Source organism: Falco peregrinus, chromosome 1 (assembly GCF_023634155.1).
Source record: "Falco peregrinus isolate bFalPer1 chromosome 1, bFalPer1.pri, whole genome shotgun sequence".
Classification (NCBI taxonomy): Eukaryota; Metazoa; Chordata; class Aves; order Falconiformes; family Falconidae; genus Falco; species Falco peregrinus.
Window position 1 is genome coordinate 18565125 of NC_073721.1, and position 59398 is coordinate 18624522.

The following is a 59398-nucleotide window of genomic DNA, read 5'->3' on the forward strand; positions in this document are numbered from 1 at the left end:
GAATTCTATGTTCTACATACCAATTTCACATACATGCTTACCTTCATCTGTTTATGTAATCCTACTGCAGTTAATGGGACTAATCAGGTGTCCACATTTCAAAAGACCTGTAAGCTTTGGTCATCCAGTCCCTCAGTTCATAATGCTGTTAGTGTGCGCTAGAAAGTGCCTTGTTTAATGAAAGTATAGCATTCACCTTTCCTGGGAGAGCATGTGTCAAATATTACGTTTTCCACAAGCACATTTTTACTTACATTTAAAAAAAAAAATTACAATAAGGTTTTCTTTACTTGCTGAAATTTGAAACTTACTGAAAAATGGCAAGGATTAAATATCTGGGTAAAAGAAAAGGAAACCTTAAAACAAATTGATAGATGCACATATATACATACATAGATGTACAAAAAACATATATACACCTCCCTTCATTTTGTATAGTATTTTACTGTTAAGATTTTTACTTTATAATTAAAATGTGATTCACACTCAGTGTAAGTAAAAGTTTACACTATCAACTGTAAGGGCTGATGTTGTAATTAATGCTTTCCAAATTAACTAGGAACTTCTATAGCTATATTGGTTTGCATCCTGCCATAGACAGATGAGTGCACATGCACACAGGCATATAACACATCTGCTCTTTTGTCCAAATGGACAGCAGGACGCCACAGAGGTTTCTCCATCAAAAGAAATGCAATTCTAAAAGATTAAGATGTTATACTTCAGCACATGGTAACATTTGATGTTTCAGATTTTCTAATCTCCCAAGTGTCACATTTCCAAACTGTAATGAATTAGATGTGACAGGTATATTCTAAAAGCTACTAGTAAAGCTGGTTGTGAATAAAGAAACACTTAATGTAGTGATTGCTAATACATAATGCTGTATTTAGAATGCACAAAGGACAATGTTTCCCATTAGGTAAATGAGAATAAAAAGTGATAAACCATGACTAGAAGAGCAAAAAAACCACTTCATCTAATGTATACGGAAAAAGGACTGAATATTTGGTATCAAAAAGCTTGTTTGGTTTTTCTCCCATGAAGCTACTTGTTTCTTTTCATTCCTTGTTATTTCAGAGATTTCAAGAATCTCAAATGACAGCATTCTATCAGATTTTAGTGGAGCTTTCTCTTGAATTATCCAGACTTGAGGATGGGGAAGTTTTCTCAGACTTAATTAATATCACAGTGAAAATTTCAAATGAAAGGCTTTTTAAAGCAATGTATTTAGCCACTTTTGATAAACAGGTTTCCTTTTAGATATACAAAACAAATGATACAATCTTCTTTATTTAATGACATACACTGTGGTTTATGCCATCAGCTGCTCCCAGACCTTAATTCCTAACACAGAAAATGCACTGAGGCAGCTATATTTCCCTGCAGCTGGTCTTCCTCATATACAATTGAAAAGCAAAAAGGTATGTATTACTTTGTTTTTCCTTACAGCTTAAAAAAAAAGTGTAAGCATAGTAATATCTGTATTTTGCAATTTAGATTCACCAATATATGTGCAGTGAAGTGCTATCAATTTAAAGAATTAGGGATGCTTTTAGAGTCAATCACCAGGAAGACTTCCTGCCCAAGTTATACAGCATTAAAAAGTCAAGAATGCAAGCTTTACAGCATGGGCTATTCAATCTAACAGACAAACCCATAAAAAGATTAAATAGCTAGAGGACAAAGTTTGAAAACCATGAACTGGAAACACAAAATATATTTTATCAAGGAATATGATAGATTCTTCATAAGCTTACATTTTTATATTAAATTTGGATGTCATTCTACTTTACCTAAATCACAAAGTATTGCCTTCAGTGCCACAGATTGCTTTGTGGACTATTACAGTCTGCAGTACACATTCAGGTCATCAGATTAGATGATGGCCTTATATAGATGCACCTATAAAATGCAGAAAAGACTACCAAAGTTACCTACTAATAAAAGACAGCAAGCCACTAGAAGTCTGAAACTACAAAGAACTCTGGTAAACTGCATGCAAATTAATTTCATTTAGTCTCTAAATCTTTTTTATTTAGGGAAAGCATGTATCTTCTTTAAGGTGAATTGAAGCCATTTAATATATCTCAGGTATTCGGAGAATAAAGAAGCTATAAAATTCAAAAGGCTCAATGAAGAGGAAACAAACCCAAAATATTTTACTGGTATTACTGAAATTTGAAATGTATCACTGTATCACTCAGTCTTCCTCTAAATTTTGATGAGTACGGGTGACAAAAAAGGAACATGTATGACACCTGGACAGGGAACACAAGCTTGGATCTATTTTTTTCAGAAAGGTTGTTTACTAGAAAGGGTGTTTATGTGTTCTTCCACAAAGAAAAAAGATCTGTTGATTAGACTGGTCTCACTACATTGTACAAGGCCTTTGCATGAGTACACACTGGAGGAAGCACGTGAGAAAATTTGTTCCTAGTTAAGAAAAGACCAGCACAATCAGTCTTAGGTCTCAATAAGGGAAGTAAAATGCTTGAAAACAGTTGAGGAGGGAAAATGAATATACAGAACTTATGATCTCTCTTCTACTTTTTCATGGCTGGCAGGAAAGACTAACTGAAGCGATGAATTCCTATTGTACCATTCTAAGGATCAAGATTCCACCTTCTTTTTGTCCATCTCAAAATCCTAGGGCATGGCACAACATCATTCACGCTCCCAGCTAGCAGGGAAATCTAGGAAAAATCACACCTCCTCAAGTACAATTCCCTTTGGAGGTCTTCTTGGAACTGTCTGACTGTACAACCTTTTTAGTCAGTGCTAGTGCCTGATAAGACAACTGAATCCTTTGTTAAGAATTTCCAAAATGAAACAGAAGTACAAATTAATTGGTATTCTGACTGGGACTAATTCAAAGGTGTCGTCTAGTACCTTGGGACACGGTGTGTTCTACTTTGGAGAGAATCAATCAGTCAGAGATTGATGAAGAGGTGGTGAGGTCAGGTTTGCAAATACAGAACCATCTGCAGAGTCTCCTGGGTTGGTACCTGCAGCATAGTAATTTACAGGAGCAGGTGCTTCCTTTTAATCTACATTTTTTTTCTGCTGAAATTGTAACTTTATTGAGAAAGTGTCTGCAGTTTGTCATTAAGAGGGTACTTTGTTTATTGTTGCTATTAACTGCTGAAAGGTTTCTGAATGTTGTAGTAACCATACTCCTTAAAAACACAGGTAAGAGTAGAGGCTGTGATGTTAAATATGTAGTGTCAATTATATGCATCTTCAGAAAGCTGCTACACATAAACATACTGAAGTCCAAAAGGCAGTTTTTAAAACAATTATTTTGTCCAGTAAGGAGCAATTTCTTTTTGAAAATGGATGACTGAAATTATCATAGTCGTTAAGATTACAATTTATTTCTGTTTACAGCCATAAATACTTATGGAGAAAGGAGGCATTCTGAAACAAAAGAAAAATTCAAGAATTCCAACTGGAATTTCCCACCTGAATTGAGCTTGGTGGGGTGGGCACTCTGGTAAGTCCCCTATGCTTTGATCCAAAGCACAGCCAAAGGTCGGTAGAGAATACATTTCAATTCAAATTCAGGCTCCTGGCTTTGCCACACCTCATACTCTGCTCCACCTCTACTATAATCTACATAACCTCTAGCCTAAGATCTCTCAACCTGACTCCCAGGTCACACAGACTGTCTAACTTCAACTAGCAGCAAAAACTGAGGGCATGCCCTCAGGTGTTGTAACTATGCTCACATATTACAGAGTCTACACAGGCGTGTACACCTCCTTCTCCTCTTCCTGCTCCTCACAAACCTACTTCATCCCCTTCAAACTCTTTCCTCTTCACAATTCTAGAATTGTTATTGACAATTTTTGGGGGGGTTGCTTAATGTATTTTATCTACCCTTTAATTCTTAACAGAACAAAAACTACATATGGGAAAGTGGATTCTTCCTTTGGGTTTATCACCAAAAAAAAGTCACTGGACACTGGCACGTGGATAAAACTTAGGCTTGTAAGATTCATGATATTAAAAACCAGAGAATGTCATCCTTCGCCAATCAGGAAGGCAAAAACACAAGTCAAAGTGAATCTCTCACTAAAGAAACCAACAGAGATAGAAAAGTTTATTTCTTCTTATTCTGCTTTAGACATTAAGGCTAAACTAAATGTCTCAGCCTAAAGCTGACGTCTAATAAAAAAAAATTCACACTTTTTGACTATCTGGTAGTATATTGGGTTTTGTTATTCCACTTCCCCATTCTTTTGAAATTTTTTCATTACAGTGTGTAGTAAATTTTAGAAAACAAAAGGACAGTGACTAGCAACTGAAAAAATAGAAAAATCGCTTGTTCTGTCTTTTTATTTTTGTCTAGTAATGAAAGACAGATCTACTCATCTGGAAAAAAATATTAAAATGTAAAAGTCAGAATCAAACCGCTTAATTGGCAGGTTTTTTCAGTTTTTAATCAAACTAATTTAATTTTTATGTGATCTGGCATCACCCGTAATTTTCATTTAGTTTCCTTTTCTTACTTCTGGGAAGGTTCCCTCTGTTCCTAGCATGTTTCCCTGTCACTCTGATGAATACTGAGACAAAGAAATTGTTCCTTTCCCAGACATAACTGACTCATCTGTTGCTAATTTCCCCTTCCTGTACCTTACGGAGCACATGGCTCCTTCCTATGGCCTCTTGCTGTGTACACATTCAAGACATCTTTAATTTCCACATTTTGCAAAATTTTCCAATTTTGATAACAACTTTACAACATATGTTTTCTCTCTATTCTAACCTAGATAACAGAGAAGAAAATCAAAGTATTGCCATGAATCCTGTAAGCAAATCTATTAAACGGCTTTTGAACAAAAACATGGTTTCCATTTTCTTATCATCCCTTTTAGCTGTACATTCCTTTGCATAACAGCAAACTTACATGGTTTCTGTTGCTCAATGTATTTTTTTTTCTTATTTTGCTACTTTCCTCATGATTCCGTGCTTTCTTCCTGACCTCTACACGAGCTATGCCTCTGCAAAGGCACACACTAAAGAAATAAAATGACCAAATGTGGATCTAAATTTTCGTATCTCAGCTGTTGGATCTAGCCACAGGCTCACTCAAAACTTACAGTGGCCTGTAACTTAATGGCCTTCTGTTGGACACTTTCATGATAAATAACTCTTAAGTGCATAGGAATTTTTGGAAGTGTATTTGCCTTTGGTTCAACACATCCCTGTGCTACAGTCTTAATAAGAGAGCAGCACAAAACAGTTCTGCAAATTCTCTGCACCAGAAACCCTAACAGAGATACTGCATTTTTCCAGCCTTTCACTTATTCTTCACTTAATTTAACTTTTGATTCAATATTTTACCAAAACAATGCAAGTTAACTATTTTCTTAGAGAAACACTGAATTGTAAACTTCTATGTTAATAGTTGTAATATTATACAGGCAGTTCTAGAAAATTCTCTCAAAGTTTTATTTAATCAATGAAGAAGGCCTAGCAACTTGCATTTAAAAAAAATGCGTTAAATTCTATAGCACTCAAATTCTATAGCACTCAAAAATTGTATTTAGCATTGTAAGGGCCTAAAAAATGTACTATGTAGGTTGAAGATCACATGGCACTAATGTTTATTTAAATTACAGTAGTCTCTTCATAGAAATCTACCTTGAAGCACTGTTTCCTTCCTGCATTTTCTATGCTGACTTGAGCTTTTGGAAATTGAATGAGTTAAACATCACTGTGTTCCTCTTTTTCTTGATGTAAAACTCATGTGATTTTGAGTCTGAATTCTCATTTCAAATGCAATCATACAATTCATTTGGTGCTAAGGTAATTTAGCATTCAGGATCTTGCTCAAGTCAAGATAGTTAAGTTAGATTAACTATATACAACTAAAAAAACAACAGGTAAATCCTTCACATGAAAATGTGACACAAGGCCACACAAATTCTAAGTAATTTTATTTGAAGTTCACACTACATATTTTTTGCACTAGGGAAGATGGACAGAATTTGCCACAATTAATTTAATTTACTGCTGACTGAAAATATGCAATGTATTAAAATAAGTCTCGGTGAGTAATCAGGATCACCAGGTCAACTACACAATATTTCATGAGAATAAAGTTGCTATTCAGAAAATGAGTGCTCTTTTTCTTGCCACTCTCAGCAGCCTTGCTTATTTTGCATATGGTTGCATGTTTAATTAGCAATCCTTCTGTAAGTGTCTGCAATTAGCACAATGATGATTAATAAAATAACTCCTTTAAAGCTCCATTTAGGCAGCAGAACTGCACAATCAGGTATAATTAATGCATCATTAATAAATCATGGCTGATTAACTAATCTGTTGATTACAAACACATTACTGCACAGTCTCCCACCTGAGCTCTGGTGATTTTTCTATCCTGAACAGAAACAGTGACAAAGTAGTAGTAAACTATAAAAAAAATGCATTAAGCAGCAAAGATACTCGTTTGGTCAGGAAATTTAGATAGCAAATATGTTTACAATGTACTGTGCTTTGTTCATTATTAGACCTCTTGAGTGAAAAAAAAAGTATTTGTACTGTCTGTTAAATGTGGACGGATAAACAATAATTGCTTCCTTAGTTCATTTATATTCTTAAGGAAGGGGTTTTTTGCAAAGCATCTCAGATTATGGGCCAGATTCACTCTCTGCATAACCCGATAGGAAGTAGCGAATGCAGCAAAACAAGCCTGCGGTATTGCCCAAGAAGACCCAGGTCAGTAGCCAGAAAGTTATCAGTTTGCTTTGTGAGAAGGCAAGGTCAGGGTGGCTGCTAAACATGTTGTTGCAACGCTGCTATTAAGCTGCCTGCATAGCCGAGTCTTGTAGCTGATGATCAAGTCCATGTTTATAAACCACATTTCAGGTCCAGGAACTTCAGGAAGAAGAAGAACATGCATTTCCATTTGGAGATCCTTTTGCTTGCCACCTAGCTCCTGGGCTTTCTAGTGCATTAAAATCATATTTTTAGTATGCTCTGTGTAGTGGCAGGAACTAGAAGCTTTTATTTCAAATGAATCCTAGGATTCTCACACTGTTACTTGCCTCCAGCTAGTCAGACTTAAGTAAGATGTAAGTTACAAGTTATGGTAAAATTCAAAATAACTGGAAATAGGGCAACTTGGCATGACTAAGTTCGTCATAATTTATAAGGCTGACATCCAGCATTCCCACAGTATTAAAATGCCTTTGAGTTTAAATCCCTCATCTTGAAATATTGCAAAGAAAAAAACTAAAGCAAAGCTTAGGACAAAAGCGATTTGAAAGGGAAAACTGAGTTTTAGCTAGAGTAAATGAAACATTTCAATATTCCTAATAAATTCAGAGAAAGACCAGAACACTAAAGCAAAAAATCACAAAAACTGAAGCCATACACTTCATGAAGAAAGTTACAGAAGAAACTTTTAGTTTAGGTGCAAATCTTCAGTCTTTGAAAAGTAAATGACATTGCTGTAACTAAGTTTTCTTTCTGATTTTTGACCAGTTTTTTATACATCACTATGCCAATCTGTCAAATGTTTCTGTAAAACTTTAATTAAAAATATTGACCAAGCAGCATTTAACATGAGCCACTGCAATACCATCCCTCTTTCAAAAATACTGTTCAGAACAGAACTACAAAGCACATCTCTAAACCATTTCTATTTTTTTCATATTTTAATTCAAGTAAATTAATGAACATATCAGCATCATATATGGCAGATGTATGGCAGAGAAAAAAAAATTTTTTTAAAGGACTGTAGTCAGATTTCATGGAAAATGACTGAAAAGGGAAAAAGTTTGATTATTTTATCAATCAGAAATGTTTACAATTCAGTCCAGGAAGCAGAAATGGCTTTTAACATGGAATCTGGAAATAAGAACAGAATCATTTAAAAAGAAAAACAAGATAGCTGTCCTTGGACATTTTTTGAGGTCAGTGTACATAGGAAGTGGCAAAATGAAAGTGAAGAAAACAATGCCAAGGATCTTGAAGATGAGTAGTGATTATTTTGAAGCAATTTTTTCAAATGGACAATAAGTAATCAAATAATTTTGAGGCCAGTGGTGATTCACTGCCTAGAGTGAAGATATAACTAGCATAATATGAATAATTTGAAAGTGTGGGAGATGAGTGTGAATTTCTTCAGAAAGCCAGGTTTCCTTTTAATACAATAGCAATTCGCCCCGCAATGTCAACTCTTCCATCATTACGCACTGAAATCTTCAGCTCTCCTCCACGGCGGGAGCATTGAAAAGCTAAATGGAAACAAGAATCCACAGTTAAAAAAACCCTAGTATCTATCACAAATTATTTAAAAATCCATGAAAACTCAGGGAAAGGAGAGCTCTGTCTTCACAAAGCAAGCAGCACCAGAGCAAGCACTGTAGCAGGGACTCCCTAGATGAATTGTCTTTGCAGACGAAGATTAGCTGAGGCTGTATCTCAGGTTAGAACTTGACTATCAAGTGACAAAAATGCTAGTTAAGACAAGTAGTGAAGGATAGTTTGCTGCAACATGGCCAACCAAGTTTCCTTTGCATACCAAAAGCAGTCCTGAATTCTCCCATTCATGCGATAGACAATTTCTGTAGATAAGAAGGAAGAACACCAGGATAATGGGAAAATAAAGCTCAAACAGGGCAGCGGAAAAAGCCTACAAAGAAACAAAGATGCTGCTTCAGCTGTCACAAACTGAGACCAAATTCTTACATAGACAGGAACAGATATTGATTTATATAATCCTGAATATATAACTTAATATAGCTGGATAAAGTTTAAGTAGAAATAGCCTTCTACCTGTAAATAATTACAGAACTAAACTTTTGCTGAAACTGTTTAGTCATATACAGGTGAGACGATAATGCTCACCTCACATGTTCAGTCTGCAGACTTACTTCAGCAGTCCAACTTTAGTTGCACAACTATGTGATCAGAAAACGGTCTGGTGCAGATGGCACCTAGCAAAGGTTTGGGTTTAGTGTTGTTTCTGTCAAAGGCTATAAATGGATGAAGAGGCATTAACGTTCACAGTCTCCTTACTCAAACTTCCAACTAGTGCAAAATTTCTTCAAAGCTAAAAGGCGTGGTTTTCCTCACAAACCCATAATTTGAATATTGGACAGAGATTGTATTCAGATCATAGGACCTGTAACAGATGGCATATATAACGTATGCTTTAAAACAATTTCTCAGCCACTCAGAAAGGTCTTCCTTATAACAGGATATTAGATTCTCACCCAAAGCAAACACTCCAAAACAGTGGAAATGGCAGCTATGTAAAGATTCATAAAGAAAGATACTTTCTGTTCTTTTGCACTTACAGAACCACCAGTTATTGTTTTTAACTCGTCAGAATAACAACTATGCATGGAATGCCTTCAAGTTGAGTATTTTGGACACTTAAAGATCCAGACCATGCTAAATTTGATCAATTACTATTGCCAAGTGTGGATACACAGCTAAACTCTCCCGCTCTCTCATGACAGCAGATTTAAATAAAAGCGATTAATTATTTCACTGTGAAATTGAGCATGTTGATATACAGAATCATAGAATCATGTACCACTCATTCACAAAGCAGCCAGCAGCCTTGTAGTAGTATTATCCTGTTGTTTTGAAGAGCTTCTTATCAGCCTGGATGGATCTCAATGACCACTGCTTACAGAATTTGGGGAGTAATGGATTTTCTTCATGACATCATCATAATGACATCAACTCAGGAACAAGTGCCACTCTCTTAAAAGTATCTATTTTTAGAAATTATTATTTGGGTCAAACTTCTAAACCCTGTAAAAGGACTGATGAAAGCAGCACTTTTTTCTTAAGTGAAGTTAAGATCTCCATTACTTTTTTTATTCTAAGAAAGAAGGTGGATAAATCTGGTGATTGACGGAGGGAAACTCCTCTCCTTTGGCAGAAATGATACACTTGTGCATAAATCTGATGTGATCAATCTCTGTGTTGAGATTACCTGGGAAAGATGAAGACTATGATTATAACTGCAAAACTCTTCATGGGAATTCAAATTAGCAACAACTTAAATACAGGTAGATTTAAAAGCAACTTCTTCACACACACAAAAAAGTAAGGAAACTAAAAAGTTAGAAGATGGGACAGATTTTCTGTTGAAAGAAATCCTAGCAACATTTGTGAAAGCATGATCTTACAGTTATCAAAGTAAGGTTTGGGTTTTGGTTGGATTTTTTTAGTTTGGGTCCCCACCCCACCTCCCACAAAAAAAACAAATGCTATAAACCTGTTCTGTACTGGGAAGGAATCAGAGAAGTTAAAGGCAGTAACAAGAACCAAAATTTCCCTGCAAATTACTACAGTTGTCTGAAGTAAAGAGGTACAGAAAGATTCCTCTAGCTTCAACCGAGATTAAAAATTGTACTGGATAAAGCCCCTTTTCTTCATAATTATTTGCTAAATCCTCTAATCTGTTTGGTTACATCAAATTCCTTATGTATGTTTATAAATGTTATCTTCGAAATGTGAAAACTATGTGAAGGGTTGGATACAGAGGTAGTCCTAAATACTGCATTCATTAGCAATTATGAAAGTCTATACATCTGATAGGAGACATAATAATATTTAAATATTGCAGAGACTCTTCAAACGAAAAAAAGGCAAGGACTGATACCGAACTCTGATTTAACACCCAGCTTAAATTCAAGGACATATACATCATTTCAAGAAAGATTTTGAAGTATTTCACCTTGTAAAAAGGCTGGAAAATTCTCTTTGTAGTTGATGGGGGTGGTGCCTGTTGTTTGAGAATTTGGTCTAATAAAAGTAAGAAGAGAACTCAAACACAGGAAATTATGTCTGATACTTCAGCAGAGATGCAGCTGACCTCCTCCTAGAGGTCACAATATCCAAAGAGATCTGAACATAGATTTAATGCTCTTCATTTTTATATTATTTCATATGTGATCTATTTTTGAACTAAAATATCTTTCATTTTATGCAAGAAAGTCTTCTTTTATTCTTGCAATAAAAGGTATCAGATATTACAGAAGCTACTGCAAAGATTTCTAAAAATTCAAATGATGGTCGTCTTTATTAATCTTTGGTGATAATGTAATCTTCTTGATTGCCAGCCATCTCTTACAAATAATCTCATTAATAATAGATTTTGCCCCAGTACTACCTCATACCCCTCAGTCACATGCATGTAAGGAAAAATTATTTCTCATAAACACGTAGAGACCACATATTGATCAGATGTCAAATGAACTTGTTCTCTTTAAATCCATTTTGTATGATAACTTATCACATATCCTTTAAAGACCTTATCAACAAAATCCATTTTGAGATTCATTTGACCAAATATAGGAAAGCTTATATTCAAGGTAGCTGTTTGTTTGGAAAAGAGTTTACTTTTATGGACAGGGAACCTTATTAGATCAAGGATCCAACCTCTGTTCAAAACAAAATATTACCAAAGACTTAATTGCAGTCAGGTACACAAAAGAATCGTAATCCCCTGCCACCTCTTAGGGAACCAGATAGCAGCTAGGGTATTTTGTGTTGCTTCTGTTGTTCGTGCATTCTCTGGCAAAGCACTAGAAACTTGAGAAGCAAAGAGACACCCAATGCCTCTTGTGTTGTCATTTATTAAGCTTCTCTAATTTTTTTCCAAGTTCTTCAGTTTACTACTTAACAACAAGTATGTGATTTAATAAGCATATCTCACTGACTGAAAGAATACCAGTAAATCTCTTTTTTGACCTCAGAGGGACAGTCATCTCAGACTACTTTAAGGCTTAATCATTTAAAAGTAAGACTGCAAATAAAATCACAAACAAAATTTGCCTATGCCTATGTATTTTGTCCCCATGCTTACATATTTAAAGCCAATCATGTTCTTTCTGTTCTTGTAACATGACTATTCTTTCTTATATCATTCCTTGCTACCACGTAAAACATCATCATGCTGAGGAAAACTGATCTTCATACCTACACAGATGTATCAGAAACCAGTAAAAAGCGTACCACGAGGCACATTCCGTAAGTAGAATCTGTTAGAAATACCTATTATCTAGCCATAATAACACTAGCTATTCTAAACCCTAAGTTTCCTAAAGAAGTCACTGAAGGAATTAATCTGGAGTAATTCTCAAGAAAATTCCACAATCAGGCAGAAACCATATGACTTTTTTCAGTATCATCTTAATATACATGAGGGGAAAGGAAAACACTGTCCAAACTGTACTGAGAAGTACACATCATTAATGAAAACGATACCTGCTCCCAATACCCAAAATGCAAGCCATAAAGACCAAGGAGTAAAGTGAAATTCAATCAAAAGACATAAACAACATCATCTGAAGTTCACCAAGCTTCACTTATGATGAAAGATCATGAAAACTAAAACCCAAAAGCTGAGATCAAAACCTAACTGCAGAGAGTTACAATCTAGAAACTGATACTTTGAACTCCCTGCAGGCATGATGTTGGTGGGTAGGAGAGAAAGCCATTTCTTAAAGATGACCTGACACATAAAATATTATATAATGTTCTATTCATATTGAGAAAATGCATAGGGAGTTATTGCTACAGTTTGGATTGTAGTAATAATATAACTTTTCCTTTTCTAGTGAGTAGCTTTTACATAAATGGGCAGCTTTGCAAGAAAACATTTTCTCTTACCAAGCATTTCTTTCTTCGCCAGCTGCTCTGACCAGTAGCTGCTTAAAACAGCATGAGCAGATCCTTAAAAGAAATTGGAAAATAAAGTATGGAATTAGATTAGAATCGCTACTTTATAGAGCAAGTGCATTCCAAAAGGTACATGCCACAAACAAATCAAGTGCCACACGTGTGTTTAGGGCAAAAACACCTAAGAGTCTGCAGCAGACAGAACTTTAGGCTTTATCATTTATTTACAATAAAGCAGTATTACTTCCTCATCTTCTGGCTTCACTGGAAATTTTGCCTAGGTGAGGGCTTCATGATTAGCCACAACTGGTAGGAATAACAAATAGGTGGGAGGTTTTTATTACAATACTTGAGCCGAAGTACTCACTTGTCTATCAAAAGTGGTTTCCTAATACCAGAATCTCAAAATACTATATTTAAAATGTTATTCATATAAATATGTTATTCAATGAAATAGGAACAGCTAATCATGAAAAATCTGAACAGACTTTTGGGTATTTTTTAAAAATAGGAACAAGTGCATAGAAGTCAATGTGTAAAACAAAACTATTTCTTCTCCTAACAGTTTTCACAACAAAACCTCAGGGTTTTTTCAGTTTCGAATATTAGTAAGTATCAGGCTCTAACTCAAAGAGATCTTTATGGTCTCACCACAGCTTCTGAAAACTAGAAAACAGATTTCTTGTTTCCTGACTGGCAGATGGCTTAAAAATTTAGGAGGACTTCTCAAATTCATAGCTAGAAATGCTGCTTCAGTCTACCTTAGCAGCTAGGGACAAAGACACCCTTCGGGAAACTCTACTGTGAAGTAACCATAATTACCAGGGCTCAAGGACACCAGGACATGCAGCATTATTAAGAAATCATTACAAGAGATTAAAAAAAGATCTGAAAAAGACACAGGAATATCTGGCCTGATGACAGCAAGAAGCTGATTTTTTCTGAATGAGTTAGCAACAGTCATGAAAGTTTTCAGTTTAATGAGCACACTACTATTATCCATATGAAACAGTAATTTATGAGAGACTCCAAAGCACAAAACCAGATTCATTAAGTTTAATAAGAACCTCTTAACTGAACTGAAACAAGAGTAAGAGTTATTTATCACACAAACATACCTGTAACAGGGTCTTCCAGAACCCCATACCAAGGTGCAAAATATCTGGAGTAAAAATCGTGGCCTTTATGTTTTCCACTGGAATTTCCCTTAAGAGTGAGTATGAGTCCTTTCACCTTTCCCGTCTTTTCAGCTGATAAAAAGCATTGTGCGCTCACTTGCAGTTGTTCCAAAACAGACCTTGAATATAATTATAGAATTTTAATAGCCCATATTCTTCATTTTACATTAAGTATTGAAAAGAAACATAAAACTACTAAATCATCTTCTCTACAATCCCAAAGCAGCCACAGCAAAACGTAGAGACAAGATTTAGGAATCTTGCTAGGGCACTGTCCTCCCAATGTCATTGGACAGAAGGCTACCCTAAATATAACATGCTTTAAGCAAACAGAGTAAAAATTTCAAGCCATGCATTTCCTATCTATTTCTGAAAGCAGAGTATCCTGGAATATTAGCTACAAAAGAGCACACTTTTGTTTCAACATTTTAATCACTGAAAGAAATATTTCACCAGTACAGAATGCAAAGAGCAAGCAAATAACTAACACCATTCAGATCCTCATGGGATTCTAAAGCACAACAGCCTCAAGTCTGAGAAGCTGCAGATACCTCCTTAAAAAATAAAGTCTGAAAGAGCAAAAATAGTTCTCTGCTGAAGATATTTCTATCTCCCCGCTAGCCCACTCTTTAAACATTAGCTCAGCCAAACTGCAAGTGAAAATAATAGTAATTTGGCCTGATTAAAGAAGTTGTGTTTGGCCAATATCTATCCAAATCATACTTGACTTAATGAAGTTCAGCTCCCTCAGATTAACAAATGGTTTGGAATAATTTGAATTGGAATTTTCTCTGTTAAACTACTTATGATGCTGTTAAGCATGGGTAAGCAGATTACAGTCAACTGGGAACAAGAATCCATGGTATTCTGTTAATGCACCCTATCTCACTAAGAGGACCTCTACAGCTATGCAACTATTACTTTTTCATTTGAGAAGCAAGACTCCTCATTTCCTGCTAGGTTACTGGATCTTTTTTTACTCAGACGGATGGGGAAAATGCACCATCGTTAAAATAGTTTCCTACACCTCCTTTTCTTGGACATAGATTTCAGATTGATCTTATTCAGCTTTGCAGGTTCAAGCAGCTCACATTAGAAGATAAAATCCTATGTTAAAAAGTTATTTAAAATTAAGAGGTTTTAACCTCCACCCATTTAAAAAACAGATAAAAGAGCCTAGTATGTAAGGAACAGAGGTTAAACACGCAAACTCAATTTCTGCACACTTAATTTAAAAAAAAAAAAAAAAAGCATGACACCTTTCATAAGCATCACTGAGGCGGACTAAGAGTTTCTTTGTATCAGGAGAATAACGGAGATCTTGAACAACCATGTCACCAATGGCTGCCTGGTGGAAAAGTTAAAGGAGACAAAGAAAAACCACTATCATTTGAGTACAAAATATTTCCTTAACATTTTTGTAGAACAAATTCCCTGCTAGAACAGGGCTTACACAGGGTCTTTCATGCAGCTGTCAAGTACATGCAAGCAAGAAAAGTAAATGCACCAAGTGCATGAATGGGTATGGGTAGGTGCTAAGAGCTCTGTATATGTCAACTTGGAAAGAAATTCAGGGACCTAGAAGAGGGCAAGGCCACTAGATTGCTCTCACATGCAGACAACAGGCTGAAAATGCCACTGAAATAAATACTGACACTCCAGTCAATGGTAGTGGGAGACAAAAGTGCAACTGCAGCATTTTGGAGAATTCCATTTCCTGAGCTGCATGACTCGGACCTTTAAAGTTGAGTGTTTCAAGTTCAGGAGTACATCAAGCAATGCCTTGTGGCCACTTCTTAGCAATTATAAGAATAACTATGGCTATTATAAATGTGCTTCTAAGACCACATATAGATTATTTTTTTTACCTTTATTAACTCTTCTACTTCATGAAGTACCTGAAGAAAAAAAAAACCAAACCACACTGTAAAAGATAGAATATATATATGTCTATCTATCCAACTACAGACAAGACAGATAAGACTGACATACACATACAAATATAAACACACACTTTCCTTGAAAGCCTTTACTGAATAACATTTTGACTGACCTGTGGGTAGGTTACATAAAGTGGTAAGTCCAGCACAATATAATCTTCCACTTGTCTGGCTTTTAAGTCCCCACTCAGTGTCACAAATGTCAGAACTGAATTTGTGTTTTCTAGAAAGATAACACTGCAACATTACCAAACACAAGGATTTTAATCTGAATTATAATAGAGTAGCTCAGTATATTCAGAAAAATTGGTTATACAGCTAAAATAGAATTAACTACAGTAAACCTGTATTTTGCATATTGTGAGACAAAATCCCCAACTACCTCAACAAATAATCTTCTGAAGGTAACAAGCACAGCAATTGCTGGGGAATCTTTCCTGCACATTCCTAGAATGAATGGAAATTTCCTTTTAATGGAAAGAGAAATATTCCTTATTCATCAAATTCTATTGTACCTCTCCCAGATGACAGCTAACACTTTTCTTAAATGAGTAATAGTAGGGCACTGGAATCCAAGTTTAGGCATCAGACTACCTTACAATTACAGAGCAGTTGTAAAAGACAATACCTAACGGATTTCTAGATGTGTTCTCTAAATGTTCTGAGTATTTAATTGCTTTTGTTGCAGAAAATAGAGGTCTTAATTATAAGTAAATTTTCTAAAATGTTATAGTAATAAATAGATTGTAAACATACTTTGTATGTGAAACAACACAGCAGCTGCTGCAAGTGTAGCATGACCGCAGAGAGGAACTTCATTGGCTGGGGTGAACCACCTGAGTCCAAAGCAGGAACCTTGACAATAAAGTTTATTATGCATTATTAGTGGAAGAAGTCTATAGCTTCAATTTATCTCAAAACTTTACACAGAGTGATGACATTTCAGTTAATCAAAATGCACATTATAATCAGCCTTGGTCTTAAACACGACTTATTAGGAACCTATTTTGTACTGATATTTGAAATAGCTATTGCTTTTGAGTCAGGCCAACAACAGGAGTCTACTTGTAACAGAAAAAAGCTACTTTGTTAGAAAAGCAAAGGAAATACAGCGCAGAAATGCCTGCCAACCTGAGCACTAGGCCTGTGAACCAGCAGCATCCTTGAGAAGCGAAGCTTGCACCTTTGAAGCGCTGCTGGGTAGCTAGACACATCAAGATACCATCAGTAAGCACAAAATCAACAAACTGTAACAGCAACTTAACCCCTGAAAAAAGTGAAATATAGTCTGGAAAAAGGGTAAAGCATCCCTAAAAAGTAAGAATCTAACTGCTACTGGATGTTCTAACTGGAAGAACAGGAAAACAGTCTGGAAAAATAAAAACTGCTTTGAGAAAATAGAAAACATCATTATCTATTGGCTGTTCCATGTGAAAAATTGGAATTAACAGCATTCACTGGCTTCTTCAAGTGGTGGTGTCCTGTATTCTCTTATGTCTCTGATATAAAAATTACTTAATTTTTACCCGAATTGGAGCTTCTCAAAGACCTTTCTGTGCTGCATGTATTTTTGCCTGTCCTAAACAGGTCTGCACAAACCTTATATGAGATCATGGACCCTTGCCAGGGACACACGGCTGACTCCAAACTCCATGACACAGATCATTGTCAAACTGAGACTGCTATTTTACTGGTCCCCCTCTGGGCACACTTCTGGGCTGAGTCTGGTTTGTCCTTCCACTTCTGGGCTTGCTGCATCCTACCCTCTGGAATCTATTTAATGTGCTTGGTACCATACATATACATGTAAGTAATCTACTGTAAGTATAACTACTGTTACATTATTGATGTTTGATTACTGACTAGTGATAAGTTTGTAGTAACCTGTAATACCGTAGATACACACTTCTTGCTGCTATTGCTGATTCCTGCTATACTACTGATCATTTATAATAATTTGTAATAGCTTGAGAGATATATATAGTCACTTCATTAATCATAGATATACTTGCTATTGGTGATTTTTGTGGTATATGTAGTAATTTTTAATAAAGTAGAGACCTTTGATAAAGCCTTTGTGTCCTGGCATATTATGGAATCCTAGAGCGTCACAGTCACTATTTCTATACGCTTGCAGGCTGGGTTACACTGTAGGGGTTAAAGATAGTTTTTTTAGTATTATAGAACCTGTATCAGAGCTAGGTCAGTTATGAATTATTTTGCTTAAACCACCAGTCAAGACCGGTAAAAGCCTCTAATACATACTAACCCTCCACTAGTAATCATATTTCTATTTGTTGTTTAAAAGAACTAGAAGCAAAATGCACTATACTTGGTTTCCTGATGTTTTTGCAGAGTTCTTGTCCCATGGTGTTTAAGAGAATGATTACGAAAACATATTTCAAGTGAATAATTACCATACAAACACAACCAAAAGGTGCAAAAAACCCAAATGATATTTAAAAAAAAAAACAACAACAAACAACTCCTGTCATTGCCCCCGTGAAAAATTTGTTCATTGAAGTCAGTCCCCTATGTAATGAAAACAGAGTCCCAGCAAAACCTAGTGGATGAAACTAATGGACATGGCAGAGAAGTGCTCTGAGGCACGGCAGAGAACCCAGCTGCACGCCTGCCCTGCGGCATTAATGCACTCCCCTAAGTGGGAATTGTGGCTGAACGCAGGAGGAAATGGAGTCACCCATGACCGACTGGAGACAGACAAGCTCTGTGACTCGGAACACCTGCCTGGATGCTTGAGACATGCAGATGTACTCAGACTAAGACGACATTTTGTACTCTGATAAATCAACACATCTCTAAAATAACACAGATTTTTTTAAAGCTAAAATGAAATTAAATGACTGATCAAACTCATACTCCTGCAAAAGCATACTCTTTGTCCAGGAGCCCTTACTACATCAACTAATGTTCCAGAAGCAGATGACAGTCTCATAAACAACATTTTAATGTTCCTGGTCTCCTCTCACTCCCCCCCACCCCTCAATACACACATTTGCAGGTGTAGCTCAGTGACTGAATTCCTTCAAAAAAATTGTGCATCTCTTCAGCAGCTGTACAGTTCTGATGTCACAAACTCTAGTCCCATTAATACCAAAAGCACTTTAATGGGAAAGCAGCTGGAGCTTTATATGCAGTTGAATATGGATGACTTGGAGGAAAAAAAAATGTGTAAACATACTGGCAAGGTGTTAAGATTTAAAAAAAGTTACCATGAAAAATGAAAAGTATTACCACTTCCTGACTGAAGCAATTAGTCTAACCCTAAAACAAATTCCAATTTATTAACAACAGGAGTAAGCAATGATAGCTACTACTTTAAGAAAATCCTCTTTAATTACAGAGACTACAGAATCCCAGTCCCCATACAAGCAATCAACTAATAAAGAACTGTTTGTTTGCACAGTGTTCAAGGGTCTCTTTCGGACAGCCAATAACCTCAGAGATGTTTATTTCTCTCTGCCACTACATCATGTCAAAGCGACATGATGCCAACATGATGCCTTAACCTGGAATCTAACTCCAAGCTAGTGGGGTTCCAGCCCCCTGGCTCATGCCATCACACAACTGCAAAGTAAGCAGATTCAGTAAACTGATTCAGCTGAAAACTAATCCACAAAGTGATTCTGAACAAACTCTGTATTTGTCTGGTATTTTCCATCTTGTCTATTGTCTCTCCATTTCCTCTCCCATAATATATACATCCCTTACCAAAGAACACCAGTGAAGTCCCTCCACTCAAACCATTCAAACAAGCAACCTAGTGTGTTTGATTTGGGCAACTTCAGATTTCCCAATTTTGTTGGAAACCTTTATTTTCCAGTATTGGCTCCATAGACAACTTGTGAGATTTTGTGACAAACTCAAATAGTAGCTTAGTTACCCCAGTGATGAATTCCTAAGCATCCAAGCCAGATTCTACTCAGTTTGCAGTCTTGTGTGTTTGGAATAAGCATGTTCCATCTCTATCTTCCACTTGTATAAGAAGTTATCTCGGGATATTATTAATAGAAAGGCAAGTATTAACTGAAGGATCTTTGCACAGCATTTTTAGGACACTTTCTCTGTACAACTTATTTAGTAAAAGACACTAAAACAAATTCTCTAATTCAAGAATAATAAATGTTTCCATATTGTAAAATGAACTTGATACAGAGCACAAATACTTTATAAAGAATCTATGTGCAAAAGGCTCATTATTATATTAAGTATGATACATCACAGTTCCAAAATTATGCTTTGGCTGTCTCACAAATTAGCATCATTCCTTACAAATGCACCCACAGTGTCTTCCTATTCCCCTGTAAGAGATTTTGGTGGGTAAAAGGAAGTACCCACTTCTGGTAAAGTCATCTCCAGGGTGCAGTTTTCTGATGAAAGCAGTTTCTGAAAGATTCATTTCTGTTGCGATTTTTTGGTGCAATTCTTCACCCAGGTCCTAATGATGAAACCAAAAATCCAATTAAGAGCAGGCCAAAAAATGCAGAATCAAACTTTATCAAATAAATACAGACATTTAATTATAATAAACATAGTTTTTAGTTTAAAACACTTTCTGAGAGGGGAAAAAAAACCCCAAACTTTTAAGCATAAAACAGGGTAACTAGTTCAATCAGTGTGATACATAGGCACTTCTATCTCTCCCATTAGTTTACAAATTCTTGGAATACATGGAAAATAAAATCACCAAACCCACTAAACTCAGTCTTTCCATGAACACAAATCTTCTTTTTAAAAGTTATGACTAAAGTCACACTGAGAAGTCAGTCATTATTAACATAATCTAAAAATAACTACAACTTTTTGAAACTCTAAAAAATTCATGCCAGCAAGAGGTATGTGGTAATGGCTAGGGCAACAACCAAGATGGCTGATCAGCCCTTATGGCTGTACCCTTGATACTGCTCTGAACAACAAGAACAAGTTGACATGCTAAGTCAGCAGAAGCCGAGAAACTGAAAAACAAAAATGCTGTAAGCTCACTACATTCTGCTCTAACTGCCTACAGATTTAAACCAATGAACACTGAGCCCAGGATACACAAGTTGTAGCAATTACATAAAATTTGACTTCACCTTTGTTCGATCGCTCGATCTCCACACAACTATGCTAACTGGCCAGGTTTGAGAATCTGGTTTTTAAAATATGAAACAAAATACTAAGTGGACCTGGTCAGGTTCATCCTCTGCAAGATAAACATTTGCCCTGCTAACTTTACTTATTTCCCTTAGTAACTTTAATCCTTTCCCAGCCAGATTTCATACCCATTACTGATGGGTATCATAGACCTGTATTTGCAGAGTGCATTCTATACAGTAAAACAACAATCTAACTTTTTACAGTAACAAGTGCCTCTCCTTTATTCCAGGAAAACACTTTTGTCAATTACTCTGAAGATACTAAACCACAACAAAGACCAACCAGAATGTTATTAAAAACAGAACTTCATTGAAATACTGCCATCCTGTGGCACTTCTGAAAACCAAAAGGGCTTGCTTTGCCAGTCTTGCCTTACTCCCAAGTTTTTGCAAAGCATCTCCTGAGACTCTGAAGGGAACAGAGAACAGAAACATTGCTGCTAGGTGCACCACACTTTCTTGGAGCATAGAATTAAATTATGAATTAGCATCTCTACTTTAACACTAAAGCCTCTAGCCCCAGATACTGTAGAAAATAACTTTAAAACCCCAACATTCCAAAGGCAACATGCAAATAAGTTGCCTTCACAATATACTAATGTAATAAAGCAAAATTAATATAAAAAATGCAACTAGAAGCTCATAGGTTTTAAGTAAGATCACTTTCAGAGGGAGAATTTAGATTTCAGGGGGCCAACAATACCTCTGAAGTTTCATGTTCCGAGTCATAACTTTAGCTGATCTGGTAAGTGGGCTATAGTGTAGGAGACCTAGATAGGCTTAGGAACATCTAGAGAAGATTCATATTGTCAGTAGAAGCTACCGCCATTGACTTCTCTACATATATTTTCATACTTAAAATTCTCATCAAGTGTTACCATACAAATATTTTAAGGCCTATACATTTCTAATGCTGTTTAATGATTAGGTTTTGGTAGAAATTGTCAACTGTGTATAGATTAGTACCAACTGTTCAGAACGCCCTGATGAGGATGACTACTGTCAACTGCGCTAAAACTACCATGCTTTGAAAAAATAAAAATTCGCTGTTCAAACTTGGGCAAAGCTGAATCTGACCCAGTAATGGTGAAAGACTCAGATCCAGTTCAGTATTTCCCCACTTTCTTTCCACAGAAAGAGAAAAAAATAAAGAAAAAAGGAGGGAGGAACACAAAAAACACACTAACACCAAAACCCACTTTTAACACTTCCTTCAAAAACTAGAGTACTGATTCTGTTACAGCATTTCCTTTCAGAGATTTCATTCTGAATTCCTGGGCCTTTAAAATTAAGCCATTTCTTTTTTGCGTAACTCTGTTAAAACAAGTTAGTATATTCCTTAAAAAAAAAAATTAAAACCCACAAAAAATTCGAAGCGTGTCTTGTATGAAAAAAAATTTGATGGGTAAAAAAAAAGCATACCCTTGCACTAATTTCTCTGTATTCTGGAGCAACAGCAAACAAAGCTTGCAAGCAAAACTCCTGAGCGAAGGAAGCAAAGTCTAATGCCGTGCTGAGTGCTCAGGTCAAGTACAGAACGGTAAACGCCACTGCAGTCCTTCACAGAAGTTATTTTTCAACTTACATTTTCAAGCAGACAAACTGCCGCAGGATTTCCAGAAAATGGCCGGTTTGTAAATGCATCAACCGTAAAAATAGGAATTTGCATTGTCATTTGCGCCTATTTAGTCTTAACCTGCCCTCTGCAAGGTGCTGTCTGACCAGTTTTACCCTTAAACGCCAGCCGCGCTCTGTTAATGTTTCCCCGACGGCAGGAGGGGCCAGCGGGCCGCCATCCCGTCACTTCCGAGCACGTACGTGGGCTCAGGCCTGCTTCCACACCCCCAGCGCTCGGCAAATTGCTTTCAATTCTTTAAAAACGATCTTAGCCTCCCCCTTCCGCCGCTTGCCGCCAGCTCCAGAGCGCTCTAACGGGCCCTCCCACCACAGCTGAAGCATTTACGAAAGCGGGAGCCGTGCGAGGCGGCCCGCGGGCGCGGCCTGCCGCGGGTTTACCGCAGCGGCAAAGCCGAGGGGAGGCGGGCTGCCACTGCGTGCGCCCGTACGGGAGAAGCCCCCCATCCTCGCCGCCAAGCCTGCGCCGAGGCAGCCGGACACCCGGAGGACCCCGCTACGGCGGGCACGGCCACCAGCCTGAGGCGATCCCCGGGCAGCCGTTACGGGCACGCGCCCCGCCCCGCGCGCTCCCAGCCCGCTTGGCGCCAAGCGCACGCAGGCACCGCGTGACAGCAGGCACAGTGCGCACGCGCCCCGGCCGCCGGCCGCCGCGAGGGGAATGGGCGGGAACTGCCGGGCCGCCGCGCCGCGCACGCGCTGTCGCCTTTGCCCGGAGGCGCGCATGTGCCGGGGCCGCGCGGCCGGGGCTGAGCAGCGCGGCGCGGCTTATCGCGATACTTGCGTAGCCGGGACGCGCGCCTGCCCATCTCCGCTGCGTACGTTTCGAGCCCACCGGCAGGTTGGAAGTGAGGAGGAGCTTCCTTCGCGGCAGAAGCTCCTGCCGGAGCGCGTCGAGGGGTGTGCGAGGGTCTCCTGGTGAGTGCGGAGGGAGCGGGCCGAGGGAGCCCTAGCAGGGCCCGCCCGGGGTGCCCGCAGGCAGGGTGGCGGTGGCAGAGGGGGCTCAGGCCCTGGGGCGGGCGGGCCTTTGAGCCCCCTCGACGGGGTGGCGGGGCCGGCGCGCAAATGCGGGAGCCGTGGGCCGCGGCGCTCCCGAAAGAGGGCGGGGGGGAGGGGGCGGCGCGGCGTCTCTCCGCGGAGCCTCGTTCCCGAGCACGGCCGCCATTTTGAGTGGTGGAGCCGAGGGCCGCGACGGCCCCAGGAGAGCGGCGGGCGAGGGGCTCCCGGGGGGCCGAGGTTGCGCGGGCGAAGGCCGGGCAGCTCCTGCGAGGCGGAGAGGTGGCAGCGGGGCGCGGCGGGGAGCTGGGCGTGAGAGGGGAGGCGGGAAGGGGCGGCCGCGGGGAGGCGCGGTAAATGGCGCCGGGGAGCGGGCGGTGGGTCAGGGCCGCGGTGTCGGCGGCGCGGGCCGGGGGGGAGGGGCCTGCCTCCCCGCGCGCGAGGAGGGCGGCGGCGGCGGTTTCCTGGGTGCTGCGGCTGGGCGGCCGCGCGGCCCGTTGTGGGGCGCTCGCGGAGCCTCGCGCGCACGTACGCACGCGCCCCGGCGGAGGGCGGCGCGCGTGCACGCACCTGCCGCCGCGCGGGCCCGACCTCCCCGTCCCCGGCGGGGTCTGGGCGCCCGCCCGGCTGCCCTCGGGGTGGGCCCGGCCCCGGCCGCGCCCCCGCGGGGTAACGCGCCGCCCGGCTTGGCGGAAGGAAAAAAACACCCGAAAAAACAGTCGGGAGCGTGGCCCCGGCCGCTTTGTTTGCAGACAAAGGAAGGCTTTGTGCTTCCGCGCAGGAACCGTTGCGTGGTTCCTGCGCCTTCCTCAACTTACGCATAACAACCCCCCCAGAAATAACGCAGAAAGCCCCCACCAAAGCTGATAGAAGGGATGTTCGAGGTACTCTGAGTAAATAACGAGCTTTATGTGCTGTACCCGCCCACGTGCTGCCCCCCCGTCAGAGCGCGGGGTGGTTCTAGATGTGTGCGTGCTGTAGATATGATCAAACACAATTTTAAATACATAACAGAAAAAAAAAGCTCATTATTCCTAGTACTAATTGTCTGAAGAAAACCTACCAGATTTCTGTTGAGGGGAGGAACTTGGTCATGTATGGAATCTCAAAAGTTTTTTGTTTTGTTTTTTTTTCTTTTTAGGCTTTGATTTAAATAAAAGATGGACTGGACTGGAAAACATAATGGGCCAAACGATACAACTAATGATGGAACAGTGGTACGACTTCGAGGCCTACCATTTGGTTGCAGCAAAGAAGAGATTGTTCAGTTTTTCCAAGGTACCTCTAGTATAGTTGAATATAGTGACTTGAGTTTTCTTGTATCTTTTACACAATGTTTTGCACATTTTAATTTGTAATAGCTGTTTATGGGGTGGATGGGAGGGATTGTGTTAAATTAGTTTATCTTAAGTAAGAATTATGCCCTGTAAATGAAATACAAATAACCATAGATGTAGTAAAACAGAGTTACGTATCTAATTTTGTTGAGGTGGTAAACGCATTATGCATTTTGGGAAAACCTGAATGTTAGCATTTGGATCAGCTAAATTGCTTGATTGGTAGCTATGTATGTTTCATGTAACTTAGGTGGTTGTATTTTTGCATAGTTTAAACGGGAAAAGAAGTATGGCTAAATCCATAAATGTTTAATGAAAGATCGTTGGCTTGTATTGTTGGGTGATGGGGGAAACAAGGTGGTTTTCTTTTTCGTTGTTGTTGTTTAGATATGCTTTTAAGTATTTGCTACAGATGGGAATGTTTCAGCCTTTAACACTGTTCCCCTTGATGGGGTTATTTGTCCTTGGGTTAAAGGGTTGGAAATCGTGCCAAATGGGATAACATTGACGCTGGACTACCAGGGGAGAAGCACAGGGGAGGCCTTCGTGCAGTTTGCTTCAAAGGAGATAGCAGAAAATGCTCTGGGGAAACACAAGGAAAGAATAGGGCACAGGTGGGGATGGAGAGTTTGGGATGGTGTTAAATCTTTATTTTTGGGGGTTGTGGGTCAGTAATGCTTTTGGGGGGGTTGGGGACCATTATATGGAACTGGCTTTTTTTAAGAATTTTTATAACTGATCCTAAGTTAACTTGGGAAATACAGTAGCTTTGGGGGGTGGGGGAGACAGTATTGCTCTGGGTAGCTTGCTAAACTCAGAAAATTGTTTCAATCATTCCTGTGTAGGGTAATTAGTGATAAATGCTACTATAGCTAGACATTGTTTTTCAACAGTATGTTTCTCATACTGGAAAGACATGTTTTATGCTTAATCTGTACAGCTGGAATTTTCACATAGTAATTTTTGCCACTGTATAAAGTGTTGTGTGTTTTTTGTATATACACTTAAGATTCTTGCAGTTTTGAGGAGAAACTTAAGTTGTATGGCATCTCTAGTCACTTCTGTTGGATTGTACATTTAGTTATAGAAAACGTAGTATGGCCTTGTGTAATATTCAGAGAGCTTATGCATGTATTCTTACTGGTACCTTGAAAATCCTCTTTTATTAGATATATTGAAATCTTCAAAAGTAGTAAGAGTGAAATCAGAGGATTCTGTGACATGCCGAGAAGAATGATGGGACAACAACGACCTGGACCATATGATAGACCATTAGGAGGAAGAGGGGGTTATTATGGAGCTGGGCGTGGAAGTATGTATGACAGAATGCGTCGAGGAGGTGGTGGATATGACGGTGGTATGTTTATCTAATGACTGGAGGTTCTGTTGTCAGTTTTGTGTTCCTGACATCTTTGTCAAGAAATAAAGAAATGAACAGTAGCTACGGTACCCATTAGGTTTGACGCAGTTATCTCAAAAAAAATGTCTACTTGTGCTGTATCAACAAATGTGGCTTCGTGTTTAAGATTAATGGAAATAATAAGGGAACTGTATTTTCAGCAGAATTTGATCTCTCACTTGCATGTTATAGTCACTATGTAAAAGGAAACATACACCTGCACCCTGTCCAGAAATTCAGGTTTACCAGTCTGTAGAGGCTGTTTGCAAACTGCTGGGTGCCCAAAGACTGAAAAATTGACTCTTGTGCAGTGCTCTGTGAATTTTGGGTAAGGATGTAATCACTCCTTTCTTTCTCTCTGTTGCACAGGGTACGGTGGCTTTGATGATTATGGTGGCTATAATAACTATGGCTACGGAAATGATGGCTATGATGACAGAATGAGGGATGGGAGAGGTAAAAAAAATACTTTTTAAATAAATTGTTTAAAAATATTTTTACTGAGTTGTAAAACATAGTATTACCAAGACAGAAATAACTGCTTTCTTCATTAGATTATTTTGTAAAGAAAGAAGGTTGTTGAAAAAAGGGGGGGTGCTGGGAAACAGGACTGGGGAATTTTAGGAAAAAGTAAACACATTGCTTGCCATGTCTTCTGCTAGTATTTGGGTTGATACATGGAACATGTAAACAACTTACATGCAGTGGTATGAAGTCAGCACTTTCAGAAAAACAGTAGTAAGGACTTTTCTGGCTTTTTGTGATGATCTTACAGGTGTGTGGTTTTGTTTGGTTTGGGTTTTTTAATAGGCATGGGAGGACATGGCTATGGTGGAGCTGGAGAGGCAGGGTCGGGTTTCCATGGTGGCGGTCACTTTGTTCACATGAGAGGACTGCCTTTTCGAGCAACAGAAAATGATATTGCTAATGTAAGTACAGTGGGGAAAAGGGCTTTCTAATGCCAAGAGTTGGCTCGTTCTTGCCTTTCCTGTTCCAAACTCAATTAAAGATCTCAAGTGATTAATAGCTCTAATACATCCGCCAACTGAAGTCAATGGCCTTTTATGCAAGTTTTGCAAAACTTTGTAGTAAACGAGCTTTTAGAAGGGTAATATCTGAGGTGAGATTACTGAAGAAGTCAGCCAAGCTATATTTATCGTTAATCTCTGTACTCTTTCATTTCCAGAAAAGGTGTATTGGAGAGAGAGCAGTTGTTGCAATCAGTACCCATATTTTAAGGTTTTCAGGAGTTTGTTTAAGCTTAACTGAAGATTTTTGATTTTGTAAAAGAGTGATAGCAAATGTGAAACTTTGATTGTATTGACCTATTTATTTTTTGACCTGAGACTTTATTTTAGGAGGGAGAGGGTGGGGAGACTGTTGGGAGCAGTGTTCAGTTCGAGGAGATGGTGTCCCATTACTCATAAGATACCAGGGAGGCAAATAAAAGTACATCTGCAAGAATTTGGGATGTTCTTGTGTCAGTATAGATGTGGTGTTTGTAGGGAGACAGTTTTCCTGGGATATAAGGCTTGGTTTAAGCACAGCCTCTCTTGGGGGACAGACGGACTCCATGCTTAAGCTTGTGCTTGTTTGTTGTTTTGGTTTCTTTTGGTGGCTTTTTTTTTTTAATTCGGCTGTATTTTTGTGTCTGTTTGATTGTTATCTGTAGTCTAAAGACTTTCTGAGAGCAAGGGCCAAACTTGAGCCTTTGATTCAGAGTCTGTTGTTGCAAGTTGATGAGTAGTACTTCTGTGGCATACCAAAGGCTTGTTTGCATATACTGTTTGGTAAAAAGGCTGTTAGTCAGAAATACCACTGTATCTCTCGAGTTATGTAGCAGGGAAGAGCAGTCTGATTGACAGCTTTTTATGAATTCCACAAACGTGTCCTTGCTTTGAGAAATACATTTGGCTCTGCTGCTTCAAAAACGAAGTGATTATTTTCCTCTTCCAGGATGGCATTATATTAGAACTCATTGCTTAAAGCAGCATGTGGAGGCAGGAATTCTTGTTTGTATCCTTGCCTTTACAGAAAGCTCCTCAAGTTCTGTAGCCGGAGCTCTTCAAGTTGTGTAATAATAATGGATTGTAAGTGTAGACTAACCTAATGTTGACGGTCCAAAAGCATCACTAAGTGATACTTTGGAAATTAGTAATTGAATTTAAGCGGTAGGAAGTACCTGGCTCGAATTCTGCATTAGTGTTATTTATTTATAATTTTTGTTTCAATTCTCAGTTTTTCTCACCATTGAACCCCATAAGAGTTCACATTGATATTGGGGCAGACGGAAGAGCTACAGGAGAGGCTGATGTGGAGTTTGTAACACATGAGGATGCAGTAGCTGCCATGTCTAAGGATAAAAATCACATGCGTGAGTGTCATGTTCACCTGATGCTTTCACTGACCAGAGTATATAAGGGGAAACTGAATATAAGGGTTTAACCTGCATTAAACTGAAGTTGCTGTGCAGGCAGTACCCAGGTCAGAAGGCTTTTTGCCATCTATCACATACCAAACTCAATTTCTGTGGGCTTGTGACTTACTTGTAAGGTGGGGTGGGTTTGCTTTGCATCTCTATGCTTCTGGTTTCTGAAACCAAATACTAAGTGAGGTGCTTTTGTTCCCTACAGAGCATCGATATATTGAGCTATTCCTGAATTCAACTGCTGGAGGTGGTTCTGGAATGGGAGGCTATGGCAGAGACGGAATGGGTACGCATCAGTTCCAGGCTTAACTGACATTTTGCCAAGTCTTAAGGAGTTCCAGGCTTGTAACGATGCACTTCCTGCTTTTCAGATCAAGGTTACGGTTCTGTTGGTAGAATGGGAATGGGTAGCAATTACAGTGGCGGATACGGAACTCCTGATGGCTTGGGCGGATATAGTAAGTAAAAGTTCTCTTTTTAAATGTATTTTGTAAAATGTTGCTAACATCTGTCTTCTGACAGACTGTGGGGAAGGGTGGTGGGCTGGGCTTTCTGTGCTGGAAGAAAGGGAAGGAGGGTGGTGGTTCAGCGTAAACTGTAAATCGGGGCTTTGTGCATTTTGCTACTGCAGCAGATGCTTGTTTAGAAAAGTAGTGCTGAAGTATTGTTGTTTTAGTAGAAGTTATCTTCAACGAACTGTTCCGTATTACCCATCACGTTTTTTCTTTTTTTAAGGTATGTATGCGTGACCTTGTGTCAATTGTTTGCAGGTCGTGGCAGTGGAAATAGTGGAGGATACTATGGGCAAGGCAGTATGGGTGGAGGAGGATGGCGTGGAATGTATTGAAGGGTAGCCTTGCTTCTACAGAACATCCTGGAAGAAACAGTCTCTGGTCTACTAGACTTTCTTACAAAATTTGATTTCTTTTGTATTTTAAGAACTTTATAATGACTGAAGGAATGTGTTTTCACAATATTATTTGGTAAGCAACAGATTGTGATGGGAAAATCTGTTTTCTGTAGGTTTTATTTGTTGCATACTCTGACTTTAAATAAATTTTTATATTCAAACCACTGATGTTGATACTTTTTATACTAGTTACTCCTAAGGATGTATTACATATTCAAGATTACAGTTGGTTTAAGATGTTGTACTATGGTTCAATAAAGGTGGTTGTACTGTAACTCCTATGAACACTGATTCAGTTCTATGTAATCTTGGTGTAGTGAATGAATTTGAAAAATTCACTTGTTTAAGGGGAAAAAAGTAGCTGGATAGATTAGTTTTTATTTGGTAACAATCCTTCCTAAACACTTTTGATAAGTTGTATGTAATAATTTCAACACAGCATAAAGCTGCAGAAGCTAAGTCATTGTTCTGGCTTTCTTTCTTGTACTACCGGACTCTACTATCATCTTCAAATACACAGCTGCACAAACAAGTAGTGCCCAAGCTTTGTGCCTCCACAAAACCAAGCAACGTTTATTTCTGTGCTTCGCTGTAGCACTCTCAATAACTGCATTTTAAACTAAACCCCTAGCACAGCTTTGGGCTAACATTAGAAAGGTCAAATACTAGCTAATTTGAAGCTGTCTACTTAGTATTTTTTCCACAAACACAGCTTTTGAGAAAAGTGGGGGATTTGGAAGCAAGGTAGACTACTTCTTTCCTGAAGTTGTGTTTAAACATGGTTCAGCTTTTTTTGCAGCACAGGGCCAATTTGTCTGTATTTTGTTCAAACTTGACAAGCCAGTATATGGATGAGCTCATTAGAAACAAAGTATCTCTAAAATAACTATAAGCCCGGTACTCATTCAGTAACACGCTACCCAAACACATTGATAAGACTTTTTGTGCATTTGTGACATGTAAGATATGTAAGAAACTATTGTTTGAAGACACTTAACATACCTGATGTGTAATGAAAAAAGGTATTTATTATTCTGAGCCAGTGTGATCTCCCAAATTTAACTGCTTTGTCCTCAATGCCTCCCTTAAAATGTCAAATGTGATCTTGGGTATTGAAAGTCTGTCACCTGTTTTGCTAGTACTGTGTTATATATGTAATAAATGTCTTCTTGTGGGAGAGGAGAATGGAGTTTATTTCGCTAGAGAGCGTGGTCTTGTGTCAAAGTGACTGGAAACAGTAGCTGAAAGGGCAGTTGCATCGGTTTTGGCTAGGAAGGGGGGGGGAAGGTGATCTTACCCCCAGTGATCTTACAGGGCTTTGGTTTAAGGCAGCGCTTTTAAAACTAGCGGGTTCTTGGTCTGTTGCTGAAAAACCTTTTGTGTTTTCATAAAACAAGATGGCAAAGGTCAGGACGAGAGTTAATCCAGTTACAGCAAAAAATACAGCAAGGTAGAAGTCATCTGCGCTTAATGGAAGCACGTGTTTTCTGTCACCTCGGCAGATAGCCACAGCTCTCTGTGAAGAGTTCCAGCTCCGCTGTTCCCTCACTGGGGCACACCTTGTGTTCCATTTTATGAGCAGGAACAGGAACGTGTGTAAGACTCACCCTTTGAGAGCAGGCCCAGAGCTGAAACTTTCAGCTGTTTTGTATAACCGAGCAATCTGCAAAAAGCAAGCTGAACTTGAGTCCCGATGAATGGAATTCCATATCCTGGACAGTGAATCCCCTCAGACTGTGGTCCCTTCCACGGTGACACCACCCTGTAACAAGCAGCATTCAGTTGAACCTGCCTGGTCACCTTTTCAGTCACTTAAGCAGTGTTCAAACTGCAGAGGAATTGTTTTTGAGAAGAAAAGCTCTGGTCAGAGATTGCTCGGTCACTGAGAAGTTTCTGATTCCACCAGTGGATGCAAAATTACGTTTCAGCCTTTGGCTGGGAGAAGGAGGAGGAGCTGAAGCGCTTGTTGGGGCTACCGGGAGCAGCTGATGGCAGCAGCGGCGTGGGGAACGCCGGGCATCGCTGCCCGTCCCCCTGGCTTTCAGAGAAGCTGCTGCAAACATCAGTGAACCAGCTTTGCGTGCTGGTGGGCACAGCGCCGGCGGGCCCTGGCTGGGGACAGGCGTGTGCTTCGCTGCTAATGCCCCCAGCTCCGGCCCTCAGGAGTCACTTCGCAAGAACACAAACCGGGGTGCCCTGCTCCCGTGGGCAGTTATGGCTCCTGATGAGTGGAGGGGTCCCCCACAGATCCTCCTCCACCCCGTGGGAGGATGCGTTAGAACTGCAATCTGTCAAACGGGTTCACAGAGAGACGAAAATACAGAGTTAATAACAGTGTGGTCCAAAAAACTGCTAAAAGCAGGCCAGGTACATAGTTTGATGCTAAGGGAAATAAAACTCCATAGAACATCCAGTATTCACCATTTCATTCCAGGCAGAAGTTTTACTTCAAGTAAGTAAAAGCGATCTGGGTTATTACACACTACTTCAGTGACAGTTTCCCATGCAAGCAGGGCAGCACTGAGGAGAGGAAAAAAGTGGAGTTAAGTAACAGACATTTAATTTCTTGCACATTACAGAAGTACACTATATTCTTATTTTAAAAATCAACTATTTAAAACTCAATTTTGTTCAGTTGAATACATTTTGAAAAGTTACATATTAAAGCAGTACATACTAGCATCATCTGTATCCTGGATCAAACCCTGCTGCCTCCATACCTGCTCCACGTAAAACCCACCAGCAAACACTCCCAGAATACCTTCAGGCGGCATGTGAGCAGCACGTGGTTTGTTCCGTCATTAGCAGGGTAGCTCCCACTCCCCAACGTACACAAGGACTTTCTAAGCAACTTGAACAAGTCATAAGAAAACACTCAAAAGACTCTGAATTACAAATTTAAATGAAATGACATTATTCCCACAGTTAAGTTGCAGATCAATTAAGTTTATTTTTTTCCAAAAGCTATTTACAGATTTACAAGTATTTGTTTTGTATTTTACAAAAAGTTACATCAGGTAATTTAAAAAACATTTTTCTTTACAAAAGCTACATAAGCAACTACATTGAGGTGTTAAAAAGAACAGCTGTATTAGCTTTTAGAATAGTAACTAAATACCTATCCTCAAAAGACAAAGCTAAGCTAAACAAAGTGCAAGAACAGTTAAAAGACCTGTCTCAAAGCCTCCCTTCTCCTGTCAGTATGAGGAATTTCCCAAGCCCATGGCTGAAGGAACCATGGGGCTCACGGTTCTGCCGGCAGCTTGCCAGCGCCAACCACAGCGTGGAGATTCTGCAGCTGGACCCCATCGCACAAGCGACTGAAGGGAAGAGGGTGGATTGGTTCGAGTGCAGTGACTGGAAGCAAGGACAATTTATCAAAGGATGTATTTGTATTTGTCTATGGGAAGCATAAGGATTTACATTCCAGTGGAAGTTGCCATCAGTGCGAAGAGTGGTCAGACCTAGGCCTACCCAACAGTGCTCTGGAAAAAAATGAAGTTTAGGAACAAACTCTGAAAGTTTGAGAAAGGTGCTGACAAAACAAGGAAGAACCTTCCTGTCCAACACAGAAAGAACACAGTACCCCAGTATTTAATCCTAATCTTTCTTGGTGGCAGATTCACTCTGCTTCTAGAGCTATGCAGTGACTACACTTACAAGCTTTATAGCATGACTCACGAAAATAACACAAAGATATCCCTTGAAGGTTACAGACAACGTCAGGCAAAAATTTTGTGACGGACATCTCTCCTTTAACGGAAACACAGATATATCAAATAGTTAACTTAAAAAATGAATTCAGCAAAATGCACTTTCCCTCACCAAGTGCCTGGAAGCACTGTCTGTCACCTGCCTGGCACAATCTCCCCTTACACCTGTGCATACAAAGAACAGGGCTGTCAGTACAACACTCTTGGATGTATCAAATCTCAGTAACTGAGGAGAAGTAAACTACTACGGCATCTGGCAATAACTTATCGGACCACTGCATTAATTGTGTTACTTTTTTCAAATACAATTTAAAACCAGCTAGCACACAGTTTTGTTTCACAACAGCACATCACAGGCACATTCTGCAGCAGAATTAGGTTGGACTTCTTGCAGACTAGCCTGTAAAAGCAAGTAAGCGTATCACCTTTTTCAAGATCATTGTAACGACTAAGATACTCAACAAATACATGTTAACGCTGAGTCTCCTCTATAAACTGCCCGGCTTCCTCCATTTGAGCATCTGAGCCATTTGGTAAACTGACATTCTCATCTGTATTTTTAACACGTACATTTTCTACATTTGGGTCCCATTTTCTCTGTTTGTTTCAACAGGAAGCAGACAAGAAACTCCTCCTCAGGTACCTTGAAAATGCAACTCTAAACTGCTTACCTGAAATTCTGGCAATACTGCTGTATTTTCTTTAGTTGGGATTTTATTACAGGATTAGCTGAATACCAAAAGGCAATAAATATCTTGTAAAATAATCTTATGGCACATTAGAAGAGCACCTCTGTATAAGTATTGCATGGCAGGAATCACAGACCCGAACAGGCTTTGGTGAAGAAGGCAGAGGCAGTTCATTGTCAGAACAGGCATTACAGAAGATCTCACCACAGTTTCTACAATGATGCTAAATAATGGGGAGAAGATTAAAAATTAAAATTCACAATGGAAATACACTTGGTAATTAGACACCAATAAAATTATGCACAAAGCAATCCAAAATGCGATCACTTCCATTTCTTTAGTCTAAGCATGGAATCAGTTTTCAAAAGATAATTCAGCTGAATCTCAATATATGATGCAATCCTAGACAGACCATGGTAGATAGTCTGTCTAGGACTCTGCGTGTGTGTGTATGCATATATATATGTATGCTTTGCAGATTCATTCAACCCCCAGATTAATAACATACTCTGCTATATAAAAATATAAGCAATGACATTCGAGCCAGTGGATGCTTCTCTCTGGTAGCTAATTGAGTATTAACATAATACGGTAACACAAAAATTCCTGCATGCATTAATAAAACATAAAGATTAATATCACATTTTACTTTAAAATAACAATAAACATAATTTGTCTATTTAAAAAATGCCATAAAAAGACTTCCACAGATGTCAAATTGTAACAGTGCCAGAGCTGACAAGCGTTTGAGATGATGATGCCACAAAGTAGGTTGAATAATTTTTAAGCATGCTCCTTTGTGGCACGTCACCAAACGGCAGTGTTTCTTTTGAAATTAGGTCCCAGCTGTATTGTACGTATCAGAGAACTAGAAAGACATCTCAAAAGTAACTATGCATTCATCTGAGTGTTGACATTTCATGCCAGACCTCTAAGATAATTAATGTTTTTCTCATAATACATGTAAACAAGTTGGATGAAATTTTGTTAAAGTTTTACCTTCCTTTTGGAAAGAGAAAATTCCTTTTCACACAACTTGCAGTGTGTAGCCTCTTTGTCCTTCAACCAAACCTGGCCCTGGAGAAAAAATTAACGTAACTATATATATCTGATGAAGTTAAACTTTGGGTTCCAGGATGCAAGACAAATCAACAGCAGTATGTTTACTGCCTGAATTGCTGAATGCCCCAAGACCAGTCTAATATCACAGAGACACTCTAAAGCAGTACAAGACTGCTCTGAAACACGGCAAAACCTTACGAGACAAGACAGAGCAGGAACAGATGCAAAGAGAACATGCTCGAGGTAGTAAAGCTGGTCAGTGGCAGAGCTGGGAAAAGCAGAAAGGTATCCAAGTTTCAGAGCTGAAGCCTATTTCCCTGCCCATCACAGAGAATCAGTCCCCAAGATGCATGAAAGCAAAAAAACCAGGGCAGCGTCAAGAACTGTTAATTTCCTTCTGTCAAAACCAATTAATAAAACCAGGGATCTGATCAACAAAACCATTTCAGACACCTTTACTTTGACTGAAATAACATGCAAGGTGACACACCACATGATCAAACACAAAATCTCTGCTCTCAAGTGCTCCCTGCAGATCTTCAAAAAAGTTCCAAACCTCTTGACATTACAGATTGTATTTTACCAGCTTTGGTGCTACAAGTTTACTTAATTCCTAGGCTGATCAAATATTTATTGATCACTGAGTAGTAGTACATTAAGTAAGACAACTTAAGCACAGTTGTCTGCATATTCTGCCCCAGACACACTTTGGAAAACACAGAAGGGTATACCATTGCAAGAAAAGTGTCAAAATGCATAGCTGTACATCAAACAAGAAAAATCCAAACCAACTGAGTATCTTTTTCCCCATGAGGTTACAGGGTGTCTGTGGTTCTCTCCCACTGGAGGAAATCATATGATGAATCTCTTCTGAATAGTTGCTGTTGGAGAGAAGTCTTCTCATGCTTACAAAATATTTCAAAGGGAACAGGCAAAACTTCAAAAGTTTCTTTTTCCTCCAAATACTACTAACCTGCAATGCTTTGTTTGCTTCTTTTATATCTTCTATTTTCAGCTTTGATCTAAAGAATAAGATAATGTTATTTTAAACTTTAATATAAAGTTGTTAGACCATAATTAACAAAAGTTGTAGGTACTTAAAAAACTAAGTACTCTGAACTTTTAGTTAGTATTTTATATTACAGCAGCATCGAAGGGATGCAATCAATCTCACGCCCTGCTATACTAAGCACTATACAAAGACACGCTGTCTCCAAAGAGCTCAGAAACCTTCAAATGGCTGGAAGTTTGCTTGGGGTTATGTGGGTATTTGTACCAGCACAGCTCTGTGCAAATACCTAAAGCTAGCACGGTGCACTGGTGCAAAACCAGAACTTAAAAAATTCTGGCCCTGTACAAGAGCGTGTTATGCTGTTATGGAGAAACCAGCCTCCCCACAGTCACCCGGTGCCAACCCACTCAGGACTGACGGAGGCACAGTATACATATTAGGTTATTCTACAGGGCATGAAAGTCCACACTAGTCACAGCAAAACTACTTAGAAGACAAGAGATCATTAAGTAAAACTTTAACATGTAACTGTAACGAGAGCTGTGCTCAAAAATTTATTGCTCACTATAGTCCGAAGGAGTTTTGATAAAGTAACCCCTTACGTGCTCTACAGACTTGGCAACAATGAGCTATGATTGTCATACAGAGAATCTTCATCTCTTCAAAGAAAGGAATCCAAGAGCGTGCACCCTCACAAAGAGATCAGCACCTTCCTGCTGCACACAGAGCTGTTATCTCCTACATGGGTTCTTCTCTGGGAATGCCACAACACGCAAACCAGCCAGCCATTTCCAAAGCAAAAAAACTCCTAATGCCCGCAGGTCCTTTTAAACCAGGATTTCCTGTTCAGAGCGCTATAACTACCCATAAGGTCACAGCTAGCCCACCCGCCAAAAAATAAAAATAAACAGACCTAATCTAACTGATAACTGGCTAGGTAATACTGTCATATACAGTCTAATTCACATGACCACCATCCTATTATTTTTCTTAATTAAAGTTTATATGACAAAAATAATCATGATCATGAATAACAAAATTACTCGCTCAGCTTGGATGCCAATTCTTGGAGAGCAGCTTCTTGGTCTTGACATATCCTTTTCAGTTGTTTGTTCTTTTCCTGGAGTTTAAGGAACTCCTTAAAACAAGAAACAAAACAAACAAACAAAACCCCCCAATTATTCTCAAACTTCTATTTGCCTACTGCCTAGAAAACTGCTACTACCCAAAGCTGACCTTACTGAGAAAGTCAAGTGAATGAATGACCCATCAGGCTCTCTATTAAGATTCCCAAATCCAACTTGAACAGCAACAACTCAGGATTAAACTCTCTTAGATCCCAAGAGATGAAGCATTTTTGCTTCTGCAGTTCTCTCCAGGAAGAAAAACAATTGATTGCAGAGGTCAGCACTACTACAGAGCCACGGATACTAAGTCAGAGAGGGGCTGAAGCACTTCCTATGAGGAGAAAACAGAGCCTTCGATACCAATGAGAAAGGAAAACGAGGATTTCGTTTTTCCTTATTCAAAACACTGAGTTCTGATCTGAGGACTGAATGGGGAGTAAAATAAACATGTTTTTTTCTTAACCTATTTGTGCAAATACATTTAATCTTTCTTATCTACTTGCAGAAATTCTTAAAAATACCACATCTAAGTTCATAATTAACTTTGCAGTCAATTTCTAAATTACTAGTCAAGTTTTACTGCAGAATTTACTTTTTTAAGGTTAATTATTTCTTGGGTCTCTATTCTCAGCTGAGATACAGTTTCCTTTTCCTTTTGAAGATCATCCTCTAAGGTTTGCCGCCACTCCTTTTCTATCTTCAAATCTGTTTCCAGCTGGAGCCTAAAATGTGCATAACAAAACAAAACAATCACTGTGCATAAGAGTATCATTTTTAAAAAACAAAAACATTTATTTCTGGGTGCAATATACTATTATCATAATAAACAAATGATCATCTTACACCTTTTCTGAAACAGAAATACTGCATCAATATCATAATATTTCAGACATCAGGGTACTAAACAAAACAAAACACTGTCATTCAGAAAATGCTTTTTTAAAGATTCTTTTTTAAAAAAATATATGCTTTTTTAAAGGACCAAGAACATGGCATAATTTTGAAGAGCTGACCTTTGTAATAAATGAGCAAGAGAAGATTAACCACAAAATTGTAAAGTGCTTTTAAAACATGCATAAGGCAAAGCCCCCCTTAACTTCACACAGCTTGTTTCTGAAATCAATCAACCAACCAACCAACCACACTGCCTTTGGTGATGCTGACAACGATGGCATATATCTCTGGTGCACATAAAAAGTCATTTAATATTATACCCTTAGATGTGAAACTTCTATTTTAGACTAAGGTTTATGGCATTTTGAACAGAATTGAAAATAAAGGAGGAAGGACTTTAAATTACTATTTAAGTGAGCTTTCTACATAGCTGAGGTTCAACATAAAGAAGGATCTAAACTATTTGTTTAACTAGAGTCTAGTTAAAGGAATTAGGGCTACTCTGATGGAAGATCCACTCTAGCTGGAATTTCACTATCAGTTTCATGGAAGAGCTGGTGTTTAGAACGTTGCAAAGAAACCAAAGGATGGAAGCACTGCTCAACTTTCTAGATCTAAATTGTGCCAACACAATAAAAGAGGAAAGAATCTGACAGTAGTCATGCAAGGTTTTTTTGATGGAAAACCTGTATCCATATTAATTTTCCTGTTTGAAAATCAAACCCATTTTTAAAGGAAAAACTTACATTTCGGGACACTACCTCAGCATCTGGCTGGAAAAGTTCAGAAGTGAACATGACCTTGAGGTTTCAGAATTGCAGAATTCTAAGGCTGGGGTCTGAACTGTTCTTTTGCCAAAATCTGCAAAGATGACTGTGGTAGTAAAGTGAACATTTGTATGACAGTTAAACAAGTTTATTAACATTTTGAGTTGTAAGAGAGGTAGGGTGGGCTAATAATTAGATTGGAAATCACTGTTTTTTTAAAACTGAATCCTGGTGCCACAGATTTGAACTGGCTTAAAGAATTTACTTGTTACCTTTCCAAACAGGGAAAACACCTGCCCTTACAGGGACCTTTTTACATTATGTATTTATTTAAATTGGTACTGAAGGTTTTAACAGGAGAAAAACTAGAGGGTTGGCTTTTGTATTACTTTTTAAGACTCCAGTGGATTATAATTTTTTATTTCCTGCCCAGTGGTAAGTTAAAGCATTTCTACGTTATTCATAAGCTTGATCAATTATACTATTCTTATGCCACTTCTGTTTAAGTTCATACTACTATATACGTGTGAGTTTTGTTAATTGTGTATACATCTACTACTGTTACTACTACACTATGTATTTTCCCCCACTTAATGGTAATTTCCTTGTGACTTAAGCTGGCACTTTTAGACAAAAAAATAATGCTGTTATTCCCCCCGCTTTCAAGCTGCACACCATTTTAGAGGCAACCAAAGGCAGCTTGACTTTCTTGTAATAGCATATATTCTTCTACCTTGCCAGTACCTAACATGAAGATTTTCAGTATTTATATTCTGTTCAAAACCATTCCACAACCAGCCTGTATTAAGACACGACGCACTGCAATGCAGAATGTGTACTACTGTGTAGTTTTCCAAACATGAAAGATATACTTACAGCTGTTTCTCCTTCTGGGAGAATTCTTTCTGCAGACTTTCACATTTATTCACATATTCCTGTTTAAGTTTCTCATCCTCGGCCTCAGCCTCCATTTGAGCCTTCTCTGCTTGCTGCAATCTGGTGTAATTCAAATCAACTTTGGGTAAAACTGAAGCTAGAACTAGGGTGTAGAGGGTGAAGAAGACAAATAAAAGAAAAATGGGGAAATAGAAACATTTCTAAATAAAAACAAAGTTTGGGGGAAACTCACAAACTCAAACGAGAAATCCATACAATGCCTAGAGAACTAGCTCCTGTTTTTTCATACAGTAAGAGAGTAATCACTGTAAGTAATCACTGTTTTATTTTATGTTCATGAATAACAGATGACAAAGCAGGATGATACATATTTTAGAATTGAAGCATATACCTTAATGCTTTTTTCTTTTTTTTCCCTTTAGCATATGTTCGTGTGTTATTTTTGGAAGCTTCACCCCCCCCAAATAAATCCTGTAAAAGTACTTGGCTTGTACTAATCACCCATTAAGACAGGGCAGAGCATGTGTTGTGCAAAAGCAGCTCAAAACAATTCAGGCACAAGGCTGAATATAGAGCACTGCGATCAGGCAGCAAAAAAAATTAACTAGCCTAATACAACAAGACACAGCCTGACAGGTCCCACTACGTTTATAGAACTACCTCAACTACATCATATTATTCAATTTAAATAGTCTGTATTAAAAATAATGCATTCTTACACTGGTTAAAATAGCTCCATACTATAGACAAAATAAATAAAACTGATTAATCAAGAAATGAGGGATTATTTCTTTTATTTAATCTTTCCTTTCTGAATTCCAGGGATTTGTTTCTGCTTCAGCTAGTACTCCGCTTGGAATCCATTAGTTCAATGTGGTTCCTCTCCGCTTAGTCACCTTCTTCAGTCCAGAAACAGATGGATGTAATGTAACAAAAGTAAAGGTACTAAAATGCAATTTGTGCTATATCATGGCAACACCTGTCCTAATGAAAAGGCATGAGAGTAAAAGAGCCTGTAAAATACCACTGGAATGTCCCCACCTCCTGCGTCCTGTTTAACAAAACTGTTTTAAAGGCCTCTCAGGTAAGTGGTAGGAGAAATCTGTGATAGTCTCTCTCTGTGCTTGATTCCTCACTTCCCAGCAGCTAGCTGAATGCAGAGTAACTCACAACTCCCGATGTCAGCTAAAAAGAAATTAAGTCAGCAATTTGTCTACATTTGTGCTTCCGCTGATGAGGTTGCACCAGCAGGAGTTTCCAAAAGCTGCCAGGAAACCAGCAAGAAAAGGCTGGAATTAAACTACCTTATGAGGTGTGTACTATCTCATTCAACTATACCAGTTGTTTTAAGGATGTTCCTGGTCACGTTTGCAACAGTAGTACACAGAGGGCCAAAACATGTATGGAAAGGAGAATACTGGGAAAAAGGAGGACCAATTCACTGGGCAGAAGCAGCTGAACGAAGCTACACGAGACAGTAACACCAAAAGCAAGTTAAAGTCCTCCCTAAATCACAGATTAAACTGCAGTGTAGTTTCCACAACCAAGGTAGAAAGGCAGCTTGCTACCCAAGACACATGCTAGCCAAGCCAAGCTACAGCACCATCCTCTAGACTAGCACCAAGACTAACTGCACTGCTCCAATTCAACTGAATGCTGAGCTGGACCCAGTTCACAGCAGAATTTGCAACTCAGGTGATACTGAGGCAGATACTTGTTTGCATAGATGACTGTGAGATGGTTAACGCTCCCATTTCTGCTATGGTCTACCTGCCGTTCTATTCCATCTTTCTGGTTTGGGTTTTCTTTGAGGATGGGAGGTACTTATTTTTTAGTAGCCATCCCATGTTAAAAGGCTTTCTAATTCCAAACCAAGGAATAAGGTACTATATAACCACGGACTAGAAAGCCTTCTGTATTATTGTGTCCTGCCGCCACTTCTGCAAACTCATCTCCTTCTGCTGAAAGACCCCAAGATTCTTTTCCCAGTCAACTTCCCCTCCACACTTCAGAGCAAACAGTGGGAAGCGTATCAAAGGCAGTCAGCAGCTAAAACTCTCTTATTTCTGTGGTGCAGGCAAGCAGCAACTCAAAGCAGAAATATGAGTTGCAAAGACTGCTTAGTGATGGGCGGAGGGAGGGAAAAGGGGTTGGACAAAACCATAGGTTATGACTACAGTGTAGACAGCCACAGACAGGCAAGATCCTTAGCTGACAAACAAGTTAGACAGGTTTAGGATCTGGGCCCTAAATGTAAATCCTTTTTATTACTACAACTTCCACTGTAGCTATCATGGTGCAGCTGTTCTAGGCAGGAGTCACAGCTACAGAATTTGCTAGAGCAGGCTGTCCTTGCTGTCTGGAGCCCCATCCAAGTCCAGGCTCCAAACACATTTTAATTCTGTGAAAATATTTTACCCCACATCACATCAGCAAAATGGAATTTGTGCTTTAGCTGTTTTATCTCCAACGCCTGTAAATCTTCCACTGTACATACTGAACATATATGTTGACATCACCATCTTTTTTAAAATATATTGTTCTGATACAGCACTCTGTTTAAGAAAACAGTGCTAGTTACAACCAAAAAACCCAACAGAGAGCATGCTTTTTGGATTAATACAGCCTAAAAGTGAAAGAAATAAGCAGGGGAGAAGGGAAATATTAGTCAGAATGGCTGCTTTTTAAATCTATTAGTAACACAAAGAATAGGAAAAATCACTAATTAGAAACAAAGGTCATAAAAACGTACAGTCAAAGTAAAGATGGCTAACCTTTTAAAATAAACTGACAAACAGTAAGTGATTTCATAGCATTAAAAAACTAGCTCACATCTGCTTAATAATAGTGCAGTAGTTTACTCTTTTTTTTTTTTTTTTTTTTTTTTTTTTCTCTCCTAAGAGGGGTAAAGTGAGATCGGAGATGATGTTCTTTCAGAAAACAAAACAGAACCCAGCTACGATCAGTTACAGTGCAGGATTTCTAATACCACTTGATATTTAATGTTGTAATTTTAAAATTCTTAAGTTGTATTTTATCAGTAGTTATTTAAACACAACTGATCTGGAGGAACTTTCAGAATGATATGTCTTTGACAAGTTTGTACTGGTGCTGAGCTTCATTGCTGGCACACTTGACGAATGACATTGCAATAGTCCTAGTTTGAGTTAACAGATCTTTGTCACTTCATGAATGCAGTGGACAAAAATCAAAGACAGATGAAGGCAGCAAAATAGTAAAAACAAAAATTGGGATAAAGGATAAAAAGAAAAAGAAAAAAGAGGGAAAAAGGATGTCAATAAAAGAATATTCATGTCACTAATTTTTTTAATATATAACCATGTTTTTCATAATCAGATTTAAATGAAAAAAAAAGACATGTCAAACACCAACATGAGAGGGCTTATGGATATGTTATATTTTACATTTAAAAAGATCAATGTTGCATATAGACCACTAAATTAAAATGTACAAATCACATTTTAATATTATGTAATACATGCAGTCTAACCATAATGTAAATTTAGATACTGTAAATTGTAGTCTTTCACTTTTCAACCTTTCCATGTAAAAACTCTTTACATCATTGAAAATAATGGTACTTCCAAAGCAACAGACAATAATTTTGTCTTTAAAATAAGTGTATTTTTTAAAAAGAAGAAAAAAAAAAATCAAACAGTAAAGCACTAATAAAAGTTTCAGAAAGGTTCTTTTTAAATGTTCTAGTTGAAAGTTACATTTCAGTGGCAACTGTAGGAAATGCAGTAAAATGTAAAGGGATGGAGACATGAATGGAGAAAAACAAAAGATGGACCTGTACCTTTGTTCTAGTTGTTTCATAGCTGCATTAATTTGATTGGTCTTATCCTCTAATCGACCAATTATTTCATTCTTTTCTTTCATAGCATCTTCAGAAACCTGTGGTATAAAAAAGGTTAAAACTGAAGTAGATATATATTATTACACTGTTACCTCATGGGGTTTTCTTAATTCAGTACCTGAAGGGAAAGATGTTAAAATGGCTTCAGGTTTTGATTAATTTTAAACATTCCCATCTAAAAAATGTAGTTGACAGTACTTAAGATTTTATGCCTAGCAAATCTGTAGTTTTGTACTTTGCAAGCATAGATGCCATTTAAATAAGTATACACTTTTCATTTTTGTTTCCTTTCTTAATCATTTTGCAAGTCAACTTAAATCCACTGATCATCTTTTTAAGTAGCTCATTAGAACCTTACTAATAAAGAACCAAGATGCTTAGTCCTGGAAATCACTAAGGTTCTCCAACTCTTAGCAAACTACCATATGTGCCTAAAAATCTTTTAAGAATTTTACTAACACACTTCACAGTTTTGACTGCTTGCAGAGCTGTTAAAACCACAGCTTGAAGATCTGAACAAAAGGTAGAGCATTATCCTTGCTATACAGATCAACACTATCAACTGGTTCCCAAACAGCAGAGATCAGGCATAATTAAACTGTTTTACTCTGCCCAGGAAGTGGGTCTGAACGCCATTAAGTGAAGTCAGTGTTACCCACAGTCCCCGGTAGTACAGCTTTAGAAGAAAAACAAAATCCTACAGATCCTAACATACAGAAGAACAGTCTCTTCTTATTTTTCTTTCCATCTCTCTTCCTCTGGTCCAGTTTCCTCACAATTGCAGGCTGAAAAGCAGCACCCTTTGTCCATCATCTCAATTATCTCTCTGTAGCATCCTAATTTTTTTCTGCTCATTCTGGCATAGATTTGACTGGTTTCTTGCGCTGTTTTTGATAATTTATTCCATAAATCAAATTTCTGTTCAGCATAAATATAATTAATTAACTGCTAAACTTCCCTGGTGTTTGGTCATTTGTTAACTGCAAATTGGGTCTCCAAGATCCATATTCTCCCATGGAAGCATTGCACTGTTACAGATTTTCTTAATTTGTTAACAGATTAAAGAAAATCCACCACCCTGTAATTAGCTTTTTCCATTTAGCACAACCTTGTTTTCCAAATGCCTTTCCTTACTTTGTAAGTTCAGGTCTCTTAACTCCTCACTACATGCCTACGTTCTCTTGGGTTTTTATAAAATGCAAGCCAAAAAGTGTCATTACTGCTAGATGTACTATTACTTTCTCGATTCCATATAGCATGTTATTAGGCCATGGTCTTATTCTCACGCTCTTTTCTCCCATAAACCCATTAACATTAAGTGACTGTCTTATGAACTACTTTGTGCGAAATCATGCTTGCATCGCTAATGTTCCAAAATGACAAGCTGACCTAAGAAGTAGAAACAAACCAAAAATTAAGGAAAGAGCAGCATTTAACTAAACAAAATGGTAATGCATCTCTCACTCCCATCAAATACATTTCATCAGTTTAACAGCAGGTTGTTCCTTTACCTGCAGCTTTTGGTACATTTCCATGTTAATTGCTTTAACTTCATCAAGCTGCTGTCGAAGGCCTATGAGGGTGTCCTGCTTCTCATGGATGTCCTTCTCCAGCAACTTCATGGCAAGTTCTATCTCATGTTTCATACTAACTTGAACCACTAGCTCATTCTCCATATCCTGTAAAACACAAACATAATGTAACACACAATCTTTAAGTAATTATGCAACATTTTATCTCTGTGTTGAAGAAGGCAAAAGCTAACTAACAGAGCTGCAGCACCACCCATTTCACCGCTTCAGAAATCCTGCCCTTCTTTAACTTTGCAAATTATCCACTTCATAAACATCACATGTTAATGCACTTAGTGACCAATGTGGGGGGTTTTAACTTTGGGATAATACAACTCACATAAGACATTACCCTGCCCAGGGTTGCACAGAGTTGCCTAGGTATTAATTACAAAAATAGAACTAAAGGATTTCTATTTTCACATGAAAGATTTAGCACACGTACAGAGCATACAGTATTGCTAACAGCTTACCTAAAAATTTCTCAATGAAATTGTATTTGCTTCATCATGCTTTAGCAACATTTTTACAGAAATACTGATGTAGCTTGCTCTGTTAAAAAACCCTTCTTATTATAGGCAGTTAGAGAAAAGGCATTTAAAGTCAATTAAAGGCAGCATCTAATCTCAGCAAAAGCAAAACTATACTTTTATACTGACTCTTCTCAAGCATAATGTCTTCTAGAAGTGCTGTGTAATCCTAGCAAAGAACACTTACTTGTCGAAGTTGTGATTCTTCTCGAAGCTGTCTTCGTGCTTCATTGTACATTTCATCTAAACCCTGCCTGGAGTGCTTGTATGTCTGAAGTTCTGCTTCAACATCCACTTTAGTTGCCTACAAAGATACAAAGAATTTATCTTTCATCATCACAAGTTTAGCCATTAATAGCATAAATTTAACACTTGGCAGGGAGGGAGGGGGGGCAGCAGAGAATAAAGGCTTAAAAACATATTCTCCAAGCACAGTACAAACATGGAAAAAGCTGTTTCTGCTATGTGGTCATTAGTTTTACAATGAGAACTGACTAAATCTAGGAAAATAAACATCTGTACTGCATTACAGTCCTCCTTCAGTAAGTCACTCTAATGCATAGCCGTTTCAGTACTGAGCAATCCAAATATCTGATTAACCTGTGCTTTTACCAATTATCCTGTAAAATATACAGGAAGTTAAATAAGGAGTTATAAATCACAGCTTAAAAAAGCTCAGCAACCGTATATAAGATTACTCCAAATGACATTCTATATAATGAGGCACATCAGAATAGCCAGTTTGCCAACTAAAATACACACTATTGTGACAAGATTTTCAGATAACATGGCCTTAAATGCTCTTAGATATAGCTTATAGTCTAAAGAAAAAAAGGGAAAAAAACTAGAAAGAATGCAAGGAAAAATGCTACAAAATTTGCATGTGGTTATAAAACAATCTAGTGTCCTAGAATTTCAATGTATTTATGCCACTTTAAAGCTTCTCAAATTTAATAGGTTCTTTCCGTAATAAAAGCTGGTTTAGATTTGGCCCAGCTACTGTGTACTTCAAGTTGCAGATGTAAGCACGTTTGAATGACAATGAACCATACAACGTTACTATGTTACATGCGGTAGAACTAACATACCTCTAGATGATGCTGTGTTTTCATCAAAATAAGAGTATTTTCACTCCTTAATTGATGGTTTTCTTCCTGAAGTTTAATTATATTGTTTTTGGCTATTGCTAGCTGAAAAGAAAAGAAAAGAAGAAAAGGAAAAGCAGTATGACTGCTTTTGTGTGTAGAATAAAGAAAAAAACGTTCTGATGAATGCAAGACCAAGACAATCTCTGCTCTATTCTCACAGTCTACCAAACAGAGGATTAACTGTTTTTAAAGAAAACAAAGTTCCTGGTTTTAGTGTCACTTCCATTACACAACAGCATGCACATTCCAAGATTCTTCACTATTTCATGTCTGGTAAAGAATATGCTTTCTTTTCATTGCCTCATTATGACTTAAGGACCTTCATTTCCTCATCCTATATTTTTTCTTTCAATTTGGACATCTTATTATATCATACTGAGCAACTTACAAAAGAAAGTGTCTCCCAAATGAAAACATATTAACAAAAAAGGAAACATTAGAACTGGGCCCTACAGTATATGCCTTAATGTCAGAATTATAAACCAGCTGATCAAAACAGGTAGACAGTTGAGCTAAAGGCTTGTAAAGGAACCAGAATAATCTAAGAATTAACGCTCATAAAAAATGGTTTCCCTCTATCTGGATATATCAATACTCACAGTGAGCTCTAGCTATCTCTTCAACAACTGAATGTAGACAATTCAATTTTCCCCTTCATTAACTATTTCTCAAGCAGCTTGGATTAAAATAAATTGTGGCCTCTCTTATAAAGCTAAAAATACTGGAATCTAGTCAAGCATCACAGATAACTGGAAATACAGGATATAAATACAAAACCAGAGCTATACAGGGCTAAAAACTGCTACAAGCATACGGTAAATAAGCAAGAAACAATCCTTTGGCTAAAGCTGAGAACAGTAACAGAAATTGCTTAGTGAACTACTTTCCATCTCTTTGTAGCAACTGGTGTCATCTATTATAGACTAGTCATCTGCACAAAATCAGACTGACAGCTGGCATCAAGAACAATTTCTCTTCTGGTTTTGTCCAAAATGGGAAATGGTGATGTTCTACAGTATTAATTTACTGATGCTGCAGGCTACCCAGGCAAGCTGACTTCAAATTCCTGCAGCTACTGCACCTTTTCTTCAAGTCAAAATACAGCTACTGGAACATATTATACAGAATGTATGTTGACTAAATAATCTAAGTTTATTTAGAAAAACAGTCTTTGAGAGTAAATAATATCTGTTATACGTTACTAAAAGAAAATAATACCTCTTCGATCAGTTTAGTGTTTGATTTCTCTAATGAATCAACTCTTGCATGTAGACTGCTAACTGTGCTACTGAAAAAGAAAATGAAAAAATGTTATTCAAAATTACATCAAAATTCATTCAAACAAGCTCAAAAGCTTTAACGTGAGGTACAGCGATTAACTCCCAGGGTTATCTCTATCTCTTGCAAAAACCAGCATACAGGAATATACTCAATACACACAGGCTCACCTGAATAAATGCAATTGTTCTTAATTGTGACAGTTCCTTTCTCCTTACCTTTCACTTTGCTCATATTTGACACACTCAGTTCTGTCCTGTTGAAGGTTTCTGCTCACTGACTGACACAACTTCAAATCACAATATCTTTACCCCAACAGTAGCCACACAGTAACTAATGATCGAGATTAACAGCATTAGAAGTTAAAAAATATGATTATATTTCAAAAAGGGATCAAGATCAGCTATACTACAGATTCTACAGAAGTTCTTTGTGGGTTTGTTGTTTGGTTTTGGTAGGCTTTTTCTTTTTTAGCTCCTCACAATGTTAAATTTTGTACAATACTCCTCAGAGAATTACAATCACTGTTGCTATATTTGTACAATAATAAATAAAGTGGTGGACTAGGTTTGCTCCATCCAGCAAAGGCTGCTTTCCTGAAAACTGTTTCTACAGGAAGCACAACCTACAGCGTGTAAGTAGTTGCCAGCAAGCAACAAACTTACTCAGTTTTGGTCCCAGGCATTAAAGCTACAAACTAAAATATTATGAAAGGCAAAAAAACAAAACCATGTGGATTCACTCAGAACACTCAATAACACTTTTTGAGAACTGTTAAACAGAATGCAGTTAAAATCCAGATCAAGCTTTTCATTCCTGTGAAGTTATAAACTGTGAGGACCTTGATCAGTTTTGGCCTTCTGTTTTTCGTTTCTTTGAGGAACAAAGGTTCTGACTGTCAAAAACAAAAGCATGAAAACTGAGAGACTTTCTGAGTCTCTCCAGAAGCGCGTATCCTTTCAAACTTCACTACATCCTCAGTCTAAACATGAAGAATCTGCACCCCTTTCTCTCACAAAGCTGTGTTAGAAAAGGAATCTGAGGTGTTTTACCTGTAAGCTTGGCCTGACATGCATACTTCAAAGTAATACTTACTTCAGTTGCCTGTTTAGTTCTTCAACATAATTCTTTTGGTCCAAAATCGCAGCAATCTGTACATTTCTAAAGCAAGCACATAATAAAATCCGCTTCAACAAAATGATGTAGCGAACTATGTACTGAAAATATACATATCATTAATATGCAAATGTCCATCTTAATTGTGCTTCTTAAAAAGAAAGGAAGCAACTTCACTCACAACCATTAAGTCAGGAACTTACATGTTGTGACATCAGTGAGAGACAAAAAATCCCAATGCTTTAACTGCAAACAGTTTCTCTACATGAAACATAACATACACATAGTTGCAAAAGAAAAAGGATGTTTACTCTGCCATAAACACTGACTAAATCCCAAGCTGAGCACTTAAAGGTTAGCAGGTTCCTTTTCATTGCCACCTTGCAATCCTCCAATACTGTCCATCAGGTAAAGTAAGTTAAGTAACGTCGCTGAAGCTTGCTTCACAGTGCAAATATTCTTCCAGCTAACTAGTAATACAGAACAAGGTAGCACACCATTTTTCTCAAGGCATGAGATCAGAAGACTTCACTTTAGGGAGTCTGACTTATTTCTATAATGTGCAGGGCACCAGTCAAGAAATCATTTGTTAACATGCAAAGTCTGAGGTATTTTGTGAGGACATACCTTTCCTTACCCCCAATGTCATCATCACTCTTTAAATACACAGAGAAATCGATCACCCCAACCTAGGGGAAAGCAAATGTACAGTTTCATATCATATAAGTAACTGCTGTTGATATTCACAGTCTTGTATCTAAGTAGTTACATCAACTTTTTTAAGATTGGTCCAGTTTCAGCCAGAAGCTCAAAAGAATGAACTGTAACATTTTAAGCAGGTTTGTTGTTAGGGTTTTGTTTTTGTTTTTTTGAAGGGTAGTCTCACATATTTGTTAAGAATTATGTTACATTTGAACAAAATTAACCATTTGCCATGTATCAAATCCCAAAGAAAAGACAACTTCAGGGGACTGAGCTTAGCCAAGAACTTACAGGAAGACTTTGTTTGGCGAATCACCAGATACTACTCAACCCTATCACTGATTGAGCAGAGTTGTGGTAATTTGTCTGTAATGTTTCACATGATTTGCTATCACAACACATCTCCCAAACTCATGTTTCCCCCATGTTTATTTTTTCAGTATTCCTTGCCAAATACTACCTCTCCACACTTGCTGATTCCCAGGTGTGTCAACTCAACCACATTCATTTTTTTAAACCTTTCTAAATCTGAATCTAATTAATTCATTTTCTATTCAATTGCAATTTAATCATATATACTATAAATAACATTACCAGGAGTTCTGCTTCCAACTCTATTTACAAACGTAATGAAAGTATTTAACCACATTTGCTTTACCAATACCCTTCCTTTTCGGCCTCTAGTGATTTTTTCACGAAGTATTTCAATTTATCTGATCTACTGCTTCCTTCTTGAGATCCCTTTAGCTTTTGAATACCAGTAACTTGCTAAGTCCAATGTTTCCTTGGTTTACACAATGCTCTCCTGTCAGTTTCCTATGATGGTCTACTTGTTCTCCACAAGGTTTTTAAAAAACATAATTTTGCTTATTAAAGCAAAATACTATGTCTATAAAAAAGTAAAATGTTATCTCTATAAAGGTCACTTTGTTTTAATTCTCCGTGTGTACATATACACATTATACCACTGAATAGCATTCTTCTAACATACCAGAACTATGCTCCTAGATGCAGCTTCCATCATCCTTCAGACGTTTCTCTTTTCTGCTCAATACAACTTGCTTCCTCTGGCTTCTCTGAGAAGGTGCGTTATTTATACTACTCTTCACAGGGAGAATTACTCTAAAACCTCATCAGAACAGCCACTACTACCTTCTAAAATCACATTTTATCTCCCCTCATACAGCAAAGCCACCAAGTGACCTAGGTAACAAAGGTGTCGCTAGAAACAGATTTTTGTGATTTGTAATACACATAAGTAATTCTCAATACTAAGAAAAGCAAATTATTAAGTTTTCTGTAACTACACACCTCTCAATGTTACACCTTCCAGTATGCAAGATCAGTGCCTAAAACATTAGACAGTAACTAGAATGAACAACCAAAGACAACTTATCCCTATGATTAAACAGCACACCCACCCGATTAGCTGTAACTTTTCTGTTCCACAGAAATTGCTTTTTCATCAAATATATGCTGCAACACAATAATACTCAAACTATTATGATTTTTTCCACAAAGAAGCTGGAAAAAAGCCCAATCAGGACTGAACACAGCCTACATTTACTTATAAATACTTGTGCAGCTGACTTTATTTAAAAAGAATCTGCAAAGATTTTATTGGAAAAGATCAGAGTTCAAAGTCAAAGCACTTTGCAAAGGAGGAAGAATTCCAAGTCTTGTTTTGCAGACTGAAAGCAGTCACCCTCTTATAAGGTCTTTTATTACACTATGCAAAGCAAGTTCTTGTTTCAGGTCCTTGAAACATTCCTATATGTTCCAAAACAACAATAAATGGACTGACTGGGATAAACTGGTCATGGAATTATACTTCTCCCGCAGAGGAATGATACAATTAAGATGGAAAGAACTCTGTATTGCTACCACTGCATGCATTTGATGACAAAGCATAAGATGTTACCCTTGCACTCTTGACAATTATCAACTTCTAAAGGTCTGACCCAACTGATAGTAACGCAACCAGCCCCCCACTGATCAAGGAGCAGCATCACGCCCTAAGCAGTTTCTAGTACTAAAGATTTTTAACAAGTCACAACTCCATACTAATAAAACTCACTGTACGTAAAAATCTTATAGACTGCATGTACATTACTTTACCTGTATGGACTTACTTGTGAATCTAGGTCTTCTCCCTTCACACAAAGGTTAGCATCTATCACATTTAACCCAACCAATAGCCCAACAATAACTGCTCCTTCTTCCTCCATCATTAGTGCATGATACTCGTAAAATTCACTGTTAAAAGAAAATTGCATCTTATTGGTATAAACAGTATATTCACATCCAACAAATTAATAACATGACACCTAAATCTGAATTGTTTCTCTTATTTTAGCCTTACTCCAACATCCTTAAAGATGAACTGGGTCTGCCCATACTTCTACCTCCTAAATATTTAAAAACTGAAAGGGCATGGTTTGTCTCAGAGGCTGTTAAAATCAAAGATACTACCTTTGGCTCCAGATATCTGAGCTACAAGCTGCTGAAGGTCTGGGGAATTTGGGGGGCAAGACCTATTTTGCCTTTAGAAAAAAAAAAGCAAAAAAAAAAAAGCTCTTCCCTATATACTTGTTATTAGCCACTTTTGAATAGAATACTACAACAGATGAATGCTTGGCCACACTGACAATTCTTATGCTGTTAAGAAACACTAGAGAACACAAAGGAAAAATGGTAAAAAAGTTACCGTGTGTGAGAAAAAGTCTGGACTTTAATGAACACATTTTGAAAGTAAAGAAGCCAAGTAAGAGATTAAATGGGTAAGAGAAGGGAAACGGAAAGGGCTAAAATGCTGACAAGGATTTTAAAAGAAAAATGCTTCACTAAACAGAATACCAACATTTATGTCCTCCTCCTTGTGTTTTTTAAATAAAGTTTAAGACTCTATGAAACAAATTGTGCTTTCAATGGAAAAGCCCATAGCTGCTGAACACCAATGTCATCCTGACATACCAGCATTATCCAGGCATGCAAGAAAAGTCTTAAAAATATGTATAGGTTATAAAACTAAAATTAAGATTACAAGGGTTTTTCCCCTTTGTGCTTCAACTACCCCACCACAAGGAAGTTACACTAGGAGAGAGCAATGCCAGTTTTAGAACTGTGAAAGGAAGGTTTAAGGCAATAGTCCTCCATGTAATGGCAGCTCAGTAGGAAACCATGCATATGGTAGGGGTGAATTCATTCTCCTCTCCAGAGGTTTCTAGTCCATATTCTGCATGGTGGAAGAATGCAGCGGGAGCCCCATTGCCCTCACCCATGAAAGAACAGTCTCTCCCACATGATGGGAAGGAAGCATCCCTTTGCCCCTCAGCTGGCCTTCAATCTTGATGAGACAGCAAGGTTTGGTCCCTCTACCCTGAGGACTGGGCGAAATCAGCCCACAGTCCAGAAGATACACTTTGCTACACTAAGGATACATTAAAAAGTATCAAATAGAAAATAATAGTGTTTTTTTTCCAGGAGACTAAACCTGTAAAAATAAATTATAAACAAAATCTGCTTAATTGTTTACCTAAGAAGATCTCTCTGAATGATCAAACAGCGAAGATAGTCGGCCATCTTCTTCTGCATTAGTGCTAACCGTAACCAGGCCCGGGCACGGCCCAGCGGTGTTCTGGAAAAAAGGGCACGGAGACAAACAGTCCCAAATCAACAATATATCAATTAATTCACTGTCTTAAACATCTTACCAGACTATCGGTAGAACAACTGGTATTTCTGAAAGGGTATTCTAAACTATTAGTCAAGCAATGCAGTCTGGGAAGCCGTAATGTCTAGGCTTTGACTCCAAGCTTTGGGTTAATATCAGAAAAATTTTCCTCAACTCAGCTGGGCCTGGGAGCAGACCCTGGAAAGAACAGGAACAGAGAAAGCACAAGAGCCTGACAGTAAAATTAACTGTTTTGCTCAGAGAGTGAAAACACGCAACTTTCCACACTGTTATATTTCAATGTGCTTTGTTCTCACACAGCGCAAGGCTAGCAGCATGGAAAGAATTTTTGAGTGGTGCTGTTTTCCTGTAAGCACCTTCCTCATAACCTGACAGTGCCTGTAAAGATAATCAAGAAAGTCCCGTTTCTAGCTGCAGTAAAATGTCTGCAACCATTCAGACTCCTTTCTGCAAGTTCCTTATAAAGTCTTCAGAGGAATTGTGAAAAAAGTAACCAAATGTCCATTACAACTCATCACACAAGCTTGCCTTTCCAATCCTATTTTCTGGGTCCACACAACACATAGTGAATTCTAGCTTTAACTGATACCTGTTTACAAATTCAGTGGTATCTTAGAAGGACAAGTCAAGATGAAAATGGATGTAACTGGCAAATATTAATACCCAACAAATTAAACATGAACCTTTAGACTGCCTGCAATGTCAGGATAGGAAGAGCGCAACATGCTTGTCAAAAGGTATTATGTCATCTGACCTGATACATTTATATACCTACGTGCTTCAGATATAAAGGTCTAAAGCTATAAATTATAACCCTTATGCTCTCATATACCAATCACAATGTACCAAACTCTTTTGGAATTTAATGTACAGACAATTACATAGCTAAATACAAAAGCAGAATGCAGAGGAATGGGAGGAGATTGTAGTTCACAGCATAAATTTACATTTGAGACAGACCCTACACACAAGAATCTGAAAAGCTGCCTAATACTTTTCAGTATGTTACCCTTTGTTTTTATACAGCCTTTGCTGACCAGACTCAAGAGTTTGCTGCAGTTCTAGACTGCAGACTGATACAAAATGCTTTTCTTTTTGCACTGCTTTTGTCCACCACTCCGAAAGCTTTTCTCCCAGGAACATCAGAAAAGAACATAAAAATACTACATTTTTAGCTGTTTTGTGCAAAATATATGAAAATATGAAAAGATTCACCTGTGCTCTCCCCAGTATCATGTGCTAGCTGTTCAAAGACTTGATTAATGCCAAATGAAATCATGAGACATCTGTAAATTCTCAATCAGGTTCTTTATTTTCTTGCTGTATTTTACCAATACTACTTACTTAAGGCCAGGCAAATCTCTGACACTTGCTGCTATTTCCTCAGCTTCTGGATATAATTTCTCCACAAGTTCCAGAGGACCCCAGATGGTTTTATTGTAACTTAGAAAGGATTTTCTTACTAGGAAAACAAAAATTAAATACCTGAATTAACTTCAACTACTGGAGCAGCTTCCTTCAAAATAGCTGGTGTGATGAAAGCATTAACCACTGATTCTAGACTTAGAGATAACTGATAACTGTGACACTGGCCAGTTCATCAGATCCAAAGCCATCTTCCAAATCACTTCACTGTGAACATAAAACTGCTGTACTAGAACAAAATAGTGTAAAAACGAAAGCTAGCTAAAAATATAAGCTACATACATGCATGCAGTTGTGATAATCCCTGGATGACTAACAACAAATGATATAGAAAAGAAAAAGCTGGTAAATGTGGGAACATATGTTGTGATGTATTAATAATGACACTATTAATTATAAAAAGGTGAGTATAGTTTCTTCACTTCTTAAAGCAAGGTAACACACTTTGATTTTATCTCGCTCCAAGAAAGGAAGGAAGAAAGATAGCATGTCTGGGATGAGAAATATGCAGCGAGAGCAATTACCACACCTTTAAGGCCATGCTTCAGGCAGTGCTCCATGACAACAAAGAACTGCTGCAAAGGTGGGTAGTCAGAATCCAGAGTGCGGCCAAAGCTCAAAGCTGATTCAATGAGTCCTTTGATACTCAGTTTAGCCATGTTGAGTAAATTTGCTCTTTCTACAGCTGTAGGGTCCTTTACAGCTAAGACAATAAAGAAAACAAAACCAGTTATGGTTCAAGTTTTAGAAGAGACCCAAAATAATAAAATGCTTCATGACCACCTTGGTCAAAGAACAACTTACCTTATTCTAGATAAACTCAAGGGAGTAATTTAGTAAGCACTATAAACCACCATGTTAAAGAAAAGCACCCACTCCAACAAACACCCTTACAGACCCTACATTGTTTTAATAGATGAATGAAAAAACGAGGCGGACAATGTCAGCTCTCAGGTACTGTGTTGTCTCAGTACATTTCTGCAGCAGTCAGTAACTGCAAATTAACACAGGCATCAATGCTGCACTCAAAAACTCTGCTGCATAACAGCAGCCAGTGCCCTTATCATATCAAATTCCTATTAATATAAGTATCTATTTGGGGTATTATAGTCTACCTACAAAAAAAGACATCATACTTATATATAATCACTTTCTGCTCTAGTCTTAATTTCATAGCAACATAACCACATGTTTTCCTGCTTATGCTGTACAAGGCCTTAGCCTGTAAACCAGGAGCAGTTTCAGGAAAATAGTACATACTGAAATTTCAGTTTTGACTATAGCTACAAAGTATTTTCTACACAAGAAAACTTAAGAACTAAAGGTTTTGCTTTACCATAAAAATGTTTTTGGTAAACTGCACAAAACACATGCTACAAAAACGCATTTGGGGATTAAATGTAGACAGTAAAAAAAATCCACAGCTTTAGAAAATCATCTTAATTGACAGAACAGACAAGGTTCCTCTTAGAACTCCTGCTACTGAAACCAGCGTTCAGGAGATTCTTAGTTGATCTTCATTTGTAATGAAGCAGTTCAAACACTCAGGCCACCCTCTATTTTGTCAGGCTGAAACAGAGACAAAACAACCCTCTATTTATTCACCATGATCTAAGTAGCTTAGAAAGAAGCAAAAAAGGATGATGATTTACTGTCTTCTGCTACTTGCAATTAAATCTAACAAATGAGGTAAAAAAACCCAAAAAATATTATCTGCATCCTTCATTTGTTAAGACACTGAGACACAGATGTCAAATACCTCTACAGATTTGTGTCTGAGAAAAAATGTGAGCCTCTTCCTCTGCAAATTTGAGTATTTGTATGTTCAAGTATTGACCCTATCTCTTCGCACATCAGAAAGCGTGAAGAACTGTATACATTAAAGCCAAAGCAAAAAGAATCACCGTAACAGATGGGTACTTTCTTGGTTTCTCAAACAGCAATGAAATGACTTGTCTCATTTCTCGCATACCGCAATTTCAGGTATCTAGATATTAGAAACTTTGAAAATTACTTTCTAATTTTTTGTATTCTGAACTGCCTGTCAAATATCAAATTACCCTACTACTACCATACAACATAACCTCAGTTTTCCAGAAAAAAAAAAAGAGATTATGTACCCAAGATAACCTTAAAAACTACTTTTATAGTCTCTCAATTTACCAGTACTTCAACAGAGAACACTTGAAAATGTCAGAAGACACAGCAGACAATTAGCGACAGCACTCTGGCAAAAATTTATCCAGTTAATGGTCACAGCTCACTGGTTTGTCTCTTGACTTCCCGCCCGCTCAGCCGCCAGGACTGAACCAGCCCTACCGAAAGCAGCACCAGCATCCCTGGCTGGAACAGATGGGGGCTTGCAACAACAGGAGCGTTTCTGTGGGTGAAGCTCATGTCAGGCTTTCTGCTTTTTTATTAAGGTTTGCTATTGGCATTACTAAATATGAATATTATTGTAGGAGAAGCCTGGTTCAATTCAGACGTCAGGTGGGCAGCTCTCCCTTGCCACGTACTCAGTCTATTTCCCCAAAGGCACCTGACACATTCCTTTTTCAGGTGACCTCATTCTGAGTTTTGGAGATGATCCGTCCCACAGACAGACCTACATGTCTACTGTCCTTTTAATTGTCAGCCCTCTTGCCTCGTCTTTCTGAGGGAGAAACACATTTCAGATCCATTTTAAAGTGTGATTTACCTGCCGATTTCTTCACCTGCTTCTTAAAAAAATAATCAAGATTTAGAATTTCACAGAACATGTTTTCTAGTCTGTACGTCTGTGGAGCAAAACGAGCTACGAAGGGCTTCCGAAAGGCTGCGCTCACCCTGCAGCAGCAGCCCAGACAGGGACTATTTGCAGGTGGCATTGATGTCGCCGGCCTCACCGGGGCAAGGCTTGGCCCAAGAGACCTCCCAGCCAGTTTGGATAAGCAAACCCTTACCGCAAACAGTATTTGTGAAGAAGAAAAAAAAAAAAAAAAAAAGAAGAAAAAAAAAAAAACTAAACCCAAGCGTGCAGTTGCTACGACTACAGGCTGGACAAGGTGTCCCTAAGCCACCTGACAGCCAGCAGAAAAAGCGACCTCGGCACCGAACGCCCGGCCCCCCCGACCCACACCTGGGCAGCCGGGCGCCGCCCGCACCGCACAGCCACCGGCGGGGGCGGGAGGACAGCCGCCAGCACCCGGGCCCAGCCCCCGCTGACACACCGCGGGGCCCCCGGCTCCGGGCCGCCCCCGCCACCACCCCCCGAGGCCGCGGGCCGCCCCCAGCCCCGCTCCCGCCGCAGCGGACATTTTCTGCCAGTGCGGGCGCCGCGCTGGCAGCCGGCACCCCCGGCGGCTGAGGGGCGCCCGCCGCAGGGCCCCTGCTCCCCCGCCGCCGGCCCCGGCGCCCCCCACCCAGCGCAGCCCCCCTCCCCGGGCGCCGCAGCCGCCGCTCACCCATGGCTGGAGAGGAGGAGCCGCCGCCTCAGCCGCTCCCTGCGGGCCCCCGGCCCCTCCCGCCCCGCCGCTGCGTGGGCCCGGCCCCTCCGCCCGCGCCCAACGGCGCCCCTGGCGGCGGGAGGACCCGCCCTGCCCCCGGCCCGGCCCTCCGGGGTCCCCCCAGGGGCGGCGGCGCCGCCGCCTCCTGCCGCCGCGACAGCCCTGCAGCCGGGGGCGAGCGAGGGGCCGCGGCCTGGCCCCGCGCAGGGTGGGCGCCCAGCCGCACCGACGGGAGCCGGCTCTCAGCAGCCATGGCCGTTGCTAAGGGCAAGCAGCTACCAGCACCAGCCTGAGCCTTCTCTACCCCTGTGAGCGACAGCTCCGACCCCTACATCCACACCAACGAACAGCAGGTGTTCCGACACACACTATCCAGCCTTGGAGAAATACTGTTCTAGAAAAATACCTTGAAAATTAGTGTACCGGGAATAAAAGCTGGTCTTTTAAAAAAACGCGTATCGCGGCTCCTTTCAAGTGTCTTATTTTTACTCTTTAAAAACCCCTGTCATTTGAATCTCAGCACAAAACAAAAAAAAATGGTGCAGGCGCAGAGGGCCGAGGCATTCAGCACCGAGCACCAGTCACACAGACATGGGATCTCCTGAGCATCACCTTTGGCTGTGCTCAGCCACTGCCTTAAATCACACTGCAGAACACAAAGGTGCGCTCCCCCCTCCCCCCGCTGCAGAGGCCACACGAAAACGGCCCTGAGAAAGAGTATCAGCCCTGTGGCTTGCAAATGAGGAGGGCAGCACGGAGGCAGAAC

The 59398-nt window shown here is 38.9% G+C and overlaps 3 protein-coding genes across 8 annotated transcripts; 1 reads left to right on the top strand and 2 right to left on the bottom strand.

Annotated features, from left to right (window-relative positions):
- Positions 1 to 5928: 5928 nt before the first annotated feature.
- PBLD (phenazine biosynthesis like protein domain containing) lies at positions 5929 to 23109 on the bottom strand. The gene is made up of 9 exons (XM_005235192.4): positions 22523 to 23109; positions 20138 to 20237; positions 16535 to 16633; positions 15892 to 16001; positions 15707 to 15736; positions 15098 to 15186; positions 13779 to 13957; positions 12652 to 12714; positions 5929 to 8252 (listed from the first exon to the last, which is right to left on the bottom strand). Exons 1-9 carry the CDS (start codon positions 22610 to 22612, stop codon positions 8140 to 8142), a joined length of 873 nt encoding a protein of 290 aa, XP_005235249.1. The 5' UTR covers positions 22613 to 23109; the 3' UTR covers positions 5929 to 8139.
- A 176-nt stretch (positions 23110 to 23285) lies between these two features.
- HNRNPH3 (heterogeneous nuclear ribonucleoprotein H3) lies at positions 23286 to 30836 on the top strand. Of its 5 annotated transcripts, none has more exons than XM_005235150.4 (10): positions 23286 to 23490; positions 24710 to 24846; positions 25381 to 25519; positions 26075 to 26262; positions 26674 to 26760; positions 27115 to 27233; positions 28543 to 28678; positions 28938 to 29018; positions 29104 to 29190; positions 29503 to 30836. In XM_005235150.4, the coding sequence occupies exons 2-10, from the start codon at positions 24729 to 24731 to the stop codon at positions 29577 to 29579; spliced, it is 1032 nt and encodes a 343-aa protein (XP_005235207.1). In that variant the 5' UTR covers positions 23286 to 23490; positions 24710 to 24728; the 3' UTR covers positions 29580 to 30836. The 5 variants fall into 5 exon arrangements, with proteins under 5 accessions (XP_005235207.1, XP_005235208.1, XP_013152837.1 ...); XM_005235151.4 differs by having other exon boundaries at positions 26075 to 26217; XM_013297383.3 differs by having other exon boundaries at positions 29468 to 29806.
- Positions 30837 to 32567: 1731 nt separating this feature from the next.
- RUFY2 (RUN and FYVE domain containing 2) lies at positions 32568 to 58676 on the bottom strand. Of its 2 annotated transcripts, XM_055804024.1 has the most exons (18): positions 58591 to 58676; positions 55677 to 55850; positions 55067 to 55184; positions 53564 to 53665; positions 52161 to 52284; positions 49954 to 50015; positions 49306 to 49371; positions 48151 to 48220; positions 46873 to 46974; positions 45972 to 46088; positions 45195 to 45362; positions 43624 to 43721; positions 39783 to 39902; positions 37838 to 37967; positions 37162 to 37256; positions 36080 to 36128; positions 35044 to 35121; positions 32568 to 34267 (listed from the first exon to the last, which is right to left on the bottom strand). In XM_055804024.1, the coding sequence occupies exons 1-18, from the start codon at positions 58592 to 58594 to the stop codon at positions 34124 to 34126; spliced, it is 1821 nt and encodes a 606-aa protein (XP_055659999.1). In that variant the 5' UTR covers positions 58595 to 58676; the 3' UTR covers positions 32568 to 34123. The 2 variants fall into 2 exon arrangements, with proteins under 2 accessions (XP_055659999.1, XP_055660007.1); XM_055804032.1 differs by lacking the exons at positions 32568 to 34267; positions 35044 to 35121; positions 36080 to 36128; ... (1 more) ...; positions 37838 to 37967; positions 39783 to 39902 and adding an exon at positions 42770 to 42987.
- Positions 58677 to 59398: the final 722 nt, after the last annotated feature.

Excerpts from the sequence above, each read along its gene's own strand:
- PBLD (XM_005235192.4), bottom strand. The coding sequence starts at position 22,612 with ATGACAATGCAAATTCCTATTTTTACGGTTGATGCATTTACAAACCGG. Across the intron at positions 20,238-22,522 it reads CAGTTTGTCTGCTTGAAAAT|GACCTGGGTGAAGAATTGCA; the intron begins GTAAGTTGAAAA and ends TTTCATCATTAG. Across the intron at positions 15,187-15,706 it reads AAGTAGAAGAGTTAATAAAG|GCAGCCATTGGTGACATGGT; the intron begins GTAAAAAAAATA and ends CTTTTCCACCAG.
- HNRNPH3 (XM_005235150.4), top strand. The coding sequence starts at position 24,729 with ATGGACTGGACTGGAAAACATAATGGGCCAAACGATACAACTAATGAT. Across the intron at positions 26,263-26,673 it reads AGGTGGTGGATATGACGGTG|GGTACGGTGGCTTTGATGAT; the intron begins GTATGTTTATCT and ends TCTGTTGCACAG. Across the intron at positions 29,019-29,103 it reads CTATGGCAGAGACGGAATGG|ATCAAGGTTACGGTTCTGTT; the intron begins GTACGCATCAGT and ends CCTGCTTTTCAG.
- RUFY2 (XM_055804024.1), bottom strand. Across the intron at positions 46,089-46,872 it reads AAACACAGCATCATCTAGAG|GCAACTAAAGTGGATGTTGA; the intron begins GTATGTTAGTTC and ends GTATCTTTGTAG. Across the intron at positions 39,903-43,623 it reads ATGAAACAACTAGAACAAAG|ATTGCAGCAAGCAGAGAAGG; the intron begins GTACAGGTCCAT and ends GAATTACACCAG.